At 34.8% G+C, this 60,948-nt stretch overlaps 5 protein-coding genes, 1 long non-coding RNA gene and 1 other non-coding gene across 16 annotated transcripts; 2 read left to right on the top strand and 5 right to left on the bottom strand.

Annotated features, from left to right (window-relative positions):
• Positions 1-2,293: 2,293 nt before the first annotated feature.
• On the top strand, positions 2,294-7,451 carry LOC121236153. Of its 2 annotated transcripts, XM_041132671.1 has the most exons (3): positions 2,294-2,721; positions 2,886-3,016; positions 3,959-7,451. In XM_041132671.1, the coding sequence occupies exon 3, from the start codon at positions 4,024-4,026 to the stop codon at positions 7,021-7,023; it is 3,000 nt and encodes a 999-aa protein (XP_040988605.1). In that variant the 5' UTR covers positions 2,294-2,721; positions 2,886-3,016; positions 3,959-4,023; the 3' UTR covers positions 7,024-7,451. The 2 variants fall into 2 exon arrangements, with proteins under 2 accessions (XP_040988605.1, XP_040988606.1); XM_041132672.1 differs by lacking the exon at positions 2,294-2,721 and having other exon boundaries at positions 2,744-3,016.
• Positions 7,452-11,475: 4,024 nt separating this feature from the next.
• TRNAT-UGU lies at positions 11,476-11,547 on the bottom strand. Its single transcript has one exon. It is a non-coding gene; the product is annotated as a tRNA-Thr (tRNA).
• Positions 11,548-12,704: 1,157 nt separating this feature from the next.
• LOC121235457 (ubiquitin-conjugating enzyme E2 4-like) lies at positions 12,705-16,133 on the bottom strand. The gene is made up of 6 exons (XM_041131804.1): positions 15,976-16,133; positions 15,772-15,851; positions 15,046-15,160; positions 14,901-14,953; positions 14,657-14,785; positions 12,705-13,048 (listed from the first exon to the last, which is right to left on the bottom strand). The coding sequence occupies exons 1-6, from the start codon at positions 16,017-16,019 to the stop codon at positions 12,918-12,920; spliced, it is 552 nt and encodes a 183-aa protein (XP_040987738.1). The 5' UTR covers positions 16,020-16,133; the 3' UTR covers positions 12,705-12,917.
• A 3,778-nt stretch (positions 16,134-19,911) lies between these two features.
• On the bottom strand, positions 19,912-25,546 carry LOC121234819 (AT-rich interactive domain-containing protein 2-like). 4 transcript variants are annotated; one of them, XM_041130930.1, is made up of 3 exons: positions 24,790-25,546; positions 23,705-24,751; positions 19,912-21,325 (listed from the first exon to the last, which is right to left on the bottom strand). In XM_041130930.1, exons 2-3 carry the CDS (start codon positions 24,710-24,712, stop codon positions 20,384-20,386), a joined length of 1,950 nt encoding a protein of 649 aa, XP_040986864.1. In that variant the 5' UTR covers positions 24,713-24,751; positions 24,790-25,546; the 3' UTR covers positions 19,912-20,383. The 4 variants fall into 4 exon arrangements, with proteins under 4 accessions (XP_040986864.1, XP_040986866.1, XP_040986865.1 ...); XM_041130932.1 differs by having other exon boundaries at positions 19,912-21,253; XM_041130931.1 differs by having other exon boundaries at positions 24,796-25,546.
• A 3,280-nt stretch (positions 25,547-28,826) lies between these two features.
• Positions 28,827-32,782, bottom strand: LOC121235952 (probable E3 ubiquitin-protein ligase RHB1A). 6 transcript variants are annotated; one of them, XM_041132404.1, is made up of 6 exons: positions 32,577-32,781; positions 32,150-32,312; positions 31,288-31,436; positions 29,685-30,114; positions 29,444-29,553; positions 28,827-29,352 (listed from the first exon to the last, which is right to left on the bottom strand). In XM_041132404.1, exons 2-6 carry the CDS (start codon positions 32,220-32,222, stop codon positions 29,323-29,325), a joined length of 792 nt encoding a protein of 263 aa, XP_040988338.1. In that variant the 5' UTR covers positions 32,223-32,312; positions 32,577-32,781; the 3' UTR covers positions 28,827-29,322. The 6 variants fall into 6 exon arrangements, with proteins under 6 accessions (XP_040988338.1, XP_040988340.1, XP_040988336.1 ...); XM_041132405.1 differs by having other exon boundaries at positions 29,277-29,352; positions 32,150-32,250; positions 32,577-32,782; XM_041132401.1 differs by lacking the exon at positions 32,577-32,781 and adding an exon at positions 32,358-32,570 and having other exon boundaries at positions 29,277-29,352; positions 32,150-32,250.
• An 11,903-nt stretch (positions 32,783-44,685) lies between these two features.
• LOC121235877 lies at positions 44,686-49,026 on the bottom strand. The gene is made up of 8 exons (XM_041132306.1): positions 48,532-49,026; positions 47,493-47,706; positions 46,943-47,414; positions 45,989-46,133; positions 45,706-45,836; positions 45,211-45,273; positions 45,050-45,115; positions 44,686-44,976 (listed from the first exon to the last, which is right to left on the bottom strand). Exons 3-8 carry the CDS (start codon positions 47,132-47,134, stop codon positions 44,896-44,898), a joined length of 678 nt encoding a protein of 225 aa, XP_040988240.1. The 5' UTR covers positions 47,135-47,414; positions 47,493-47,706; positions 48,532-49,026; the 3' UTR covers positions 44,686-44,895.
• Positions 49,027-51,508: 2,482 nt separating this feature from the next.
• On the top strand, positions 51,509-52,389 carry LOC121233999. The gene is made up of 2 exons (XR_005934280.1): positions 51,509-51,604; positions 51,690-52,389. It is a non-coding gene; the product is annotated as an uncharacterized LOC121233999 (long non-coding RNA).
• Positions 52,390-60,948: the final 8,559 nt, after the last annotated feature.

The raw sequence follows: 60,948 nt of genomic DNA, 5'->3' as shown, positions 1-60,948 counted from the left end.
TGAAATGAGGTGATTTTAAATAAATTGAATAAAATTTGAAATTTAAAAAATTTGAATTATTTATTATATTTTATATAAAAATTTAAGTTGTAATGATGAAATGAGATGAAATAAAGTGAAGTAAGATAATTTTTATATCCAAATGAGCCTTAAGTGATGATTGTATTTTTAGGCGGGTAAGTCTAGTGTATTTTTTTTAATAAATAAATTTAAAATTTATATAAAAAAATTAATTTTTTAATAATAAATCTCACATTTTTTTTAAAAAAAAAAAAATGTTAAACTTATATATTTTAAAATTATATTTAACATTATTCGTACAATAGATAAGCAAAAACATGATCACGAAGAGTATAAAAGGTTTTTTGTCCTCTGAGGTTTTGAGGAGCTAGAAAAAGCTTCCATATTTGTGGATGCTTTACATACCTTGTGGTGTCCACCAAACGTGGGGAATGCTGTACGTAGTGTAGTTGTGGTTTTGTAGTTTTGTATTCGATTCAATTTCAAGCACAAACACCTGTCTCTTTTTTCTTTTCTTTTTTTTTCTCTGTGAGTGAGGAGACAATCTCCAAACTGGACCATTGATATCATCCAGATTTGTAGATCAGTAGATGAAAATAGATCAGGACCAATGTTTTGTGCGTGGTCTCACATGGAAGCATGTGCTCACTAGTCTGTACCGAAAGAGTGTTTTGGACTGATGTTGAAAGAGCCAAATCCAATGCGGTTTGAAGTCAACTGACAGTCCTTTGGTAGATAGGGATGTTATCTTACTACGTCAATGATTTTATGGGTGGACAAAGCTATTGTGTGACATTCACACACAACATCTTGTGTCCTTGTTCATCTTCACCTAGAAGTTAGGACACCTACCACCCCAAAAGTTTTTCTATTGTTCACGTACTACAAGAAAAATATATATTTACGACAGATTATTTACGATAATAATGATTATTTGTGATAAAAATAGATTCATTTTAATAAAAAATAATAATTTTCACTAAAAATAACTAGTCGTAAATAAATAATTTAAATATATATATAAATATACACACACGTACGTACAGTACATATATGGTGTAATTGTGTAACATGCAATACAGATTTCCTGTGCAGCTATACTTTGATTATATTTTACCTCTATGCCAAGAATAAAATTCTAAACAAATATGTTTTCCCCCTCTGTTGGGAGGCCTTGATTGCATTGGATTTGTTGCATTTCCAGAACTTCTGTAATACATTTAGCAGATCATGAATCAGTAATGGGTAGTAAACTATCCATTGTTCATGATCTGTATGAACATCAAACTGAAGCTCTGAGATTCCATCATCGTTTCTTTGGTTTTCTCAACAAGGACGTGGGTGTTTATGCTCCACCAAAATTCAAACTAGGAAAAAGACTGGAAAATTTTCAACACAACCTTGACTGATCCATCAATAATTGCCATCAAGTGAAGAAGATTTTGAGTACACTCTTGAGGAGTCGGTCAAAAGTAAAGGGGTGCGTTGTGCTTAATCATGTGTGCCCAATTAAGCCAATCGTGTAGTGTTAAGCACCCGGCCACGTCGAAGGATCCTAGAAGTTGTGACCATAATGAAAGCATATGGTGATGGTGATTTTTGGTTCTATCCTCTAAATATACCTAAAACGGTCCTCATTGTAGCTCAAAATTACTCTTGCTATTAGGGGATTTTTTAATTAAAAAAAGAAGAAGAATAAGTTCTACCTTATCTCATTGAACACACTTTTTCATCGCTTGTATGTAATGACAGTTTTGAAAATTATCTCAATATATATTTTTTAAACTTTTTTTTGAAGGATGTTAGGTGCTCGCAGTTTAAATGGATAAAGGCAAAATACCTTAGAAAAACCTATTGAAATATTTTTTCAAAAAAAATTATGTATTAATTACTTTTTACTCTCGTAATATATATCTATAACTTTTTTATAATGTGGATATTTTTTATAATTATTCTTTAAAACAGCTCGTTGTTCATAAAAGTTTTTGGTAAAATTTAAAAGCAAATATATATATATATATATATATATATAAATGAGCTTTTGGTAAAGGGAAATATTCTAGTCACAAAGTGATTACACAAAAAAATCTTACAAACTGATATGATTTAATGTGATTTGTCAGATTATAAAATTATTTTTATTATTAAATAAATTTAATAAATCTGATGAAATTACATTAATTTATAAAATTTTTTTTATAAAATTTTTTTTATAAATGTAACAGTCCTCTTCAGTAAAACCTTAAAACACTCACAGATACGGAGACCAAAACCCCAAAAGGGTTCAAAAAATGTGAATCCAAGTTGCCGAAAGTTGAAACACAGTGGATTTTCTGCGCTCCACAGTGGTATAAATGGGTGTGGAGCCTACCGAGCCTAAGTGCCTAACCCACCATACACCTCGTCAGATCCGTTCTTTGGGTCCCATCTCCTTTCAGACCAAGTTCTCAGTCTAGCAGACAGACACAGAGAAAAATGGAGAAACTTTTTGGGGGGAGAGAGAGGAAAGAGAGAGACGAGTTTAGTTAGACATAGTTACACACAAAAGAGTTTGTTTTTCGAAGAACTGGTTTGATGGTTTCCTTTTCTTTTTCCTTCTCTTAAAAGGTAAAGCCAATTTTACTTTCATTTTCAACCGAATCTTTACTTTGTCGGCTTTTTTCTGAAAACGGGTCTCCCTCAAATCTATCTCTGCAAATGGTAAAACTTGACTTTTTTTTTTTTTTTTCTCCTGCACATTAAGAGCAATGGCTTTCTCATTGTCAAAAATGGATAAACTATTTTGGTTTAAAGCATTACTGTTATATACTGCTTTCTGTGTATTTTGGTGATTATTTGTTCTGATATATAGTCTCTCTATGCAGGTTGGTTAGTTCGTTCTACTGGCTGTAGAGAGCTCAGAGATTTGGTTTGCTTAAACAATGAAGTGTTTCGGGCTTCTCATTCATTTCAAGCAACTAGGTTGTACGAGACCATGCTTGTGATTTGAAGCCTAGTAAGTATTCAGATCTGAATTATCACGGAACTGCCATTATATCGTTCTCAATTGAGAAGTCGTTCTTCGTGTTAAGCCTCTCCGTACATCGGAGAGTTCCGTGAGATCTATAGTGCCCTAAAATTACGACTTCATGCTCTATGATGGGCTTATGGTTGTTTTGATCAAATTCAGGAAATGAGTTACTTTTTTTTCCCCCATGTATGGATATTTTCTTCAAATTAGATAATAGTAATCACTTTTTTTTTTTTTTTTTCTTTTTATAGGGATCACAGAAGCTCGAATCTGTCAACGTTATGGCTGTCATTTTTTCTTCATTTCTATCCATTTAAATTATTGAAGTTTTAATCCTCTGATTATTTGTCTAGGCACTTCTATTATATGTATTTTGCAACTGTATTGCTTAAAGAATATCTTTATTCTCTTTCCTCATAGAGAGTCTTTCCCCCTTGAGTACCCTTTTGCGTATTTTAATGAAATTCTTTTTTAGTTCCTAAAAAACAAAGAAAATTTCTTCTTTGAGTTTAAAATCCTATGTAGTAGAGTCTGAGCATAATAATGCATTTAGAGGCTGCCTACTTCCGCTCTTACTTGTTTGAATCATGAAGCGTTTAAATTTCCATTCTTTTCCAGGTTGAGTAATCTGCATTGTCTTTTCAGTGGTTATTATGCAATTTCTAGGATTAATGGAGTCACCACTTGTAGATATATAATTAAATTTTTTAGGATGCCAATTGTTGCTCATACTTGTTACATGTACTGTTTTATTACACATTTTGTACCGTTGTTTACCATTATTCCTACAATTGGACATGGTGTTTGTCAGTTTCTAAATTGTTTAAAACAACTATGGAAAGACTCCAATTTTATTGGCATTTGCGGTACTTTATACTGTTTTTGGAAGATATGTGACTGACTACTGCCATATTCTTTGTTTCATAGTGGCTGCTCATAAATAGAGCGCACAAAGGACTTGATACACTGGGATAGCAGGAAATTTTATAAATATGGAAAACGGGGAAGATAGCACCAGGTTTCGGTCCTTAACGGCCACAACTTTAAGGAATATGTCATCATCATCTTCTGCCTTCTTTTCAGCAAATCAGTCGCCCTTCTTCTCGCCAAGATCGCCAACGTGTCATTTATCAGAATCAACACGGTCTGACAATCCATGTGACAGCATTAATTTAAGTGTTGATCCTCCTAGCTGCAGCTCAGGATATCCAGAACCTGAGTCTCTAAAAAATGTCAGAATTACCTTTTCAAACATTTCGGCAACCCAAGCTGCCCGTACGCTGGTTGATTTCCAGAAGTTTGATGGCATATCTTCCTCAGCTGGCATTTCCAACAGCACCCCATCTAGTTACGGCCATGACCATGAAAATGGTTATTCTCGGCATAGAGAGAAGCAGAGAAAGCATGCAAGTAGCTACCCTAGCTCATTTACTCCCGGTTCAGTCTCCCTTTCCTCCAATAGAATGAGGAGCTGCGATGTATTCATTGGTTTGCATGGACGCAAACCTTATTTACTGAGGTTTGCTAATTGGCTCCGTGCAGAGCTGGAGGTTCAAGGGATGAGCTGCTTTGTATCTGATAGAGCTCGATGTAGGAACTCTCGCAAACATGGAATTGTTGAGAGGGCTATGGATGTCTCTTCTTTTGGGGTTATAATTCTGACAAGGAAGTCTTTCAGGAACCCATTTACTATTGAGGAACTGCGGTTTTTTTCAGGAAAGAAGAATTTGGTCCCAATATTCTTTGACTTGAGTCCTGGTGATTGCCTTGTCCGAGATATAATTGAGAAGAGGGGAGAGCTATGGGGAAAATATGGAGGAGAGCTATGGGTGTTGTATGGAGGGCTGGAGAAGGAGTGGAAAGAAGCTGTCTATGGCCTCTCTCGGGTTGATGAGTGGAAATTAGATGCTCAGGATGGCAACTGGAGAGAATGCATACTGAGGACAATCACACTACTGGCAACGAGGTTAGGAAGGAGAAGTGTTGTAGAGCGATTGAATAAGTGGAGAGAAAAGGTAGAAAAAGAGGAGTTCCCTTTCCCTCGAAATGAGAATTTCATTGGTCGGAAGAAAGAACTTTCTGAGCTAGAATTCATTCTTTTTGGTGATGTTACAGGAGATTCAGAAAGAGACTATTTTGAACTTAAAGCTAGACCCAGGCGAAAGAATTTGACAATTGGGTGGCCTAAGAGCAGTTTATTGGAGGAAAGGGGCAGGGAAAGGCAATTTGAGAGCGGCAGCAGAAAGGGAAAAGAACCAGTTGTGTGGAAGGAGTCAGAAAAAGAGATTGAGATGCAAGGTACTGGTCTTCCTCAAAGGCAACACCAACCGAGGTCAAAAGGTGGTGGAAGGTATGCAAGGAGAAAAAGATCAATGAGGATTTTGTATGGGAAAGGGATCGCTTGCGTGTCAGGTGAATCAGGAATTGGCAAGACAGACCTTCTTCTGGAATTTGCTTACAGATACCAACAAAGGTACAAGATGATTTTATGGGTAGGTGGGGAAAGCAGGTATATTAGACAGAATTATCTGAACCTCTGGTCATTTTTGGAAGTTGATGTGGGGGTTGAATATTGCTCAGAGAAAAGCAGGATAAAAGGCTTTGAAGAGCAGGAAGAGGCTGCCATTTTTAGAGTTCGCAAAGAGCTTATGAGAAACATACCCTTTTTAGTGGTGATTGATAACTTAGAGAGCGAAAAGGATTGGTGGGATCATAAACTGGTAATGGATCTTCTTCCTCGTTTTGGTGGAGAGACCCACATAATAATCTCCACACGCCTTCCCCGTGTGATGAACTTGGAACCTTTGAAACTCTCATACTTATCTGGCATCGAGGCAATGACTTTAATGCAAGGAAGTGGCAAAGACTACCCAATTGAGGAAATAGATGCACTTAGGGTTATTGAGGAGAAAGTTGGCAGGTTAACTTTGGGGCTTGCAATTACTGGTGCAATACTGTCTGAGATTCCTATAACTCCAAGTAGGCTATTGGATACCATTAAAAGAATGCCCTTGAAGGATTTCTCATGGAGCAGTAGGGAAGTACACTCATTGAGGCGAAACACCTTCCTTCTGCAACTCTTTGAGGTATGTTTCTCGATATTTGATCACGCTGATGGGCCAATGAGCTTGGCAACCAGAATGGTCCAGGCAAGTGGTTGGTTTGCTCCAGCTGCAATTCCAGTTTCCCTGTTAGCCCATGCTGCTCACAAGATACCCAAAAAGCATCAGGGGAACGGATTCTGGAGGAATTTGCTGCATTCCTTAACTTGTGGTTTGACTTCATCATACACCAAAAGATCAGAAGCAGAAGCTTCTTCCATGTTGTTGAGGTTCAATATTGCAAGAAGTAGTACCAAGCAAGATTATATCCATTTCAATGAGCTCATCAAGCTTTATGCTCACAAAAGAGGAATGAATGGAGCTGCGCAAGCCATGGTTCAAGCTGTAATCAGTCATGGGTCAATAGCTCAGCACTCTGAACATATGTGGGCGGCTTGTTTCTTGTTATTTGGATTTGGTCGCGATCCTGTAGTTGTTGAGCCCAAGGTGTCCGAGTTGCTACATCTTGTCAAAGAAGTGGTTTTGCCTCTCGCCATCCGGACATTCATCACATTCTCTCAATGCAGTGCTGCTCTTGAACTTCTGCGGCTATGTACTAATGCTTTGGAAGCTGCAGACCAAGAACTTGTCACCCCAGTTGAGAAATGGTTGGATAAATCACTTTGTTGGAGGTCCATCCAGACTAATGCTCAGTTGAATCCTTGCCTTTGGCAGGAACTGGCTCTATGCAGAGCCACTGTGCTAGAGACTAGGGCCAAGCTAATGCTAAGAGGGGGACAGTTCGATATAGGAGATGATCTAATTAGGAAGGCTGTTTTTATTAGAACTTCAATTTGTGGTGAAGATCATCCAGAGACAATATCTGCTCGTGAAACTCTGAGCAAACTGACCAGGCTTCTTGCAAATGTTCAAATTCATACTTCACCATAGATTCTATATTTCTTGTAAGCATAGTTTACTCTAGAATTATACAAAGGTTGCAAATAAAACTATTGTATACTTTTCGGAGGAATTTTTTATACCATTTAACTCTCAATTAGGTTCCCTTCCATTTCTCAAAATTTCCCCCTTTTTGTTAAGTTAATGCGAATCACATTACTGACCTTATCTTGACCTTGGTTTTTTCAGGCACTTAACATTCATTTATCCTATATTAACACTTTGGTTACAACTTCATTGGCAACTGTGGTTGAATGGGTTTTTAATTTTTTGACTCTGGCTTTAATGGTTGACAGATATTAATGTAGTAGTTTTGTGTTTGACGATATGAGGCCCTAAGACCAGATTATTTTGTTCCTTTTGGATACATTTTGTATATGTTCGGCATGGTGCATATCATATTGGGTAGAAACTTAACTAAGCTGGAATCTTTGCTGTTTCCTTGTTAGAATTGCTCAAATGAGAATGAATAATAAAATTTCGTGTCTTTCATGCAAGAACATCCTGGAAGTGTACTATATACCAATTTGATTTCCACACCCATTCCAGAAATTATTAATTTGCTGATGACAGGAGTGAAATTAGAAATATTGACAAGATTTACTAGTCAGGTTCAGTTCTTGAGACCTGTCTACTCAAGTTTTGATTTATTTTTCCATTATATTCCATTTTCTTAATTTGTCTTTCGGATATTTACTCTACATTGCGTTCATTGCAGAATGCTAGTAACTTATCTATGCATGCTGATCTTTGTTTGGAGACTGTTCTATGGTTGCAAAGCTGAGCTTACTTTTGAAACTTTCAGATCTACTTTTAGTAATATGAATCCATGAACAAATAAACTTAGGGTAGTCATTTACACTATTCGATTGTCTTATCAGAATAGGAAGTTAAACTTGAACGTAATCTAGCAAGGTACCAGTTTATTTGGTCAATAAGTAAAGATGGCTCTAGTTTGTTATAAGTTAGATGGTGTTCAAAATATGCCAGTTAATCCAACTACTTTTCCAGTTGCTGACACTACTTACCTGAGTTGGCAGTACTCTAACTTGAGAGGTATAAGTTTTTTACAGAGCTAGGAGCATGACTTTGCATCAAACATCACCTGGAAAAATTGGAAAGTATATTATTATGCTGTTGTAGTTACATTTAGTGACATTTTGTGGTAAGAGAGGGGGAAGCAACCTCTATTAGTAGTTTCTCTCACTTTGGGTTGCCCGTGTACGCATCGTCACTGCTATAATTACCCTGAAGTTCTGAACTCTTGCCAGGTATTCTTATATGGCTTCATCTATTTCTCTTTTTCAGATTGTTGACATCTTTTTTCATTAACTGGGACCTGATTCTGTTTTCTAGTTAAGTTGGGTATCCCTTCAAGTGACAAGAAATGAATCAGTGTTGAAATCAGTTTTCATAAACTTTGGTAGTTAAATTATTCTTTAACCCTTCGGGGCATTGTTAAAGAATCCGTGGGCTGTGGTTGTTGACACTTGGACTTGCCCAAAGTGGGGTTTACTTGAGTTGTCCATGTAATGGGATATTAGCTTACTCATTAAAAGAAGAAATGATAGTAATTGTAGGAGCCCTATGCAAAATTCAATATATCCATAGAAAACTTGTGTAACTGTTATGAATGTTCAATGCATCTCATGTGGATTTGATTGATGATAAATAATCTGAGAATTTATTACAGGAGTTGGTCTGAAGTTCGAAAAAAATGCCTCTGATCTAAATTCTGCCATTTAAAAATTTCAATGTTCCCTTTCAACTAAATGTCATGTCCTTTTGTTAGGCTACTGAAGAAGAGACTGGTGGATTTGCTTCTATACTCTTAGTTTAAAATGTCAAGTTAATGTCAGCTGCATTCCCTTATGCGGCCATTGATCGCATGCTGGAATCACTATTCATCTTATGAAATACAAGCATTGCCTGTGGCATAATTTCATAATGCCTTTATTCAATATGTGTAATATACTTGAGACATTTATAGGTACAATTTGTTTGCTTCACTGTAAAATAGGTATGTGAATATTGGTTTGCATTTTTTAAATTTCAAATATTTTTGACTGATGAATTATGCTAACTAAAAGCAGGACCGGTGTCTGTTTCATTTACGTTTCAAATATTTTTGAGCGATGATATATGATAAAAAGCAGGAAGGATTGGTGTCTGTTTCGTTTTGGGAACATCTATGAAATACTTTGGATGCTGGGAATCTTTGTCGGTAGGGGTCAAGCTATACCACTCCAGCAAGCAACATCAAGTGCAAGAAAGCTGATCTAAATATGACTCGAGGCTCTTCTTAGTTTGCAATTTTTGAAAAATCTGATGGGAGTTTTTCCATTTTTTGAGCTTCTCAGTTGGACTGCAGTATAACCACGCAATCTTGGTTACACAATGAGTGTCTGTATAATATTTTTTCCGGGTTTTCTTCCTCAGATATGCAAGTTTCATTTTTCTCACTGGTAGGGCTTGCTTTTGGCAAGCTCTGTGCATGGTAGGAATACGTTTCTGACTTCTTTTCCCCTTCAGCTGGGCAGTAGCATAATTCTTCTGAGGCTCATACACTTGAGCAGACACGTCTAGAGGCCATTTGGGTAAAGATTGGATCTGCTCTTCTCGTTCATTTCTCTACACAAGCTGGAAATGCACTGGAGTTAATGAGTACACTTAACACTTGTGGATTCATTCCGGTTATAAAAATCAATGTAGATTTCTACGTTAACAGTGTGTTTAATGTTTAATATATTAAAAAATAAGTCTGCAACATAGATTTTTTTTCGGCTTTTTATATACCTTGCAAACCATTTCATTTTTAACTAAATCATGGTTGCATGCATTTAGCCTACTTCTCTCATTTTCCTCATGAATGCAAAAGGTCAACAATAATTATTATCTTTGCAGCCCAAAAGCAAGGCACAGCTGTTGTCACTAATTAAGCACTCATGCAATATATACCTCTCAACGGAAGCCTTGCCATTATTGCAGGAGTAATGTCTTACCATTATCGCAGGAGTAATGTTGTCCATCAGTTATTATTCACTCTCACACCTTCACATCTATAATTTTTTCATAAGATGTAGAGGTATTTTTCATAGGATGTAGGGTGTGAGATAGTAAATAGCAGGAATCCCACAATTAGTGAAATTTTTTGATGAGTCATTCAAGCCTGACCGCATATATCTCTCATTAATTACACAGTAAAAAGATGAATAATATCATTGATGATAATAATGAGTGAAAAAGCATATATAATTGAGTAATTGTAACCTGGCAATACTGTATATGCTAGAGCTAGGTTTTAAATGAATTACTCAAATGAAAATACTGCCAAAAATGATATTAATAATTATATATGGTGAGGACCAGTACCATTAGTGGGATCTTTTGTGCATAGGGTGGTCCAATTCCAGGCCAGGGTTGTGTTTTCTCCTTTGATGGACCTAAAAGCAGTAAGTGCTTTGCAGGTAGGGTTTCTATTAACAACAGTGTACGAGGAGAGGCTTGAGATGAAGGGTTAAGATACCCTGCAATTCCCAGGAGTTGCAGAGTTATGAAATGATGGAAAACCTGACCCTTATGCTCAGATCGTTATAATTTGTATTTTTCTCACGTACGTGCATGGATTGCATGCATTTTACTTTTCGGAAATTATCACAAAATTTGGCAGCTTGTTTATTAGTTATTACGGTTTGCATATTGGAGTATTGCCGAAGGCCAGCTGAGCTAGCCGGCTACATGCATTGAAGTTTTATGATCTTTGCAAGTTTAGTAAAAACAATATTAATGTTTTTAATCCTTTTTAATTAGCTGTAATTAATAATTTTTTTGTGTGAAATGTTTTTGCCGCAAATGAATTTTATAAAAAAAAAAAACTCATATACTGACATATCTTGATGCAGTACATTAGATTATGGAATTATTTTTATTATAAAGTAAATCTAACAGGTCGCATGAAATCACGTCAGTTTGTGGATTTATTTTTGTGATAACACTTCTCATTATTAATAGGAAAAATCTAATTGTAAGCGATTCTGCGCACTAATACGCGTATCCATTCAATATGATTGGTTAGAAATTAGATTTTATTGAAAATAGTGCTAATTTGAATTTAGAATATGAAGATAACAATATTAGTATGCAGATTGGTACGCAAACTTGCTTGTACATAACAAAACTTTTATTAATATGTACATAACAAAACATAACAAAACTTGTACGTAACAATATACGCATGTATGCAAACAAGCGTATATGTGGTATGAATTAGATCCTTCATATCATCCCATACAAATTTTCCTACGTATGCATGGCATGGCTACAAAAAAAAAAAAAAAAAAAAAAAAAAGATGTGGAACAATTTTCTTTTCGCGTGTAAGAAAATGATTGGCCCAAAACGGTTTGAAGAATTCACAGGTGCAAAGAGACTGCATGACTGCCCAGTGCCCCCACGCAGGATCGAACTACGGACCTTCAGTTTACAAGACTGACGCTCTACCACTGAGCTATAGGGGCTTCTATTACTTCCTGGGATTTTTATTTTGAATTTCTTAACACTGCAGATTTGAAATCTAGTATCTGAAACCATAACTATTTTTTACGACTTGTGCCAATCATTCTAAAAGTCATGCAAATTGCTCTTTTGATTTTGGCAAATCGAGGGAGCGATGATGATTACTGAATTCCATGAACATTGGCCTGGAAGAGCCGGTATTGAAAATTTGAAATGGCTATTTTCTTTGTTAATTTTGAAAAACAAAGTAACTCAAACTAGGGGTGCTATCAAGCCCCTACGGCGTAGGGAACCCCTTCCCCACACCCCTCCCCACATCCCTCCCCCACCCCCGCCCCTCAGGATGGGGGGTGGGGTGCGGGGCAAATTCTCAATCCGCCCCGCCTCTTATTTAAAAAAAATATTATATTTTATTTGATTTAAAAATTATTTCTAAATGTAAAAATCATTAAAAATACATTATTAGACCCAAACTATAAATTTAAATTTTGTAAATATGACTATAATTTAAAAACTGTCATTTTTAAATTTACTAATATATATTTTGTGTAAATTGTAGTGTATTAGTTTTTAAATTTATCAATGCATATTTTGTGAACAAATCTAATAAATTGTAATATATATTTATATATACACAATTTGTAAAATATAAATATATTTTATGTTTATATATATGTATATAATATATATATATAAACATAAGCGGGGGCGGGGCAGGGTTGGGCCCTCCCCGCCACCCTCCCCAGCTAGGGTCCCTAGATGCGGAGCCGGAGCGGAAGTGGGGCGCCTTCCCCCGCTGCCCACCCATACCTCAAGCTCTGTTTTAATTAAAGATTGCATGATTTTAGCAAATCCCCTCGACTCTTTGAACCCACCATAAATGTTTTTTTTTTTCCAAAAAAAAAAAAAAAGAAGGCTTGTAATGTGATGCCCTTGCTGCACTTTTGATGCATGTAAATTGGAAATATATGGTCACTGGCAACCTTACATTATCTGGGAAGCAAAAAGAAAAAAGAAAAACCATGCTTACAAGTTCATGAACTCTTCTATGAGCTAGGCATATGTGAAACCTTATGTTCCGATAAGCTTTATCAGGTATTCATGCAACTATTTTGGACCAGATAAGTCACATGTATTATGATATGCATGAACATGGAAAGAAGAAAACTGCCTATTTTAGTCCCAGCAATTGATGAATTTTGAAACATTGAATCACAGTTGAATAATTTACACAAGTACAATGGAAAATGGAGATTATATACAGAGGGGCCGGGATTTTTCCACAGGCCTTCAGTTTTTTGTTGGTTTCATTTGCCATGAGTTGAATATTGTGTACGGACAGAAGATTACAGGGGCAAGCATTCATGCCCCCCTAAAGATCGGCTTCGCCAGCGATTGCCTCATCACTGGAGGCATAATCATCTTCGCTCAGCTCCTCATCGCTAGATGTATCCTCCTGGGCGGCTCCTACATCTTCCGGCTTGGCATACTTTTCACAGTACTCTGTAAACAAAGGAATTATTAGCAAAAGTTCTGCATCTTTAGCAAATAATAACCATTATCAATTGCCAAAAACATATAACTAAAACATTCTTAGACCAATAATTATAAAGTTTGTTGTCATATGTAACCACGGCTTCACATTTTTCAACCAGAATACATAAAGATATTCTTACTCTTAGACCAATACATACAGAATTTTAAACTTTAATCTACCATCAAAGCCCAACACCGAATATTTTAGCCAATTGCCAAATACAAATTGTACTGCAATAGCAACAGCCAATGGCTAGTTTTACCAGCATTCCTGCATCCATGCAATTCCTCTGGGGCTCATATCCTCTTCCAATTGATTGGATAGTATAGTTCCATCAAGTGGCAAAAGTGTTACCCTCACCTCAGTCAAAATCATTCGATGTCTAGAGAGATTAAAGTGGACATTGGATAGTCATCTTCCCACAGGCTAACAATCATAAACCTGCATCTCCTCTCATGCAACATGAAGGAATAGCATCCATTTATTTGGATTTATCATACTTAGGACTAAAACGTTTCATTGCAAACATCATATTGAAAGCTTGCAGGATATAAGTCTTTGATACTTTAGACATTCAACACTCACAACAGTTAGTAAAGATTGGGAGACTTGGCCATAGGTTTGGTTTGAGACGGGCCAGCCCGAGCAGGCCCATGGGCTCTACATTTCCGGGAACTGTCCCAATTCAAGTCTAGCCACTAGTGTCTACACTTAACAAAACATAACTAGTCTTGAAACAAGAATAATAGCTCTCCTCCAAAGAAAGATCTTTTGCTTTACTCAGAATTCATTGAATTTTTGAAAAGTTTCTGAATAGGTATCATTCCACTAATGTCTACCCCCATTTGCAAATGATGAAAGATGGTCAAGAATTGAAAGAAACAGTCTTGGTCAAGAAACAAAAGCTATAAAGACTGTTTCATTTAACATCCGGAAGCTTTAAAAGTTGGATTTGAAAAATGCTCCACTTGAAATGTGCCCACCCAAAGCAAAGCCAATCCCCATGGGAGGAAGAGAAGGTCTTGAAGTCAGTATGTTGATTCCAAATGTGCATAAATAACTGTTCTTGAGTGAATTATTATAGTATCTATAATCCAAAGCAGATCATATTGGCTACCATAACATATATCGTCAAAAATTATGGAAGAGAAAATAAAACTAAAGAAGCCAGCTTTTATGGTTAAATAGTTCGTGGTGAAGTTCATATACCAAATTAGAGTCGCAGATGACACTAATAACCGTATATGCAGAATCAATGGATGTTGCCGGGGGAAGTTAATGGCAATTGAGCCTGCTTTCACCAGCTGGACTACTAATGAAGTGCAAGATTTTTGAAATTACAAAGCTTCTAACACAGAGTAGCTAACACCAATGTCCTCAAATGGATATATAAGCATGAAAAAAGTAGGGGAAGTTGTTGTTTTTATTGGCATACAATCACATGTCCTAATCCCCCAGGTTCATGACCTTCAAATAACTTCTTATACACGATTATGAAGCGAGGAAATGCAAAATATTATGACCAACTGCAACTGTATGCATTCAGGTTACCAAAGCTTAAGAAGGATTACTACCTTTCACTCTTTGTTCATAAGCAGTGCGATCGCGCATCATTAGAGCAGCAGCTTCTCCATTCAATGGATCTGATGGATTGGGATACAAAAGAAGTTGTGGAATAAACACTTCAAAGATATTAACCAGATCTGGAAACATATTTAAAAAGGAAAAGACAACTGTCAGCTGCTGAAGGTAGAATATATGGTTGAAAAGAATATAATACAAGGTCTGCACAGAAAGGCAGACAATGCAATTGCTTACCAAACATGGGGCTCCAGGTCTGGTTTATAACATCTAAACAAACTGAGCCAGACCTGAAAGTCAGAAGTACAATGGATATATATGAGTTCGCATAATTCGCCAAAAGTGCATAATATTAAGTTGTCTTTCATGTCCGTTAACTTACATCTCATCAACATTTGGGTGGTACATTTTGTTAACAAAGCCAACCGATGGAGACTTATAAGGATATGCATCCGGCAGATCCACCCTTATCCTCCACACACCACCCTGATAAGCACCTGTCATATTCCATAAAAAAGAAAATAATGGAAAACTCTCCTTCGTTCAAATGTCATTCTCAAACGCAAAAATGCCAATAAACTCTATCTTCCTTGAGGAAAATCATTGTACAACGAACTTTTAGCTCATTTAATAAACATTGGAGAGAAATGAAGCTAGCTCAGGCGAATCTCATCCGAGTCTAAATTATGATGAAAGTATTTTTATTTAAAAATACATCAAGGTCAAAATGACTGAATCAAAAGTTAAATTTAGTACCCAGAACCAGACAATATATAATATTTTAAAAAAAAAAAAATTAAAAAGATAAAAGGGCTCAATCCAAAACAATGATGAAGTTCAGCAGTTCAGAAACAACCTTAATATGTGGTCAGCAACTGTTGTATGTCTAATCCAAATCAAGGGTAAATTAAAAAAAAAATCCCGGCAGTATTTTTCGTATGGTCAAGACGGTTAAAATACATAATCAACCATTTGAATAGAAAAAAATAAAAAATAAAACATATAAAAACTAAGGAAAATTAAAAAGTTAAAACTATATGCAAAGACCCATATCGATCACTTGGAAAATTAAGAAGAAGAAAAATAAATATGGATATGAAATATTTACTGTCTTTAGGTCCATGGAAATCCACATAGAACTCTTGCATGCTATCATTGATCATCTCCACCTTGTAATCACTCATCATCCTGGTTCACCCCAAAAAGCCAATTTTTTCACCAAAAATAATAATAAAAAAAAAAAACAGAGAGAGAAACAAAACAAATAAATTAAACTTGAAGATAAATCATGAATATAAGTTGGAAAACTCACAGTTTCATCAAATCCATCTCTCGACGCTTGCTTGGGGAAGACATTTTTTGTTTTGGTTGTGGGGTTAGTTGAGAGGCTGAGAAAGTTGTATAGGTTGAAAGAGATATCGAGTGCTTTCCACAAACAAAGAGGTTCAGACATCAATGAGAGAAAGGAGCACTTAAATAGGAGTACGCAACTTGTTGTCTGACTCTTTTCCAAGTTGCTGTTGCACGCTCTTGTCAAATTTTCTTTTTCTTTTTCTTTTTAATAATTATTTATATAAATTATTATTTACTATTTCACACCTCACATCTTATAAAAAAAATACTTAACATTTCATGAAAATATATATATATATGTATATATTGTTATATATAAAGTGTGGAATGAACTGTAACTGATATATAATAAAACATTTTTCTTTTTCAAATGGGTCGTTTTAAGATTTTGGAAAATATATTTTAAGTTTGGAAAATCTACCTTTTTATGCGCTTCAGACGACAGACGAGTTATTGATCAGTTCAAAAAAAAAATGTATATATTAGTTAAAAAAAAAAGTAATGAAAAATAATATAAATGTAAGAAATAACTAATTTGGGAATCAAAACTTTCCTTTTGAAAAAAAATAATAATAAATAGTATAATATATCTTATATGTACTTACAATTTTATGTAGAAGACTCATTTTATTAGTTTTTCTTTTTAAATTAAGATTTAAAATTTTGTAATTTTTAGCATATCAATAACAAATATGTCTACAAATATTATTATATAAATAAAATTTACAAATACAAATATCATTTTTTTTTAAATGATTAGAGAAGTAGAACATGAATTATGAATTACTTATAAAGAAAATGAGGTGTTGGAATTTAATGGTAGATTTTTGGAATTTAATTCGGGTTTCATATTTATGGTCACAACCACAAGTATAATCTTTCCAAGACAGGTGAGTGGGCAGTGTTGACGTTGTGTTTTGCTGGCCTGGGCAAATCCACATCCCCAGTGCCGTGATGTTAATTATTTGGAGCTCCCGGCAGTGTTCTGGTGTGTCTGTACGATAACGTTTCGTATGTCGATGGCAGTGAATGGAAAATAAATGCTGTGAAAGTAAAAAGAGATGACACAAGATTTACGTGGTTCGGCAATATGCCTACGTTCACGGGGGTTTGGGGAGGAAAGTCTCCAATATAATATATATCTGTTTACAATCACTCATGGATCCTCATATCTCACTGTATAGAGAATGTTGGAGCTATTCCTATCTGTATATTTCCATCGAATCATTCGTCCAGATGGTCTCTTTTTCATCAGTTCAGAAGTCCCCCTTAATGTAGTCTGGGCATCCCTTTTATAGGCTTACCTGCCCCCTACTTTACATGACAGCCTGATTTGAGTCGACAAATCTCCTTTGCATGAACCATTTGCCTTCTCCCTCTGAGCTTTTGACACTTTATAGCCTCTCACATCCCTCTTGTCCCATTTTACCTCCTTCTGACATTTGCAGCTCTCATATCTCACTCGTATCCCTTCTTATATCTTCCTGATTCCCCTGATATGTGCAACCCTTACGTCTTACTCATAACCCTTCTTATCTCTTCATGGTTCCCCTTTTGTCCTTAGTAAAGGCTTGGTGGGCTGGGCCCTAGTTTTATGGGTTATGGGTATTTTTCCCCTCCACAGGTAAAAATCTTTTGAAAGTTTCGTGTTAGAATATTTTTATAGATTTCTATGCTGTTGAATTTATTTATATTGTAAATCTTTTTTTAAAATCTAAAAAGATCTCTTTAAAGTTTCGCTTCTAAATTTAAAATTTTCAAATATAAAATAAACCCTACAACAGTTATTATATATTTAATATTATCTTAAAATTAATCTACAAAAAGTTCTGATTATCATCATTTACTTCATTATTAAATTTCTTTTGAGTAAAATATTTTCATTCAATTAAATTTATAAAATCATTTATTTTTGCACTGCGTATGTATTGTTGAGATTGTTGAAGTATCTTCACTCGTTTAGAACATTATCCACCAAAACATTATCCATATGGAAACACATGGAAGACGAATGAGGAAAATGTTTGGATGCCAAATTCATTTCTACTTGTCTCAAACTAATTATTTATGAGATATGTTATTTTTTTAACTTTTCATAAGAAGTTAAAGAGTAATACTACATATAACCATGGAGTGTGCAAGTGACGTACAGTCACTTTGAAAAAGAACGGGGTCTACTATTAAAAAAATATTATTATTTTTTTCATATAGATCCTATATTTATTCACTTTTTTAAAGTGATTACACGGTACTTATACATTCAAAACTGCAACTATCATTTCTCGAAGTTAAATATATCTCAACATAGTTGATATATTCAAGCACATCTCAACAAAGGAAAATTAAATCATGTGAAGATTCCACAAAGGCCTTACGTCTAGTAATTGTATTCATCCCACATTATTTTATCTCTTATTTCTTGTAGCCTCCGTGTAATAACTTCATCGCTGGAGTTGTGAGCCCTACCTTTTGACTTGTATGCTTAACTTAGAAAGTATTTTGGGATTTTTTTTTTCGAATTTTAGAATTTAAAGTGAGAAATAGATATATATTGAGGTGAATTTAATAATTTTAATGTTGTTCGAGAAGTTCATGTGTCGTTTCATGTATTTTTTTTCATTTTAAATTATCATTTTCGACAAGTACCAAGAGTAAAAAAGAAGATTTAGGAAAATGCAAAAATAAAAGAGGCTACATAAAATATATATATATATGTATATATATAAGCAAATATGGTAACATTAGCCATCGCCATTCGACTAATTAATTGACTAATAATTTAAAGAAAGGTCTACATTACTTGTACCATCAAGATTCAACATTGGCTTTACGTCTATTCTTCATCTCACGTTCTCCAAGACACCCCTATAAATTATAATATGATTCCCATTTGGGTCAACATGTTTCTCAAGCTTTGTTGAAGACATACAAGTTAGGAATCAAGCTATAGGTTTTTGGGAGCACTTTGTTTTATAGCAAAGATTAATCCTGTGTTTAGATGATGATCTGAGTTGATACGTGAATAATAATATTTTATAAATTTCATTCAGATGTATTTGAATATAAATAGATTGATATATATATATATATATTTAAATGTATAAAGTAGGTTGAGATGAGTTTTAACTTTTTATAGAAAGTTGAAAAAATAGTAAATCCCAAACATCTCTAAAATACAAGTAAATGTAAAAGTTGGCTACATTGACTAGTATACAAAATATTTATATTTTATATATATTCTTTTATAATTATAACGATTTAATTAGTAAAAAAAAAAAGCTCTTGCTTCACATGCAACCAGTCAATACACAAAAGTCGAAATGAATAAATAAGGGGCAGACCATTTCTTTCTTAGAATATAAGCATAATCTTATCCTTTTTGGAGACCAATGGCGAACAGTTAAAAAAATAAATAATACAATTACTTGTAATAAATACATGATCCTTGATTAAGTGACAAGCATGAAGCATGTGAATTTTAAAAACTAAGTATAATGATTTTTTTTTAAAAAAAAAAAAGAAAAAGAAAAAACGTCAACGATACAAGACATTACAAATACAGCTCAACAGTATAGTTTTTTTTCTTTTCTTTTGAGTAACCCACTGAATGGGAATTTGATAGGTCAAATTAAGAGTTTAGAGGAACATTTAACAAGTTTTTGAATGGAGAAATGCAATTTAAAACCTCACAAAATGATTTTCAGAATAATGCGAAAGTGGAAATTTACTAGGAATCCTCGGAACTCCCTTCCTATCATAACATGTCATGTAATTAAAATTGTTCGTGTAAGCTTAGGAATTAATTGGCATAGTATGATAAGATGTGAATATCATGTGTTTGTACCCTTGGAATACCTAATGATTCCTCTGCAAGAGTAGGGTGGAAACAAGAACAAACACAAACTAACATGATGCAAATAATTCAAAAGATCGAGCACCACATGCACATCTTAGTTAAAACCTAAAAAATCAAACTACAACTTGAATTCGAGCCACTATCTCTCTCCCTGTCTAATGAGATAGTTATGCCCTAAAGGTATGGTAGTACGAAGTATTGGTTTTACAGTATTTACAAAGCAGCATCCAGCTCAACAATACAACCTTGTGAAGTGATACTTCAGTAATCAAAGCTACTTAATTCAGAAACTCAGCATTTGGCATCCACGACCATGGTCATAACTTTCTCATCAAAATTGCATCTTCACATTTGAATGTGATAATCTCATCCCACCAAAATTTCAAGGAGAGAGAAGCTGCATCTGTGAAAACGAGGGAGAGAAAATTATTTTACAAAATCTGAACAAGGGCAAAGTCATATTGTTCAACCTCTCTGATCTGAGTGATGGAATCCAGCTCCACATTTTTCCCTATTCGAAATCAGTGCATTGCTTATTGTCAGAACACGCTGGAAACTTGGAGCCTGGAACCTTCAGTGCTTCATGCCCAAAACCATCACTTAATGATCCAAACTCTGTTTCATCATCATCACTGTCAACATTCTTTGGAGTCACATGATTCTGATATCTTCTACGCTGGACAAGAAATACATTGAAGTAATAGCTCACCAGGTTCTCCCTTGTCTTCCCTGGAAAGTACTTGAATGCATTATCAGAAAGATTTGACCTTACCATATTCTTAAATCTCTGTTCTTCGGCATTCGTCCACTGAAGTGAAACTTCCTCACCCATACGATCAAATCGCCAACAATAAAACATCGGGCCCAGCTCAAGCTTCAATTTCATCCTCTTCTCAACTATATGAAATCTAACACATTCAACAGAACCTGGGAGTCGACAGCCACATAAGTATGGTCTTCCTCTCCCAATGGGATCTGTTTCAACTGAGCCATTATGCTTTTCATGTTTCAAAGGCCATACACATGTCCCTAGCCACTTCGAGTCACTCTCTGAAACCACACCAGTCCATTCAGGGACCTCAGCTTGGAGGTGAGAATCCACACAAACTTGTCTTTGGGGGGGATCATCCCCAGGTGGGTTGACTATGGTATTTGTGGCCGATATATTGTCAGTAACAGGTTCTTGCTCCTTGGGGCCATTATCCAACTCTATCTTGTGAGGGCTTAATTTACTTTGGATGGGCGAACATGAATTGCAACAAGAACATGCACGGCATTTTACCGAAGTAGGAAGCCTTTCACTGCATCTTAACCTCTCTGTAGACTGATGACTAGGAGAATTACCATCCTCGTACATAGAGGGGTGCATCTTCAGCTTCTTCTGCAGTTCCAGACCATTATCATTGTAGAAGTTGGCGAAGCAATATAATTTTGTACCAAACAAGTAGAGTTCCTATTTAAAAAGTCTTCATCATGAACCCTTTTCGTGATGGCTAAAAGTTGCGTTGAGATTCCATTTAATTCAACTTTCAGTCTTTATATATCATATTACTGGTATTAAAGTTGAACTAATTGTGAAAATTGTTCTTGTGGTTAAGCATGCTAAAGTTGTAACAATGGTTGATTGGCAAGGCGGCTCCACCAGCAAATGCAAGGGCGCTGCACCAGTTTCCTCTGTGTCTCTTATTTCTATTAGAAGATGGAGAAAATGATTTATACGCAATACTTACCGGTGAGGTTGCATTATAAGATTGATTAAATAATTCACACAATCACTTTTGCAATTTTTATCCTCACCACAAGATGGAGAAAATGATTGAACGACTCAGAGATTTATGAGCTGATCTCAAATAACAACATAAAACTCCATGACTAGAAATGAATATCCTATAGGTCAATAAAAAATAGGCCTCTAATCCAATTAAACCTTGCTGAGAAATGTTTCTCAACAATAGGTAAAGTATTGAGAAAATGATACGTTATTCAAGGAAAGTACATGGAACCAAAAAACTCCCTGGAGAAATAGCACCCCTAAAACAGTCCAGATAAACTAATTTAGATATTGATAAAAAAGACCTTTACAAAGTGATTATAAAAACACCCATTTTGAAATAAGAGTGAAATAGAAAAGTTATTGAGTTTCTGAAGTATCGAGTGATTCTCATCATGGATATCTTATCACCAAACTTTTACACCATATAAAATCGAATGCCATGCAATCAATAATAAATGAAGAAGAGGTCAAATTCAAAAGAGGTGTATGAAATCAAGGCAATTAAAGCATTTATGGACATATTTATGGACATTCCAAAAGCAATCTAAAACATGCATGCAAAAAATCAAAAGATGCGGCTACATTGTACAATTTGGGAAAAGGAACTAGGAAAGCACCCCCAAATATGAGTTGAGTCTTAGCATTCCAAAAATTTTATTGATTTCTAATAGCATTTAAAATGTGTCTATTTGAATAGAACGTAGAGGATTAATGTACAGAAAGAGATCTGAGAAATTATAAAGGAGCCACATCATTTTCTCCATCACTCTCTCGAATGAATATGCTGCTTCCCTCACTCTCTTCTTAATTTATCTAATCAATGGAGGGGAATGATACTAGCTGGGCTTGACAAGGTGGTTTGTCCTACCCGTTCCCGACTTTAGGTGGGTGTTCTAGCAGGGAAGAACTGTAATGGGAGGAGTCTTAGTTGGCATTTGGTAGTTGTGTGTGATGATTTCTTCTAAACATATACTATCACTCCATCATGGGTTCATTGTGGAATTCATAATTATGAGGATATAAAAATGGCATTCGGTGGTTGTACTGTTTTGGAGATCAAGAGATGAACAAAAAGGCTTTTTTTTGGTAGGGTTTGATCTTTGCAGGCATCGAGTTAGTTATTTCTTTGACTTTGATCTCTGTGTTTGCTGGTTTCTTGTTCAATTGCGTAGTCGCATTTTGGTGGAATGGGAATCTGGATGTTTGACTGTTCCTGAGTTTCACCAAATTGGAAGCCAAATTTAGAGGCAATTTTCAACCAATAATATGATACGGGTGTCAGACTTGAATGCTGAACTTCCTGGAAATACTATAGTTCATCTTCTTGTTCAGATGATTTATCCTAAGACTGTTGGGGGCAAGAAGGAATTCAAGAAACAGAGGAGGGCGTGGCTGTTGAGGATGAAGAGTCAAATAATGAAGCTGGGTTACTTCATTACCCTATCATAGAAGGGTTTTCAAATCTTGATGTGGCTCCCTTTTGGCTATTTTGGTTCCCTTTTTGCATACATGGCATCTTCCAAATCAAAACAGGAGGATAACTGGAGGCCCCCAAACAAGAAGGTACCTTCTGCTAATTAATGCAAATCACAATGTTTACCATCATTTGTTGCCAAGGTTAATAATACTTCATAATGACTTGATTCTAGGGATTTTCTTTTAGACAAACATCTTGTATTATTATCCTCATAAATTTACTTTTCAAAAAAGATGTTATTCTTCTACTGAATAGAGATTTTTGTCTTGCAAATATATATTGGCTAGTGCATAATGAGGATAATATATATATATATATATATATTTTTTTATAAGTAATCGAAGTATATTAATAAAAGAATAGGCAAAGCCATGTGTAGTACAAAAGAAAGCCCTAACTATGTAGGGACATTAGAAACGAGGAAATCATGAAATTACATTAAGTGTTGGGATTTAACGTCATTATCAGGTCTCAGCAAGAAATTAAGGCATCATATCATAAACATTGATTCTACTCGAGGCATTAATTATGTGAGACAAAAGCAAAACTTAAGAAGAATCGCCAGAGATACGTGAACTTACCTCCACAAGAGATCCTTCAGTTTTTGGATTGGGATGCCTTCTTAGAAACAGTGCTTCCCTTGCCCTCATTGCCTGGACCAATAACTCCTTGCTTTCATGTTCTTTCCACTTTGATGGCTCTGGCATTACTCCAACTGAAGGATCCTCAGGATGCTTTGCAATCTGGATCACCCAATTCAGCATTCCTGCCAAAGATTCTCGCTTTCTCTTATGAAAATTAAGTTCTCTCCTAGCAATACTAGAACTGATGATCACACGATCAGTGGCCTCATCATTAAAAATGCTTTTGCTATCATGGTGAACGTTTTCGCCATCATCACTATGCCATTTACTAACATCTTCCCACATCGTACAAGCGATGTTGGTGTCTGAGATGTCAAATCCACTCCTCTCAATATCCATATCCATGTACTTCCCACTTTTGCAAGATTCCAGTCGAACAAGCTCAACATCTCTGTTCTTGTTTCTCCCCGGACCATCCGATAATAAACCTCTAAACTCTTTCTCTAGCTCCAAAGATAACGAACTAAAATCCTCATCGCATCCACACTGTCCATTCCCCAACTTCCTATCTCTACACCTCTTCTCGAACCATTTCTCCAGCTCGTTCAAGTACTTGCAATATATCAATTTCACCGAAGATGTCACACTAAGATCCAAACCTGATTCCTCCGCAACGAAAGCCCACATCCCTTTCTTCGACACCATGTCAAACCCTCCTCTCTCCCTCACCACCCAGAACAGCTTAAACAAATCCGGGGACCGCCCATCACCGAGCATTGCCGGAACAGGCCTAATAACACCATTACTATTAATCTCTTTAAGAAAAACTGAAAGAACCTGGTCGAACAGGCACCGTAGTTTAACCATATAATCAGCACGACGATCATCGACGCCATCTCTTTCGGAATTATCAGTAGCAAGGCAACGGCCATTATTTTGGAAATCACTAACTACCTCAACACAATCTAAGACAGACCCATTTGTTATAATTGAGCATCCCGCCATGAACTTGGACTTATTTCTTACTAATATTTCTTTCTTCTTTACTTATAAAAAAAAAAAAAAAAAAATTCTTTCTTCTTCTTCTTCTGTTTTTTTTTTTTTTTTTGATATGTCAAACACAACCAAACAACAACGAGGTTCTTATCTTAGCTTTTTACAGAAACCGATTATACAAGACGAAATTTACAACAAAAAAAAAAAAAAAGGGTGAATTATGTTTGGGCTTGGGAGGGTGGGAGACCCTTTGCCCTGGTTTCTCAGAAGATTTACCTCATTTCTGCGTCGTGAACTGTCTTGCCTCTAATGCTTCACAAAAGCAGCAAAATGGGATACACAGGGGATAGGAGGCGACAAGGAACAAAAGGGTGGGTTAGGACAAGCTAAAGCAATCTAGGAAATGATTAGTGGGTGCCAGACAAGGGGAATTAAGATGTCAGACGGGGAGAGAGAGAGAGAGAGAGAGAGAGAGAGCAGAAAAAATAGCCTCTTGAAATCAATATAAGAAGATGGAAATATTATCTACTTAACAAATACAAAAAATGATGCAATTTTCCACCCCCTTGGGTATGAAAAGTCGAGATTGAAACAAGCGTGACATAAAAAAACAGTCGAGAAGAATTAAGAGCAAGTATGGAGATCTAAATAGACATGGGCGGTCGTGTACCTGCCCTGCTTCCCAGTGGGGTCGGGAGAGGCAAATTCCTTTTCTTGGGGCAAGTTCAAGTTGTTGCAGAATTCTTACACCTTCAAAACCCCATGTTTTCATATCGATCCCATCACAACATGTTTGAAAAGAATACATTGTGTGGTTTTCGAGAGGAAGAGAATATACGTGGGTTCAACTTTAACCCTAATAACTAAAGAAGGATCTAGTTTAGATTTTATAAAAATAAATTAGTATTAAATTTATTTTATAATAAAAATAATTTTATAATTTAACCTAACCTATCAAATTACATTAATTTATAAATTTATTTTTATAAATTTTTTTGTCTCCAAATCATTTCTTTATAAATTTTATTTGAAAGTTCATATTTAACACATAACCAGCAATGCTTAGTATATAGAAAATGCCCCATCATCTAATAAATAGAATTTTAACTTCTTCATAATTAAAAAGAAAAAAGCTATAACAAGTGGTGTATTGAGGTGCTAAACTTGGACGTAACATAACTCGTATAAAAATTAAAAATAAAGATACTACCATAATTGGATGAATTTCCAAGAAAAAAGTAAGATTAAAAGAGAACTTTGGCGAAAATGCCTCCCCATGAAAGGTAAATAGTTATATATAATAGAATATGAAAGGTAAGTAGTCCAAACAAATAATCATTTTTGACAAAATTGTTATTTTATGATCGTTAATAGCTTTGAAAGTTTTTTAATAAAAAAATTAGATTGTTTGTGTTATATATTAAATTACATTTTAGTTTCAAATATACTAAAATGTATGTTTGGTATTTTTCGTCAAACGTACTTTTTATGCAGAACGTAATTCAAATGTTAAAAGATTGTCAATGGATAAAAATATCTATACAACTTTAAAATAATTACAACTTTTAAACTTTAAAAAATATAGTCATAATATTTAAAAAACCAAATGATTGTCTTTTCTACATCAAAAATATTTTTTAATTTAATAAATGTAATATGTTTGAAAGTACTTTAAACACATGATTATCAAACAATAAATACTTTTTAATAGTATAATTTATTAGTTAAGCTATAAACTATAAGTTCTAAAACTATAAATTATATTTTTCACCACAATACCAGGCATATACTAAACGCTTTCCCTTCACAAAAATTCAAAAATTTTACATTCTAATAACTTGCAAAACACGTTAAGAAATTAAAGAAAAGACTGATCGGGTTGACCCTGAAATAATAAAAGTTTTATTTTTATTTTATGAATACTAAAATAACTAAAAGTTGGTTTATCTCGTCCTAATTTTTTTTTTTTTTTTTTTTAGGTTGTTCACAAATATATAAGTGGTCACCTTTTTAAGTGGAGTTTCTTGCATAATTTCCTGTTTTTCACATTTATTTTCTTCGAAAGTAACCCAAATTCATATTATAATCGTGTCAACAATCACCATATCCTTAATCTTTTAATAAAGGACATTTAATTATAAAAAAATAATGTTCTATAATAAATATTTATTTTTAATAGACAAGAAATAATATTTACAATCCTACCGACTACTGTTACCTTACTTGCTAATTGGCTCATTTTTCATAGGCTAAGGTTAATTGTATGCATTGACGTGGAGGAAAAAAATCTATAGCTTTTATTTCTTCATTTGTTTTTCCTCACAAACATGCAATCTATCTCGCTTCCACTCAAACATGCAAACTCATTAACTCCTGCTTCGAATAATGCGTTTAGAACTTGATATGAGATTTTAATTAAGATAGTTTATAAATAGTAGTAAAATTATTTGTAAATAATAGTAAAATGATTTGAATTATTTTATGGCATTTTAGAAAAGAACAAAGAAAAAGTTGAATAAAAATATTATAAAGTTAAAATATTATTAGAATATAATTTTTTAATATAATTTTTGTTTTGAAATTTAAGAAAGTTGAATTATTTTTTGTGTTTTGTTTGTAAGTTTGGAAAATTATAATAATTAGGTAAAGATTAATGAAAAAGTTAAAAATTTAAAATTGAAAAAGTATTTATGTTTGTGATATTTGAATATTGAGATGAAATGAAAACATCTCTCTATCTAAATCAAGATTCGTTAAACAACCCAATTGAACATTAGCATTGGCTTAGCCAAATGCCAATTCATTTTCAAAATTTGAAGAAATAGAGATGAAATCATTTGCATTGGAGTAGTCAAATACTAGTGGCTTCAAATATGAGCTACAATATTTTTAAGTGTTTCTTCATATTTGAATATGTATTGTTCATATTCAAAAATGATATTTTATATTAAAATATCAGATCCAATTACTCATAACTGCTTCGATATATTAAGATTTGCTTCTATATTATACTTGGTCAGGTATATTATACTTGGTCTTGTCTAATAGGTTTACATATCAGTCTTTAAGAATAAGTTAGTTTTGTAAATTAGGTCGAGGAAAAAAAATAGTTGAAAAATAATAATTTAAGTAAAAATTAAATTATTAATTAAAATATGATTAGTGTAATTGTAAAATATGAAAAAATAAATAAATATTATTATTAAAAAATAATTTTATATTATTATTTTGATTAATCCAATGTGAGGTTATGACTTGAATGGTTTTAAATTTATGAAAAATATGTACTTTTAGCTAAATTTTGAAGATGATTTTGATAAAGCTAATGCTGACGCTAATCTCTCAACCCCATAATTATTTGCTCCTTCCACCTAGTGTGAGAAAGAAAAAAAAAATTATTTGCAAGTTTATATTTTGACACATCAAGAGTCAAGACACACCAATGATGTGGAGAATGGAGAAAGATGCCACATCAACTATGACTATTTAATAACTAAAAGGGGCCCCATATTAAATGGTATGTTGCCACACCAAGTTTGTAAGACAAAGTATTGAAAGAAAGAAAATAAAGAAGGCCATTACCCAAACAAATGCGTTACGAAACTTTACATATGTAGAACGTCACCCAAGAAAGTCAGAGAAGAGCAGGAGATCTAATGCTGTGGACAAGACAATATTAACACTCATTCAAAACCAACTTGAGCATAGTCTGATCCCAATTCTAAAAGAAGGCCAAAATAGCACCACGAAGGTGGGCAGGAATAATTGATTCCTTCTAAAACCGTAGTAAAGACATATTTAGCTTCTAGCAGTAGATAAGATGTATATACTTACAAAAGCCAGGATTCTTCGATCAAACTTTAATGTCAAATTAGAGTTTTATATACATGAAACAAAGCATGTCTTTTCGTATTATATTTCCCTACTTCCATTAGGCTGATTAAGCCTCGTTTGTTTTCACAACTCCTCTCAACTTATCTAATTTAATCATTATAACTTTATCAAATTTTCACATAAAATAAAATAAACAATTCAACTTTTTCAAATCCCAAAACAAAAATAATATTAAAAAAATATATTCTAATAATATTTTATTTAACTTTTAACTTTAATTTCAACTCAACTCATCTCATCTACGAAAACAAACGGAGAGGCTACAATCACCAAGAGACGATCAACGTGACAACATGGCAACCCCTTCAACTACAATCCGACTCGAGCAAATATATTGCTTATAACATACTGGCTGGCCAAAAACTAAGGACGAATCCATTGCAAATGTATAATGGACCTCCGGGATTGAATCGTACAAATTCTATATCTACTTTCTGTTTTTCTTTCCATTTCTTCCTAAGTTTAAAAGTAAATGTATATGCACAAAGACGCTATCCTTTTGAAATGGGCATGACTCCTCAATACCAAATTAACCAAACCACAGCTAAATCTGCAGCTGCCACTTAAAAGGAGAGAGAGAGAGAGAGAGAGAGAGAGAGAGAGAGAGAGAGAGAGAGAGAGAGAGAGAGAGAGCTGAAAACTCTAGCAGATTTGTAACCTCCTCTTAGAACATGTTTTGAACAGCAAAGAAGTTGGAACTTGACTTCTCGATTGCCTGATTGCTGCTAAACTATAGGAGGATTGAAAATCATCTCCTGCATGGTAAGAAAAACAGATCCCACTGAGTCGAATATAACAATAAATATATCTTTCACCCAATCATAAAACTTCATCATTGAGGCAGACCTTATCACACACAGGACATGCATCACTTCTTTCCATCCACTCAAGAATGCATGCAAGGTGAAAATGATGCTCACACTTTGTGCTAATTTTTGGATTCTCAGCATCATACTCTGCAGGGAAGAAGACAAGAATATATGTACATAAATTTTCTTCTCCAAACACAATGGAATCAACTTCACATCGTCAACAGCAAAAACAAACATTAAAAAAATGTTGAAGGAAGTCTCAGGGAGGAAATCACCTTCTAAGCAAATGGCACAATCCTCTTCCTCTGAAGCAAAAATAACAGGTTCCACTGGCTTTGAAAGTTCAACTTCTGACCCTTTTGCCGAATCAAGTTCAAAATCGATTTGCACTTTGCATTCTGATTCTTTTGGATCTTCCGACTTTGCTGAATTTTCTAGAGTGTTACCATCAACTGTTTGTTGAAAAGATTCAGAATTTGTTGTTTGCACTGCTGCATCCATCTTGCAGTTGCAAATTTCTTCAGCCATAGGTGGAGTTTGAGGACGCCCTAAAATTACATCATATGGCATAGGTGCCGGAGGTGGTCTATAAGTGTCAGGGATCGATGTATCCAAATTTGTATCAACCAGGAGCCCTGTAGAGAGTGCAGAAGCACCTCCATGACCAGATGATAGAGGCACATGCTCTTCTGATGCTCTTGGGTACTGCAGAGAAAGATAAGTTAGCAAAACCAAAAATATAGACAATGAGGGTCATGATGCAGCAACAGCAGCAATTGATGATTACACAAACATTTCTGAACAATCACAGCCATGTTGAATAGAAGAGCTAATTCTCCCATGACAAACTATCTGTTCTCAGCGACCAGCGATAAAGTTTGATGTAGACTGTAGGCATTACATTACGGTGTTAAGTTAGAAGACCTTATCACCAGTACCAAGACTAGCTCTTAAAAAATCAACTTTGCATTGTCATACACGGATTCAAGGTTGAGCTTTTATCCATGATAATTTCGTAATCTTCCACTGGGACCACCGAGTGAATTATCTTGCAACTAAGAATTTAAGGGGTTTTCAATCTTTAACTGGTAGTTTGAGGGAACTTTGTGCATTTTCGCTTTTAATTAGTTATGTAAATTTAGTTCTAGCAGTGGATTTATTTTTCCTGAGATATATGGATAACTGAAATAAAAAGAAAAGAATAGAAGGAAAAACATAAAACCAAATTTAAAAGACAACATAATTAAAAAATGCTCTTGATAAGAAATATTTAAAAATTTCAATTTTAATTCTTTAAAAAACATCCCTACTAAATTAAAAAAAAGTTAATTTCAAAGATATAAAATTAAAAAAGAAAAATAAAATATGAAAAATATACTTTTTAAAAAATTAATTTAAAAGTTGGCACATTAAAAAAATATGCTTGATAAAAAGTTCAAAAATTGAAAAAAAAAGTAAACAAAAAATGGTTTTTCAACTTGTTGTGTTTTTAAATATATTTTTTCTATTTTTTTGTTTTTTAAGTTTTCATTTTAATGTTTTTTGAAGTTTTACTCTTTTTCTCGATTGTTTTAAGCTTTTTATCAAGGGTATTTGCGTGAAAAAGTTTTAACAGGGGGTATATTTCAATTTTCGGTATGTTTGGGGGGCATTGCCAAAATTCTGAGCTGGGTTAAGCATTGCATATTGCATGGTAGTTTGAGGTGAGTTTTTGTATTTTCTGCTTATTAAAAATACCAGGCAGGAGAAAAAAAGGCAGATATTCTCATACAGCAGAGTCACAATAAACAATTGCAAAGAATTACGTATGTGATACAAAGATAACATTTTGATCTAGACTTGAAGACAGGAAAAATGCCAAGAAAAAATTATACTGACATAATAATATGCTGATGCAGTGTTCAAGTCAGTTCCTTTGGAGGAACAACAGCAACAACCTCCCATTTCCTTTAATTTATCTTGAAACCCTCCTAAAACATTCAGTAGTCGCCATTTGCTGCAGCATATCCCCTTCTTTAGTACCAAATCTATTACACAAGAGATAAGCAATTATAAATGTTAGATTTATACACGAAATTACCAATTTAATTATTATTGAAGACTAAGTAAACACTAAAAGACCAAAAAATTAACCAGCTTCTTGGTATCTCCTACTCAATGATTATCACAATCTAAGCTAGCCATTCAAAACATACAGGGTTACCCAATCGATCAAGGCAATTCATGGGTCCAAGACTACATCAACAGGCGTAGCATATGGCATAAGAATCAGAAACAGACATGAGGAACAATTAGGCTCGTAATTTTGAAAAGCAAAAACCGACAATGCCATAATTGCCATAATTGATAAACTACCATCCTTAATGGACTTCATCCACTCCTCACCTACTTCAATTTTCTTAGAAAACTACAAAGAGAGAAGGAAAAAAAAAAGACACTGCATAATTTATATTATTAAGTACATAATGATCCAGTAATTGCCAAACCTATCTATTTTTTTATGTTACCACCACTCATTCAGTCCAACCGCTAGAACACAATATCGCTTCCTCTCCAATAACATCAACAACGTTTGTTGCAACAGAATTATGGCTTTCTCAGGCTTCACAATCATACAAGTTTAAGAATAAGAATCCGAAAATTAGATGATCCAATCTTCAACAACTCCGAAACCATCAGTAACGCTGAAAAGAAATCTTAATTACTATTTGATCACCAGCATATCTCAAATTACATTCACCTATATATGAACCATTGCGTAGTAACGGAACACCGGAGTAATATATTTGTGTGTCGTGTAAAAGCAGAAACATGGAACGCGTAGTGAAACCAGTAAAGGAGCTGACGGTGCCGAGAATACAGATGTCAGAAATATGATGGATGCAAGAACAAACTGAGAAAACCTAAGAAAATAATTTAAAAACATAAATCCAAAGGTCGATACGAACAAACAGCACCGAAACCGATTAGGAAAAAAAGCAGGTAAACCAAAAACCAAACGCATTAGAATCCAGAGCTCCGACTACGATTTTAACAAACGCGTCACAGATTGTAACAAAAGTAGATTGAATACGGTGGAAAGCGAGAGAGAGAGAGAGAGTGATCAACTCGGTTTCGGCAAGTCTGCTCGAAACGCGTTGGTGGAATCGTGGGAGTGGGATTCTTACCTTTGCGATTGGGAAATGCAATCGGAATTGGAAGAGTAGATAGAGACAGTGAGAAAGAGAGGGGGGGCGAGGGAGAGTTTGGTGAACTGAGGTTCTTGTGTGCTTGTTGGCAAACCGTGACGAGAGAGCCTGAAGAGCCTTTAGCGCAGAGAGAGAGAGAGAGAGAGAGAGAGACTTTCGTTTGCGAGTACGACTCTCGGAAAAAGGAAGTCGGATAAATATTAAATAATTATAATAATAATAATAATATTAATAAGAAGTTGAGCCTTAACTTATCGTTAACTTATATTTTTTATTTTATAACAATTTTATTTTTTTAATTTAGATCGTATGTATAAAAAGTAGCCCTACTCTTCATCTATTTCACCACAATATCGATAAATAATTTATATAAATTTAAAATAAGACTTGATAAAAATTTATAAAAAAGTAAACTTCATCTTAAAAAAATGTAAAAAAAAATTATTTTTTATTAATGAAACTCACTTTTTTTACAAAAAGATTATTCAGAACTTATATATTAGAGATTTGTACATAATATTAATTTAATATTAAATTATTAAAAATGATTTATTATATCTAATTTGTGAATCAATCATTTCATATCACTTTATAGAATAAAAAGATGATTGTAAAATAAATTTGTGTACATAGATGGTATGTTTTTAACATTTTCGTATGCAAATTGAATTGAGTTTTAGGCTAATTATATCGTTCAACATCTGATTATAATTTTTTATTTAGTCAACAAGCAAGCCGAACTGGAGTTTGCCCTATTGATATTGAGTGACTTTGTGACCAGTCTTATTGACGTGGTGACAATTATTTATAGATCGATCACATGAATCATAAGAAAAAAAAAACTATTAATTTGACTGTTTATCATCGACAATGTTACTACTAGACTTCTTTTTTAAAATAAAAATAGAGAAATATTATAGATACAGACAAATTGTATAAAAATAAATCGGTAAATTGATATAACTTAATATAATATATTAGATTGTAAAATTATTTTTATTATAAAGTAAATCTAATATACTATAAACACATATCAATTAATAAATTTATTTTTACAAAATCATTTTATGAATAAAAAATTTCTCATAAAAATAATTTAATGAATTTACGAGGAGGGAATTACGTGCGTAATTTTGCACGCGCTGGCTCTATAACCGCGTGGAAGTGTTCATTATTCAGAGATGTTGAAGTTTATTTCTTTTTGTTTTGAAAAAACCTACTTTGCCTCTTAAAGTGTACCATTCTACTTGACCATTCTAAAAAAAAATTATTATTTTTTATTTAACAATTAAAAAAGTAATTTTAAGTATATTAATGTATTTTTTTTATTTTTTAAATATATTTAAATATATTAAAAAATATGAATAAAAAATAAAAAAAATTCAAAAGTAACGTGCGATCAAATAAAATGGACTACTCTGAGCGACAGAGCTGCCCAACTCTTTTATTTTTTCCATTCCTTTTATTGTAGGTAGGAAAGTACATATAGCTCAGCAACCCCCCAAAAAATAACCAACTTTAAACGTCGAAATCAATGCTACACATGGCACAGTAGTCTCTCCTCCTTTTATTCTTTGTTTTTTTTTTTGGAAGTATAAGTGGTATCTTTTATTTACTATCAAACAGTGCTAGTCATTACAGTATTTCTCTCTCAACACAGAATTCATAATATGTAAGGACCATCTTCTATCTACACGTATTCTTCATTACAATTGAGTGCCAATTTAGCAAGTAAATAAGTTGTATTATTAGCTTGTCTATAAGTAAAAATAACCAACCAATTCGAGTTGTCAGCAAGTAATCTTCTAGTATCTTCAATCAAGATTCGATAGTCTGCACATATCTTCTCCTTACTATTAGTGTCATTGACTATCAATTGTGAATCCCCCTTCAGAACAACACTAGAAAGACCCAGCTCCAGGCATAAGACCATGACTCTTCTCAACTTTAGCTATTACAGGCTTCGTGACAACATCTATATTTGAACAGACACAGGCCAAAATGTCTTCTTCTGAATTTTTTATGATGATTCCAATTCCCACGTTCTTGTTCTTCACATCAAGGGATGCATCCCAGTTTACTTTACTAACCATAGCAGTAGGTCTTTGCCACTTAACCACATTCCTATCAACATGACTAGGCTGTAGTTGAACTTTTGCTGCTATAAACTCATCCATGCTCTACTTGGCAGCACTTAACACTTTCCTCGGATTCTCAAATTTATTATAAAAAAATCAGTAAGTTCTTTTCAACCAAATTCGTCTCATGGTACAAGCCACCAGACCTACCTTCTCTTCTTCCAAGCACAAATTCAGCTTTTGCCATAACTCCATAAAATCCACTTCTGTATTAGCCCATTTATGGATTGGGCTGTCATGTTCTGCCCATACATCCAAGGCTGCTGAATAACACCACAAGGTATGAATAGTGGTCTCCACTTCTCTCCCACAAAATGGACATAGGTTGGTTTCAATGATGTGCTTCTTGAATAGATTCAATCTTGCATGGATTAAATCATGGCAAGCCTTCCAAATGAATTGTTTCACCAACCCTTGTACATTTAACTTCCATATTGAGTTCTAGCCAACTTCAACAGCAGCCACAGTCGAAGTTTCACATTTCTCAATCATTAACCTTGAGTGCTCCAAGTGATAAGCACTCTTGACAGAAAAGACACATTTATTAGAATAATCCCACATCACTTTGTCTTCTGCCCCCAACTTACTGAGAGGTATGCTGTAAATAGCATCAACTTCATCCTTATGAAAGAAATCTTCAATTAGCTTTGTCTTCCAAGTATCGGTACTTACATCAATAAGCTGTTGAACACATGAATCTTCAGGCAGAATCTTTGCAGGAGATTGCACCATATGAGATGAGGAAGATGGCAGCCATCTATCCTTTCATATTTTAATTTTACTCAAATTCCCCACCCTCCATAGAAGTCCTTCCTTGATCAAGCCAACAAGGTACCACAGACTCCTCCATGTCAGAGATGATTCATATCCCAGCTTAGCTTCCAACAATCTTCCCTCTTTAAAATACTTTTCTTTCATTACCCTTGCAACGAGAGAGGAAGGGTTATTGAAAATTCTTCAACATTGCTTGGCCAGCATAGCTTTGTTAAGCTCTCAAGATCCCTGAAGCCCAACCCTCCTCTCATATTTGAATCTCTCATCTTAAACCAACTTCTCCATTATATCCTTCTGTCATTATGCTATGCCGCCACCAAAATCTTGCCATAATAGTTGATTTTTCTTTGCATAACACTCCCAATAGCCTGAAGACACTCATTGAGTATATAGGTATCGCCTGTATGACTGCCTTTAGTAGAATTTTCTTCCCAGCTTGTGAAAGGAAATTATTCTCCCAACTGTTAACTTTGAGCCATAATCTCTCATTCAAGTTTTTGAAAGTGTTATACCTCGAGCTCCCAACTATAGATGACAGACCAAGATACTTTTCATAGCTGCAACAAATAGCCACTCTTGCTTCTTACTGAATCTGCAATCTCACTGACATGGGTGTATTGGAGCTAAAAAAGATGGTAGTCTTCTGTTGTCCCGAGGCTTTTTCATAAATACTTAAGAACCCTTGAATCTTTACCCATTCAGAGATTTTGCCCTTCCAAAGATGACAAAATCATCGGCAAAGAGTAAATGACTCACCCTTGTGCCTCCTCTTGTAACAGTTACCCCCTTATTTCACCTCTTCTTTCAATTGATTCAAGTAGGGAACTAAGTCCCTCAGCACACAACATAAACATGTATGGAGAAATAAGGTCTCCTTATTGTATTCCGCTTGAAGGATTTATAACTTTTCCAGGTTGACCATTCACAAGGACATAGTATGTTACTAAAGTAACACACTATATAACCAAGAAGATCCACTGCTCCCCAAAGCCAAGCTTTCTCATCACAATCTCCAAAATCCTCCACTCAATTCTATCATAGGCTTTTGAGATGTCCAACTTTAGTGATATGCTTCCAATCTTCCATTTTTATTTTGTTTTCATGGTGTGCAAAGTTTTATATGCAACCATGACATTGTATGTGATCAGTCTGCATGGGATAAAAGTACTTTGGCTTTTTGAAATGATGGTTGTAAGGAATTTCTTCAACTTGTTAGCTAACACTTTTGAAACAAGTTTATACAAGACATTATAAAGGCTTATAGGTCGAAATTCACTAGCTACTGTAGGGTTTTTCAACTTTTGAAATTAAAGCAATATGAGTAATATTAAGACAACGATCCAACCCTCCCCTCCCATTCAAGAAAGAAAGAATACATTTACCTACCTCCTCCCCTACTACACTCCAGTAGGTTCGGTAAAAGCAGGCCCTATAGCCATCAGGCCATGGAGACTTTAAGGGATCCATTTGTCTTAAGGTAGCCTCTACCTCAGTCATAACAAGCTCCTTTTGCAGATTAGCATTCATGGCACTGGTGACTTTTAGTTCAACACCTCTTAAGCATTCTTTTATAGCTTCTCTTGAAGGGTTTGAAGATCTGAAAATGCTTTGAAAGTACTGAAAGAAAACCTCATCAATACCTTATTGTTCTGTCAGACATCTTCCTTGGGAGTCTTTACTTTCCCTGATCCAGTTCTTCCTTCTTCTTTAGTTGGCACACGCATGAAAGTACTTAGTATTCTTGTCCCCAAGCTGATACCAAGTTCTTTTTGCCTTGTGCTTCCACTTTAAATTTTCCTTCTTGAGAAGCAATCCCAATTTATTCTGCAATGTTCTAATGGCAGCAGCATTATGTGGACCCTCAACCTCCTGTTCTTGCTTTAGCCTCGGTCATAAGCAAAATTTCTCTCTCCCAATCCCTATCTTTCTGACAGCTCCACCTAGTGAGATCTCCACTATACTTCTTTAGATTTCCCTGAACTTCTTTTAGGGGTTTAGTGTTGCACTGCTTCTCTCACAAGCTGCTTCTATAATCCTGCCCCTTTCATCCTCCAATACCCATTTTGCCTCAAATCTGAAGTGCCTCTTTCTAAATCTTGCAGTAAAGTTTTCCTCTAGCATCACCAATAACAAAGGCTTATGATCAGATTATCTAGCTGTCAAAGTCTCCACCACTCTTTCTTTGAAAATGTCAGTTCACTGGGGATGGTAGTAGCTTTATCGAGTCTTTCTTTAGTGAAGGTATCATCTGAGTGCTTATTACTCCAAGTATATTTCATTCTTTTCCACCCCAGATCATATAACTCATAGCTCTCTAAACATTGTTTAAAATCTTCCATTAACCCCTCTGGTCTTGGTTTACCCCTCACCTTCTTAGATTGAGATATGACCTCATTAAAGTTTCCAATTACACACCAGGCTTGCTCTTTGGATGGTTTTAGAGACGATAGTAAGTTCCATGTGTGTCTCTTTCTACTGGCCTCAGGGTGACCATAAAAGCCAGTTAGCACCCATTGAGTCATCCTCTCTTCCTGCAAGATACTAGCACTAATATAGTGCTGAGAGAAATTAACAACTTCTAACTTCACCTCTTGTCTCCATAGTAGAGCCAGACCCCCACTTCTACCTCTTGAATCCAAAACAAAACAACCTACACAATTTAATTTCTTCTTAATAGCTTCAAACTTACATGCTAATAGTTTTGTCTCCATGAGAAAAACTATATTGGGTTTGTTATCCTTCACCAACAGGTAAAGGTCTTGAACTGTTCAAGGGTTTTCCAAGCCCCAGCAGTTCCAACTCAAGATTCTCATAATGCTTGGCGGGGCTAACTGCAGCCACTGCCACTGACTGAGAAGGCATAATATCATCAATTACTACATTTTGCCTTCCTTTTTTTAGAGGACATTCTTCATTACTACACACCTCTACATTAGATAAGTTACATTTGCAACTATCAGTCAATAAGCTCACTACAAAATTACCTGCAATTCTAGCTCTTCTCTTCCTCCTTCCTCTGCTCACCACACCACATCCCTCTTCAAGCATAAAAACTTGCTCCTCCATTCCAGTCAGTTTACTTTAGGCCTTGGGACTTTCTTTTTGCTGCTTGGTGGACCTTTGAGTTTTTTGCCTTTTGCTCTGGCTTATAGGCTTAATGCCAAACTGATCCAATATACCCGTCCCTCTTGTCTCTCCACCCTTTTCTCAAACTAATTTGTTCCCCCTCCCTATCCCACCTCTTCTCTCTCCTGTTAGATACTTGTTGGATTTGGTTATTGACATCACCCATTTTCTCCACAAGTGTCTCATTCGTGCCCGCAGATTTTACCAACATCTGAGGTACACAGTTAGTCTCCTTTTTGTTGTGGGACCCCTCATATCTTGAGACATCAATGTGTACTGGACCAGATTTGGAATTAGATTCCCTTTCCCTTTCTACATTTTTCCCATGAGATTTCCACTCACTAGTCCCATATTTTCCTCTATCACCAAGCGATTTTTTCATTTTTTCTTGCAGTCATGCTAACTGCACGAAGCCAAACCCCATACTGGAGTTTCCCCCCTTATTCACAATTGTGTTAGCTCCCAAATTATTACATCATTTTCCACCATAAACTATCATCCCACACTTAAAGCACATCCTAAGCAGTTTCTCATACCGCGTGGGAACTCAAAGCTTTTCTCCCAACAAATTAACAGTTCTTTCCCTTACTATTGCTTTTTTTTTTTTTTTTTCCAGATTCATTTCAATTCTCTCTCTTAGATAGCTCCCCCAACCAGTTCCATCCTCCCTTACGTCTACACCCTTCACATCGTCGATCGATTCTCCAATTTGTTGTCCAATTTCCCGATTTATACATGCTAATGGAAGATTGTTCAGCTGAACCTAGAATTCCTCACTGTCGAAATTCATCTTCTGAGGGGATAAACCTGGTTTTAGTACCAACAACCAGCTATCAAACAACCAAGGCCTCCCTTCTATCACTCTCCATTTATCCTCATGGCTTTCAAAAATTATAACAAACATGTGATCTCCTAAAAGTGGAATGAGCTTCCCACCTTCCAGATCTTAGCTATAGTTGATTTGATAACATCCTTACCCATTCTACGATCAGACCACAGTCTACCTGCAACACCCGGACCCAACCAAGCTCTTTTTTTATCTATTTATTTATTTTTAGTTCATTTATTTTATTATATTTTCTTCACATGTTTATTTTTGTTTTTAAACACCAGATTTAATTTTTGTTTTCCTTTCTTTTTGTTTTTTTTTTTTTTTATTTTTTCCCCCTAGGTCTGCCTCTCATCCACGTCATGCATATACACGCATTCGTTCACTGCATGCATGCACACACACGTCTCTCTTGTCTCTCTAGGGTTTCACCTCACTTATATATAGATGCATATGTTTTTCCCATGCAATGAGAAACTACCTAAACACTGCCGCCGCTTGAAACTCCTCCCCACGCAAACAACAACCGCAGCGTTGCATGCTTCCCACCGTCCAACTTTAGTTCGTCCTCTCACCCGCTTGAAGACCAGCCGCAGCGCAACATCCCACCCACTGCCTCGATCATACCCAGCCCGAAATACACGAACCATCGTGCCCACTGCCCAGACCACGCGAACGTAAGCCTCAACCACCGCACTGTCTTAGCCTGCATCCTTGAACGTTTGCAGCAAACTCCTCCGCACCACCACCTTCATCTCCACGTAAAACCGAAGTAACCCGTGCACACTGCGTCTCCACGGATCGTAGCTCCACCTCGCCGTGCATCACCTCCAGTTGACAATCACTGGAAGTCCAGCTCCTCCGTCGTACACCGTTGCACCACCACCAAAATACCAAGAACAACCATCTGAGGAGTGATCCGAAATTCTCCTGTTTTAGCCACCGATAACAGAGCATCACAGGCCAATGCCCTTGTCGTTCATCGCCACCACACACGGTGCCAGCGCCTCCACGTCGTTACCACCAGCACAAAGAACTCCGACGGTCACTCCACGCCACTCCTTTTCTGCCGCATCCCTTTCGGTAAGCCACCGACAGCGCCTCCGTGTCACTCTCTCGGCTTACTCTTGTCGTTCATTGTTTTTCCTCATTCGTTTGTCTCTCTCTCTCTCTCTCTCTCTCGTCCAGTGCTCCGCCGTGATCACCGCCGTCTGCTTGGCCCTCACTACGTCGCACGCTGCCACGTGATTTTCCTCCGTGAGTAAGCCCTGCCGTGCATGTTCTGTAGATTTACATAGGTTTGGTTTAGTTTTCAAAGAATTACTTGAAATTACCTTATTACCCTCTAATACAGGATATATTAATTTGCTTTTAATTTATATTATGTAATAGTACACTCTTATATTTAGGATTTCATAAAATCACTTAAGTATTTTTCAACATGTTATTAAGTAAAGATTTATTTTAAGAGTAAATAATATTTGAGTAATGTAGTTTTTACACTTTAGATATGATTTAGTCTATTTAAAAATAGTTATGTTTATTTTAAAATATTTTAGGATAATTATATTATCTAGTATTAAACTTTATAGTTTGTTTTCAATAATAAATAGATAAAACTTTTAAATGTGTTAATCATAGTTATTAAAGCAACAGTGACGATTTTAGAAAGTGATTATTTGAATTTTAGGTTTTGAGGATTTTAATAGGCTATTTTAGAAGTTTAGGATTAAATATCGAAATGTGTGATTAATTGGAAATTTACGAGAATTATATGATTATTTTATAGGTGACGATTAATTATTGTTCGACATTTTGAGGAAAATATCAAAAAAGCTAAAAAGTCCAGGTAAGCAGGGTTCCTATGCTAGACTTTGCATAAAATAAAATGAGTTGAGGTCCTTTTTGAAAAATGTGCATGTTTTGTTATGAAAAGAAATCTGAAAATAACCTCGGATATTTGTTCTGCATTACTCATGAGATTCTGTTTAAGAAGAAATTATTTTCTGTCATGACTGGTGTAGACATGAGCTTATTTTTGACTTTCTGTTTCTGAACTTTGAAAAGAGAGCGAATATGAAATTTGTGCATAAATATTGTAAATATGGTTTGGATCTGTTTTGATTACGAAGATAATATGATTTTTTTCAATACTCTGTTTAGATAAGATGTGATCTCTGAAAACATTTGACATGACTCTTTGATTCTGAATTTGATTCTGTTTCCGTTCTGTTCACTACGGCCCTGCCATGGGTTATAATGGTGGATACGGCCCAACCACGGGTAATAATAGTGGATACGGACCAACCACGGGTTATAATAGTGGATACAGCTGCCACGGGTTATAGTAGTGGTCTCTGTTTTGAGTGCACACCTTGGTAACAGAGTGATTTATGTTCTACTTAGTTATCCGCAGATTGCACAACCCTACCACGGGGGTTATACATGACTTCTGTTCTGATATGATTTTCTGATGATGATGAAGATCATTTATGCTATGCCAAAAGGATATTTTTGAATGAAATTATTTCTAAAACTTCGCTCTAATATTTTGATAATATGTTTTGTTTCCGCACTCTGAGAATAAAAATGTTTTGTTATGCATTCTGATTTCTGTAAATGCTCATGTTTACACACTAGTATATATCCTCTGCTTACTGATTTGTTGATAACTCACCCCTTATCTCCATATTTTTTTCAGATAATTTTGATGGTTCAGCTGGAGAACAAGAGTAGGAAGTTTTAGCAAGTTGTGATGATCGAAGTGGAATAAGTGCCTGAGGGTACAAGTGCTTATTTGAGAGTCGTAGTTAGTAAACTGATTTTATTTTTCAGGTATTTTGATTTGATGAGTTAAGGATAATTTCGAGTTTTGGGGAATTTTTAAGTTATGTTATTGAGATTCTCTTTATTATCCCCATGGAGGAACTTAGATATTTGGATTGATTAAATGAATTAGCATTGTTTCGGATTTTCTGGATTTGTAGTTGTGTTATTTAAGTTGATTTTAGATATTAAGAGTTAATTCTCCGGACCTCCGGGATTGGGGCGTTACACTACCCACCAGACTCCTCTCCCCTTTTTTTGTAACTTTCTCTAAGTTTACTGATCCGATTTCAATAACAAAATTCACGTCCTCAGTGAGACTGAATTGATCCCACTTCTTCTCCAAATCCTCCATCCCTTCCAACCTTAGTCTCACAAGCAGACTAAGGGAAGCTCTTCCTCAATTGTTCCAAGAGCAACGAGACTACCACTCCACCCATTCTCTCTCTCAGAGAAAGCTTAGAGGAGACTCTTAAACTTGTCAACTTAATTATGGACCACCTCACTTTTACTCTTTGTTGGTTGCATGTGTTGTGGACAATATTTTATTATTTGGGGCATAGTAACTTACATGTTTTATTTTCATGTTACCATTAATTTAGGAATGTTTTGGCACCGTTTGCAAGTTCGGCACGAAATTAAAGGGATAGGATGTAGAAGTCTTATTGGTTTGATTAAATAGGTAAGAATCTAAGATTGTGGTTGACTTATATTTGACTCTAATTTGACTTGGTATAATATAAATCTGAAAATCACATTTAGATTGTGTTTGGAGCGTGCTAAGTGCTGCAAAACAGAGCGTGGATGAGTACATAGCAGCAAAAACCCGGAAACAAGCTAGCAATATTGAGCGGAATGTGGTCAAGTGGCAAAGACCTTCTAATATGCCTAGTAAAGTTAATTGTGATGCAACACTAAATGTGAAGAACAAGAATGTGGGGATTGAAGTTATTATTAGAAACTCATGAGGGGACATCTTAGCTTGTCTGTGCTCAAACATAGATGTTGCTATGAAGCCTGTCTTGGCTGAGGCGCTTGCTTTGAGAAGAGCAATGGTTCTCTGCCTTGATCTGGGACTATCCAGTGTTATCCTGGAGGGTGATTTACAGACGATAGTCAAGGACACTAATAGTAAGGAGGAGATTTGGGCAGACTATGGGATCTTGATTGAGGATATTAGAAGATTATTATCTGACAACTTAAATTGGTCTGTAAATTTTACTTATAGGGAGGCAAACAATACCAGCTCATTTACTTGCTAAATTAGCGCTTATCTGTAATGATGAAAAGGTGTGGAAAGAGAAAGTACCCTTACAGATAATGAGTTCTCTTTTGAGAGAAAAATACTGTAATGACTAGTTCTATTGAAAGTCAATGAAAGATACCATTTATATTTCAAAAAAGAGAGAGCTCGAGGATGCCATGCCATAGGCATAGGTCCAATAATGCAATAGGCCAATCTGCACAAAATCTTTGCCGTGGACAACAATGGCTATGTAACGTGATAGTGTACATACACCAACCAATAATGTCAGCAAAGAAAACGGGGGCAGTTAGGCATCTGTGGACTTTAGTGAACCGATTATTTCCTTGATTTTATGTCCGGTAGTGATAGTATTACTATCTTATTATCATTTATCTACTATTTAAGTACATTTCAAATTTTTTAATCTTTTTTTAAATATTTTTTTAACATCTTTAATCACTAAGAAAAAATTAAAACAACATATAATTTTACTAATACTCACTTTTTTAATCATTAAGTAAAATAAAAAATTAAAAAAATCAAATATAAAAATAATAATAGATAGATAATAGTAAGATAGTAACCCTACCATTATTATACACACTCTTTTTCAAAAAAAGAATGCAGTTGAAAAATTAATTTATTTATATAAAATATTTATTTATTCACTTTATTCAAAAAGAGTGAATAATATTTACATACTTTATAAATATGAAATTGCATAGACACGTCAGGTCAATTAGGATGAAATCCACGTGTCAGCATTGCACGCCATTGGTTTCACAGATCTCCGTGTCACCGAATAACAGCCTGGCCCAACCACCCCCACAACACCTACATTATCGTATTTTATAATTGAGTTGGTGGTCATTTCCATTGTGCATTGAAGTGTCGTTTTACGTCTAGTCCTCCCAAGCCGGCACCCCCACCATTGAAAATTTGGTCATCCTAGTCAATTTTCAGACCCATAAAATCTGTCTTTAGATATTGTACGTAGATATGAGGGAACTCAACGTTTTAGCACAAAACATTAGTTGCAAACAGGCATAATGTTAGCTAAAACTTCACTTGGGTCATTGTCAGGATGGTTTTAGTCCACCTTTGTCCAAATCCTCCTAGACAGAATGTTTAATCAGTCACTCAAAATGGATGAGAATGTTAGACATATCTGTCTACTGATATAATAATAGAGAGGCATCGGCCAAATATTACAGGGTTAGAATCCAGGAAAGAGATTACATATGGTTGGCTAACTACCCTCTCATATCAGTCTACTAATTGGATCACATCTAAAGGTTAGGGGTCAACAAACTAATATGTATATTATCATACAAGCACTCAACATTCACAATTCCCCTTTTATCTCAGTTTGCCAGTTGACTTGTGTCTCTTGGCAGCATGAACAAATTCAGGGATCACTTGTGCCTCGTCCACTTCTAGCTGCATCAGAAAAAGATATCAGATTTATGAGCGTGCATATTTGAGAGAGAGAGAGAGAGAGAGAGAGAGAGACCTGAGTGACATGCCGCACAGCGGCATTAAGCAATCGGTCCCTTGATGGATTAAAATTGCTGCTCACCTACAGTTAAATTTTAAAATTAAGTAAAAGCAATACAAATGTGTAACAAATCTGCAGAAAAATACATTCAAGTCCAGAAGGAAGCAGAAACTCACAAGGCTGAAGTGTCTGCAATATCTCCACAATGAGTCCGTGCCCAATTTGGCCAAGTTTACCCTCTGATAATCCACGCCAAAGATTGCATAATACTTTATTTTAGCAAATACATAAATTACTATCTGCTAACTGAAGAATCGTTGTGTGTGAAGTTTTGCACGTGAATTGCACATCTAGAAGATACTCCTAATGCACAGAAACAGATGCCAAGTGCCACAACAAATTGCCACATCAAACCATATACCTGTTTTGATGCCTGAGGGCACAAAAAAGAACTAATCCAACATCTAAGATCTCTAAGGATGAATTCGAGCGAGGTATAAAAAAAAAGGGGTTAATATGGTTTTTCTTCTCTGTAAAAAACTTGACTACTTTTAGTAACTATCATGGAACATTCTTTAGCCATTCATCAGCACAAAGATTTGAGTCCTAGATGCTAGCTGCACAAAAACATCCTCGAGCTTCATAAATGTCTTAAGTTTCCAAATTCTTACTCTTTGAGGTGCGTGGATGGATTGAAGTTCTCTGTAACAGCCACGATTTGTTGACTTTGCTGATGCAGATGTTACCCAAGGCTTTGTCCGTATTCTTGGCTTACTAAGTCTGTGGAACTCAATACTAGTAGCTGCTCAAGCAAACAAAACCGACCTTAAAGGCAGTATTTCAAACAAAAAAAAGGTAGAATGTGATATGCCGAAACATATTTTTTTTCCTTTTGGAATAAGAATGGCATGCAGAGACTACGCAACCAAGCATCATCATTTAAGACTAACTTACAGAAATCATTATCCTTTTCACCAATGTCAGAACTACTGCTAGAGATATCATAATCATGATCGTCATCTTCTTCATGCCCAGTAGGATGTTCCAGCACACTCAACGCGTTTCTTTGCAGCTTTACTTCAACCCCGTTTTTCAGAACCTGCCATGTCAAAGTATTGCCGGTAAACATATGCAACCTGAAGATGGATTACATTGGTGACAGTACAAAAGAGGACAAAATCCAAATCTGTTGACAAGACTATAAATTTATCGTGATAACTAACACGAACAAACCATAAATCACTTCCAGACTAAAAAGGTATATTGTTAGAAGTAAAAAGCTTCAAGTAACAATCTATTAGGTTTATGCATGTCTGAATATATTTCCTAAGTTGAAAAAAAAAATCCACACCAAACAATAGTTAAAATATTTCTTTCCATTTGAACTAGGGAAAATAGAATGTTAAATGTTTGCAAGCTTAGCCATCCACGGTTGACACAAATTCTGTACAAAAAAAAGAAGAATTCAATTAAATGATAATTTACAGCAGTTGCATGCAGCATCACTCTTTGCTACAAATTTCCAATTGCCAAATTTAATCATTTGTAACTCTACATTTATAAAAATCCATGGTAACTTACTTGGTCAGACATGATGGCCTAATCCAGAATATTTCTCAGGCTTTGCGGCCAAATAAAAGCAACTTTTTTCAAAGATTTGTTCTTTTCACATAGATTCGAAACCTTCAAACCCTTTACACACGTTAACCATGTGAAGCTTTATTCAATTAAGGAAGTAGAGAGAACCCAATCTAGTTTCCACATCAAAACGATTAAACGCAACATTAGAAGAGAGAGCCAAAAAATAACAATCTAAGTAACCAGACATTAATACGAATAAGATAAGAAGATTCCTCTTGCAAGTAATTAAACAAGGAATTCATTAAAGTGAAAGGAATAAAGCAATACCAGCCAATGCCAACCTCCAAGACCAACAGCCTTCTTGACGACGCCTTGCAAGCCCACCAACACAGACTTTGTTCTGTTGTTTCCAGTAACAATAACTTTGGTATGCCTGGGAAGCACGGAAAGTTCCTCATCCCCACTTTCCTCGCGGAAAGGCGAAAGAATCCGAGGAGTACAAAGCTCAGGCTCCAGCATTCTGACCCACCTTCCCAAATTTTCTTCTTGCTTTCTTTTGTAAGGCTAAAAGTTGAATTTACAGGAACCCAATTAACAGGTAAAAAAAAGCTACTTAAAAACTCCACTATCCAATACCCAAAATCTGTAAATTTTGCAAGTTCCCGAAATCTTCATTTATCACTTCTAAGTGGGTTTTGCTTGTAGTACTAAAATCCAACTTCTCGAATTAATCTGCATAATGAAAACAAGCTTCCCAAGGCCATCAAACTCATTAATTTTCCAGCTCCAATTGCGATTCCTGAAGCAGAAACAAAATAATGGATTCATAAGATTTCAATAGACATTGACTTAACGAATAAGAGAGAGAGAGAGAGACCTTTGTGCTTGAAGTCTGACACGTATTTTTCAAGGACGTGTTAAATCATAAATGCGGATGAGCCACGGAGAGAGTATCCTATTCCATCCAAGATATCTTTTCACGGACTCGGATTGATCACAATGAATGAATGAATGAATGAATCCACTGTTCATTCAGTTCACTGTTTTCTTATGCCTTTTTATAATTTAGAGTGACATCACCACTACCGCACCTGAAAAAAGATTATCAAATTAAATAGAATAATGATAGGTTACTGCCCATCAACTATTATTTTTGTATTTTTTTTTATCTGAGTAATTAATGATGATAAAAAAATATTTCAAAAAAATGATAAAAAAAAAATATTTAAAATAGTTGGATAGTACAGTAGATAGTAACCTATCACTACCCAATTAAATATCAAGCTAATTATTAACTGCTACTTTAGATGACAGTTTACTAGTTCACTAAGAATTTTTTTTGTCCGCTACCAAACAAAAAACTGGCAACCTTGGACATCGTTTGGTTCCCGAGAAAGGGAAGGAAAAGAAGTTAAAGAAATCAAAGATACTGTTTTTTCTTGAGTTACGAAATTGTTAATTGCGCTTGGAAACGTGTGAAAGTTATCTGACGTAAAAATAAGATTAATAAATTGCCGTACTTTATTTTCGTAACCAAAAAAAGAAATTTGAAGGCATGGAAATACTACTTTTCCTCCGCTTTCTAGGAAACCGAAAAGATAAGAAGGGCAAGAAAACTACACCCTTTCACAAACAGCACTGTCTATTATGCCTAAAGCTGTTCAAAGCCACTGGACTACTCACATAAATAGTAAACAAAAATCAAAATTCAATGGAATAAGGATTCAAGATTATAAGAAGAACCGCTAATCGGTCTAAATGCGAAAGAAAGTCAGGAGTCGGAATTCCCTGCCAGTAAAAACGAACGAGCATTCGATATTTATGTGATTGGAAAATCCGAAATAATAAAAAAGAAAACCGTGAATCAATAACTCTGAAAGCAGAGCAGCACCGGGAGCTTTAAAAAGCTGAAGTACCTGTTTGGGTAGGAAGAGGAGCCAAAATGCAAACCGATTTGAGCGGCCGAAACCACGAAACTAGTGGGGGAGAAGAATCGACTTTCGGTGCGTAAATTCTCGGAGGAGTGACCGAGTGAGGGATGTGGAAGATATCGGATTGGATTTGTTGTTTTGAACGTGGGTAGTGAAAAATGCAGAGCTTTTTAGAGAGAGAGAGAAAGAAGAGAGAAGTTTGGGATAGAGGGAGGGAGGGAGGCAATCAGTAGAAGCAGCACATTAAATGCGTACCAACTGCCATTGGAGGGGGGAAACAACCTGCCATGTGCCGTACGGTCACCCACTTAATAACCGGTTTCGCCGGTTAGCCGCACTGCCAGCTCTGTACAGTCGCTTCGCGCTCGCTCTCTGGTTAGTGTTATCGGCTTTCTGGCTCCGTTGGCTCGGCTGGGTATGGGCAGCTTTAACTGTTTTCGGCTTTTTGTCCTTTTTGGTGTGGAGCGGCCGCTGGGGGTACAGATATTGTGGGCCCCGGTTCACACTGCTAAAGTAAGATTTCTTGCACGATAATGTTGGGATATTTTTTTTATTTAATAATAATAAATATATCACATCTTACATAATAAAATAAGAATAAGATAATATTATGATGTATAAAAGTATTAATATTAAATTAGTAAAATACATTTTAATTTTTAAAATTAATAAATATCATTCATATTTACTCTACATTGAATTAGTTAAATTATTTTCATCTAAACTATAAGTTACAATAAATCTATTTTACTTTTTAAATATGAAAAGAATTATAGCAAATTTAAAAGTATTTTTTGAAATTATTATATTATATATATGAAATTTTTATTCATATGAGATTTTACCATCTATATACATATGAGATTATTATATTATAGATTGTTAGATTGTGAAAATAAAAATGAATATGATTTGTTAAAAGTTATTGAAGATTATGAAAATAAAATAAAAAAATATAAATAATAAAAAATAATAATATTTTATTATTATATAGAATGTGATGACTAATCCAATATAAACTTCAAATTTTAAATGATTAGTCAAAATTTAAAGAATAAGATGGTTAATTCAATGCTAATGCTAACATTCCTCTTTTAGCATGGAAAATCTCTCTCCAATCTCCTCTATATGAATTTTGATTTGCGGGTACTCGCACTTCGGATTTAATTATATATATAATAAGTACTTACATTTTAAATAATGAGTTGAGATATAAGTTAGAAATTAAATTAAATATTAAAAATTATTATTTTTAAAAAATTTAAAAAAATTAAATTATTTATTATATTTTATATGAAAATTTGATAAAATTATAATGATGAGATAAAACAATTATTGTATACAAATGAGGCCTTAGAGCATTGACAATAGCCTAGCCAAATGCCAATGCAAGTTCATAATTTGACTATATTTGTCAAAAAGCTTTCACATTGGACTAGCCAATGGTCTAAAGCTCAACATATGAGTTACAGTAATTCTTAGAAGCTCTCCATTGTTGGCGAGTCATTGTTCACCCTCCGTCATATTATTTTATTATTTTCATCAACCTCTCATATATATTTCCCTCATTATTTTCTCTCTCTTCATCCCGAAAGCTACACAGCGTTCTGTTGCCTCGCCCTTCTTCACCCGCAAGCTTCCTCCTTCGTCCCCTTATCTCCATCAGTCGTCTTCTTTGCCGACGTCTTCCAAGCCTGTGTTGATAAGTCTCTCTTCCTTTAAAGTAAAACACACGCCCTAGCCATTCAAACCATCTTTCGTTGCCTATTTTCCTTTTACAATCCAAGGAATGCGAACTGATACTCTCTCTCTCTCTCTCTCTCTCTGATTTTAGCTTTTTTGGCACAGACCGGATATCTCTATTTTTTCTACTGAGTTTTCTCGTATCTGTTTCTTCCTTTTTCTTCCAATTTTTTTAAGGTTTCACAAGTCTTCGAATATCTTTTTCCCAGGTTAGTTTTATTAGATCTACGTATGATCTTTGCTTTTGTTATTGTGGATCTGAGGCTCATTTATTTGGTTTTAGACTTTGGACTGGTTTATTGACATCGCATTGCTGTGGCTTTCTGATAAATGTTTGGTTGGAGATTTTCTTTTGTTTCTTGGAATTTAATGGCTTCCATGACTTCTTATTTCGAAAGTAAGTTTAGTTTGTGTAACATCGATATGGTGTTATGGGTAATGCATTTTAGCTTTGTGGATGGTCTGAATGAACTTTTTTTAAAAATATAGATATAAGAGATTTACTGGGATTGTAAACTGGCTTTTCTGAGATTTCTGTGATGTTTAGGCTCAATGTTTCTATCAGTGGCTGAATACGAACGAATAAGTTATTTTCATATACAAAGTTGATTTATAGGCATTATGTGGCCCATCACTTTGACTTATCAAGTGGTGTTTCTTTCCTTCAAGGTGAAGGTATAAGGTTTGATCCGTTATGGGTGTTAGGCTATTGCGCTTTCTGTCTCAATGCCATTGTTATCTTGTTGTTTCCTTAGTAGCTTAATACAGAAGTACCCTATTTTATAACCACCAAATAGTAGGAAAGATTTTTAATATTTGAAACCTAATAACGGCCTTTTCACACTTGCAGGCATTGATTAAGAGTTTTGGACTCTTTCCCTCTTTAGATTTGAAAGATTATTTATTCTTAGTTAATGGTGTTCAATAGTTCTAGGTAATGGTTCGTTGTAATTTATCTGGTTTTTTACAAAGAAATCCTAATTGCTCTTGTTTTGGGTTGAGCTTGGAAAATCAATCTGGTTTTTTACAAAGAAATCCTATTCCACATGTCTTCAAACAGGATACATTACTTTTAATTTTGAGAAGTTGCTACTATGATTCTCAGTGTGCATCAAACCTCAATTGAACATGATGTACTCTGTGACTCTTAAAGAAAAACTTGATTCCTTTATCAAAATTCAATCTAGGTCAATAATGAAGTCGTGAAGTAGAACTACACAAATGCCTGTTCTACTAATTTACAGTGTAACTAGGTTACACCCATTAGGCGGGTGATCTATGGTAGAAGGGAATGAGCATGATAAAGGTGTACTAAGTGCCAAAGCCCACCATTGTTTCTTACTAGATGGAACCGGACTTCACAAGATTCCTAAGAGCTCTAACTAAATGTATAATTATAGATATAACTTGAACTTTCTTTTGGTTGTTACACACGATGTGTATATGAGATGAGATAACTTTCATACTTACATTTGAAGTTACCTTACTAAGAACTAGTATGTCAAAGACATGGTTATATTAAATAATTTGCTCTAAATGTATGAAAAAGTGAGTTGAACGTGGATATTAACTTTGTATGATTCTCGTATTGACGTTATTGCAATCTCACATATAATGGTCGTAATTCCTGAAGTTGTTCTTTGCTAGCTTTGCTCTTGGTTGGGTAATCACGAATTGTGCTAGCCTTGCATCCTATCCAATTGACACTGTCCATAGAAGAATGATGATGACATCTGGTGAAGCAGACTTGAGTTCCTTTGATGCATTCTCTCAAATCCTCAAGAATGAGGGTCCCAAATCTCTCTTTAAGCAAATATACTTCATCCTAGTCCCATTGTCCTTCGTTGTCAAAGTGGTCTCAATTTCACTTTGTTGGTTTTTTATTCATATGCAATTATAATTTGCTCATTTTCAAACTATTACCAATTTCAAGTTTGGGAGAAGCTTTTACTGAACATTGATGATCATTGTCTCCATATCATTTGTCTCCCAAGGTTTTGTTTGACCCTAGATGTTATTTGGTTTGGAATTATATGTATGCTTATGTCAAACGTTAGGACACAAGGGTTGATTTTAAGTAGAGGGACAAATTATGGCTCAGGTAGTTGGAAAACAATAATTTTAAGTAAAAATTAAATTATTAATTAATATATGAAGTATATTTGTAAAATATTATAAAATATTTTTTTTTTGTAAAATATTATTAAAATATATAATATTATAGTATTATTTTGATTTTAAAATGACTAATACAATGTGGTTTCACTTAGCCAAAAGTTAAAGCTATAGTCAAAACTTGAACTTTGGCTAAAATTTGGACTTAGGTAATTGCCAATGCTCTTAATTTAATTGATGCAAATCTTGTTCTCTTTCTAAAAAAAGTTCTTTATTACAAAATAAATTATTTTACATAAGTTATAAACTAAAATGAATAGAAGAGACTTAAGGGATGCTTGAGAATGAGATTAAATGAGAAATATGTAAATTGGAGTAAAATTGTTTGAGACTTTGAGTTATAATGTTTTATGGAGTTTTGAAAAATGAGAGAGATGAAGTTGAATAAAAATATTATAAAATTAAAATATTGTTAAAATATAATTTTTTTAATATTATATTTGTTTTGAGATTTGAAAAAGTTGAATTATTTTTTATATTTTATTTGAAAGTTTGGAAAAGTTGTAATAATTAATTTGAAAATGTTTATTTTTAGTGATATTTAGAAAGGAAATTAAATTGAACGAGATAAGATCAGATAAAAGGAGATAAGACGAAAAACATTACCAAGCATACTAGGAGGTTTGAAAAGTGAGTTGAGATGAGATGAGATGAAAGTTGAAAATTGAATAAAATATTATTAGAAATTTGTTTTTTAATATTATTTTTGTCTTGTAATTTGAAAAAGTTGAATTGTTTATTGTATTTTATGTAGAAATTTGAAAAAATTGTAATGACGATATGAGATGAGTTGAGAGCCTCTCACAATCCAAATAATTCCTAAATTTATTTAGATTAATTGTAAAATAAATCTATGTATTTTTACCTTTTTATACTTTGTTTTGGGTTTTCAACTTTTGTAAAGTTGAGAGCACCTCCGACATGCACCTACACCACCCGTGAGCAACTGCCAAGCTACAATGCTATGCATTAATCTGTAAGAGAGTAAGCTTTACATGTCAAGTATGCCATGCATTAATCTCGCGTGTCACTATGTATTTGCTTCTCCAAGGGCGCTAATACACCATTTTGATTTCCTAACACAATCTCTTCTAAATCTAGCTACATCTATGCCTTCCTAATTGATGTGTCTTGCTTGTACTAGAGATCATACCAACTAATGAGAAACGATGAGTTATAATGGCAGAACATTATACTTAAATCCTGTCACCTAAGCAAAACATTATACTAGTTATTATCGCCTACTTCACTAAAACAATGTGTTGGTGTATTTTTCGATCTCAGGTATCCAATAGTATAGTCGGATGATCTCATAGATTAAAGATGACCTCCCTTTTGCTCCTCCTCTCTTCCCCCAATTAGAAGCCTCATTGGTTCTCTCCTAAAAATCCTCCAATTCTCTTTGGTTGTAGTTTCTCTTTAAAACCTAATTTGGATAGTCAATTAAGTTACGATAATTTGTGAATAGTAATGAGATATTTGAATTGAGATGAGACGAGTTGAAAATTGTTTGAATTAAAATGTTTTATGAAATTTTGAAAAATGAGAAAAAAAATTTAATAAAAATATTATAAAGTTAAAATATTATCAAAATATTATTTTTATTTTGAAATTTAAAAAAGTTGAATTGTTTTTTTTTTTACTTTAAAAAATTTGTAATAATTAGGTAATGTTTATATGAAAAAGTTAAAAATTAAAAATTAAAAAATGTTTTATTTGTGATTTTGGATATTGAGATGAGATAGAAGTATCTATTTATCCAAATAAGGACTAAGTCTCTTATTTTTTATTAATTTAAATTTCATTTCTTAGGTTTCAAGTAGGGGTGCTTCCCCGCACCCAGCCCAACATGGGGTGGGGGGTGGGGTTTTCACCCTCGCCCCGGGGATGAGGGGGCGGGGTGCTGGGCGGATTCTCAATATGTCTCGTCTCATTCTACTTAAAAAAAAATACTGCATTTTATTTGATTTAAAAATTATTTCTACGTGTAAAAGTAATTAAAAATACATTTTTAGATCCAAATTATAAATTTAAATTTTGTAAATATGACTATAATTTAAAAACTATGTAATTTTTAAATTTGTTAATGCATATTTTGTGTAAATTGTAGTGCATTAATTTTTAAACTATATAGTATTTAGACTTGCAAATGCATATTTTATGAACAAATCTAACAAATTGTAATATATATTTATATATACACAATTTGTAAAATATAAATACATATTTATGTTTATATATATGTATATAATATATATATATAAATGTAAGCGGGGGCAGGGCGGGGCGGGGGAAATGCGGGGCAGGGTTGGGCCCTAGATGCATGGCTGGGAGTCCCACCTCTGCATGGGCAAAGCGGGGTTGCCCGCCCCGCCATGCTTGGGAGGGGCCTCGCTGCCCACCCCTAGTTTCAAGACTACTTTTAAATGTTGAGATGAGTTGTGAATAGTGATATTTTATAAATCTCATTGAGATGAATTTAACTTTTTTATGAAAAATTAAAAAAATAATAGATTCTATTAATAATTGATTTGAAATGAGTTGGGTTTAATTCTACGATCAAACACAACTTAAGTCGCGTTACTTGTAACACCCCGTATTTTAGTGTATTTTTACTGAAGGAATTATTTTTATGTAATTAAAATAATTTCTCTTATTTTAAATTGGTTGGATTTTTAGTGAGTTTATTTCTATGATTTTAATTGGTGGAAATCAATTTTTAGGTGCTTTCTTAATATTTATTTATTGTTGTGCATTTAAATTGTTTTTCATATTTAATTAATTACCGTGGGATTTAATTATTTCAATTTGACTTTACCATTACGTTTAAATTATTTCATTTAACTTGTGGTTTTAAAATCGTTTCCGTTGGATCATTTTCGTCACCCAAGTTATGAGGATTGGACCTCATTTCTTTTTCCCTCTTTTTTCTTTCCTCTCCTTTTCTTTTCCTCTTTTTTTTCTTTTTCCTTTTCTCCTTATTCCTTCCTCTCCCGCGCGATTCCTCTCTCTCCTCCCCTCTCCTCCGCCCGTTTCCCTTATCCACTCCCAGCGCCGCCGTCCGCCGGCGGTGGTCGTCACCGCCCAGCCCATTAGACTCCCCAGCCGCCGGCCGTCCTACCCCACCAGTATCACCGCCGTTCGTGCCGCCGTTAGCCTCCACGAAGCCCACGAAACCCACGACGCCGCGGCACGTTTTCCTCCATTGCGCCGCCGTCGCGCCACCTCCGGCCACCATCTTCCTACCACTTCATCCCCGGCCTCTTGGCAACCCATTGGACCCAACCCCAGCTCCGATCCGTCACCGGTGAAGCCCCACCAAGTCCATCTCCGATTTACACTTTTCGGGCCTAAAACCGCCCTTGCGCCGCCACCCACGGCAAACCACCACCACCACTAGCTTCACCGACCTCCCTAGGCCCTACCCTATCAATCTTGGGTCTTCGTTTGTCCTCGTTGAAAAGTTGGTATTTGTGACCCACGGCCACAGTGTATTTTACACTGTGGTGTTGCTCAAACGTCGCCTTTTTCAACTTCGCGATCCTCGGAAAATTATTATATTGCACTGTAAGTATTTCTCCAAAGAACTTTCGTAATTTAAATGTATTTTTTGCACTAACCCATTTCACTGTGTTTTTGACATGCCGGACTGAGTCCGAGGAGTTCGGGGGTCGGATGGATTTGTGATTGGAGTTGTTTGGTTGGATTTGATTGGATTGGTATTTGTTGGTTTGGATGTTGTGTTGGTACATGTGCATTTCATCATTTCATGCATGATCATGTTTGTAAAAGAAAACTGGGTTTTCGTGTATTGCATTCATGTTCATGTACTTTGAAAAGCTATGATTTTATGTGTTAATATTTTTGGTGCGTGTGTATCACGACCCCAAGCCGAGATGGGGCATTAACTCGGTGGAGCTCCTCTGGTTACTCGGGAGCGGAATATACTGAGTAACGTCCCCTGGGTTGTCGCCGGGCGACAATGGGATCGGACGAGATGGTCTCGTGCCGACTCCGTGGTCCTTCTGCTGGCGGGGACTAGAGGATGTCTGGCCACGTACGCGCTGGGCGCGGAACTGGGCATCGCTCGTTGCGTAGTGTGAGTGCTTGGCCACGTACGCGCTGGGCGCGGAACTGAGCACTGCTGCGAAGCCAGGACGTGCGGATGGTCCATAGGGGAGACCATGGTGCATATGGAAATAATGCATGGTGCATTTGGGATTAATGCACTATTTTCTGGGAAAATAGTGCGAGTTGATTTTTTGGGTAAATCATTTTCTGGGAAAATGTTTTACGAATAATTTGGACCAAATGGGATTTTGGTGTGTGTTGGAAATTTATCATTTTCGGGGAAAATGATGTTTTGTGGAAAAATGCATGTTTTCATGTGCATGCATGTTAGTTGCATTTAATGCATTTTGTATTACATTGTTGTTTGGGTTATACTTACCTGCGAGACTATTTTGTGGTGTCGCAGATTTTGATGCTGATGAGGAGGAGGAGGGCGAGCCTGAGGAGACGGCTCCGCCTGAGGAGTGATCTGGGATCACTCGTTTGTAGCTTTTAAACTATTGTAAAATATTTCTATGGATGACTGTATAACTGCTATTTAAATCTTTACTGATGTTTGATTGTAATTAAATTCTGGTACTTAGTTGACTATCCGCTGCGTTATTTTATTTGAACACTGTTGCATGTACACACACTGGCACTTCGTTGGGATGTGTGACCGTGTTGTCACCATCCTGGCGTCTCGATCCCTGTGTATATATATAAGGGGGATTGGGGGCGCCACATTACTACTTTATGTTCATTCTTTATTCTTTATGATTAGAAGAAAAATAATCTCTCTCTTTATTCCTTTTGGTCTCTTTGTACTTGCATGTATACTTGACTCCCCAACGACGTTACCATTTAACTCATTTTATCTTAACCTGAGACAATGTAATACTGCATTGTCCATTAAATTTCTGAAATTGCTACAACAATCACTATTTAAATTAAAAAAAATATATATAGAATGTAGAGTATAAAGAAGTTGTAAAGGTTTATTCTTTGAGAATTATTAGGCCAGATTCCCCGCCCGGGGGGGCTCCGACAACGGTCTATGACGTCTCACGAGTCACGAGTCTTATCTATCTGACACAGGAGGGCATGGTTGGCATTAGAAAAGTTTGAGCTCTGAGACAGATAGCTGCTAATATAGCCTGGCCAAGCCAAGCCAATGACCGGTTACTTGAAAGAAAGGTGAGGAGAGACGGAATGACGTACACGTGTCAGGGACACAGCTGTCGGATCTTATCCCAGCAGCGAATGTATGGTATTGTACAATCATTTGTACCGTAAGATCAAATAAAAATAGTACCAAATCAGAGCGACTGTTCCCCAGCTTTTTAGAACTGTGGAGGAGGACAAAAATAAATAAAGTAATGAATTTAAATATATATTTTTTTAATTTTTATAATTTAAACAAATTTTTTTTAAGAAAACCATGATTAAAAGTATCACACTCTTATCAATAATATTGATAGAGAAATTTTATAAGTCAGTTACTGTTCATTTTCAACTCCACATATATAATTTTATTTTCATTAAGTGTGGTGGATTTTTTAGAAAATATAGAGACATTTTTTTATAAAATGTGAAGTATGAGATAGTAAATAATAAGTTAGTGACTGATGAAAATAATTTTTTAAATTTATATATCACAAGATTTGGCTAGGTTTGAATACAAAAAAACTTTTAACTAGTCTCATTTTATCTAATCATTACAATATTTTTAAATTTTTACACAAAATATAATAAATAATTCAATTTTTTCAAATATTAAAACAATAATAATATTAAAAAATAATATTTTATTTTAACTTATAATTTTTATCTCATCTCAACTTAATATTCAAACTACACCTAATTTTTATTTTTTAAAAATAATATTATATATTATATGGTATAATAAAAATTAAAAAAAATAATAAAAAAGTGGTAAAAATATCATTATTCTTTTTTATTTTCTTTTAAGCCATGCTATTCTTCTGATTGAATAGCACCGTTTCAAGTAATTGATAGGTTAAATTGAACTTTTTTTTTTAATTTTTTAATTTATATTTTTTTATCATTTTAAAATATTTTTAAAAAATATAAAAAAATTATTAATGTCATTTTCTTAATTATTAAATAAAGAAAAAAATTAAAAAAATAAAATATTTGAGATATAATAGGTAAAAAAAAAAATTTCTTTTCTTTTTGGGATTTTGAAGTCGGACCTCCGCGCAATGCCAGGGAGCTTAGCTGGAACGCATTTTGAAAAGCCCGCTTTAGATTTTTAGAAATTTAAAGAGGTAAACCCCACTCCCCCCACCCTTTGTTCTCTCTCCCTCCCGCCCTTTGTACTCTCTCTCTCACTCCATCCCTTCTATTTTTTTTTTTTGGTATTTCGTGCTTTAAAAAAAAAAATACTGCCTACGTAATAAAAAAAAAAAAAACATAAAACTAGACCATAGTGACTTAAATGATTTTATAATTTAACGAATTATATCAAATCACATTAATTTATAAATTTATTTTTATAAAATTTTTTTAACTATTTTTTTTTTTGTATGATCTGTTGGCATGATATGAGAATTCATGTTGGATTTAAGTTATTCGGGCTCTTATTGAACTTCTCTGATATTTGAGCTCTCAAGATGAGTTTTGTAGGAGCATTTTCATCCGGTGTTTTAAACCATTGTTATCGGAGGAAAATTTAGGAAGAAGATAAAAAAATATCTTCTCATCTCATTCTCGATTTGATTTTAGGAGAGTTTGTTTGATTTTATGGGAAACCATTGTATATCCCAATCTCTTTCTCTCATCCTTTTCAGGTTGTTGATCCCGCGTGTTTCTCTCTCTCCACTCTCGGTTGCCTTCTTCAACGTTGCCCTCCGTCGCACTTGTTGTCATCATTGATGGTGGTTTCTCTTTATCGGCTCAAGTATATGTAATTGTACTCATATCTTGTACGATTTTACTCATTGAAGCCCCCCACCCATGGCTGGACTCTGTCCTCTCTGGCGCACGATTTTACACATAATCCCTCTTCCATGGTTGAATTTGGTGCATATTGTTCTGTATAATTTTTCATTACCTTTGGATCTAACTTTGGCCACAAAAATATGTTTGTGATCTCGTGTCCTTACGATAGTGATTTTCTGGATTTGGCATTTCGATTGAATATGTCCTCAAAATCGGCCATGGCTTGTGCTGTGTGTTACATTTTCGACTTCTTGGAGCAATTCATCTCGATCTGCTTTTCTTTTTCATCAATGTGGTTGGTATTAATTTAATTGTTTGTTGTTGCTCTAGGGTTTCTATGTTGGCTTGAGGAATTCCATATTTGATTTGGTGGTCTGAGACAATTTTCTTCTAGGTGATGTTTGAGGAAATTGTTTATGCTTGAGCTGCTATGAGCAATTTCGAAAACCAATTCTTAGTTGTTTATCTTTGGACCTGTGCTGAGTTTGGACTTCTTGTTTGTTCTCAAACTGTTGTGAGCAATTTCAATAAATTAATGGATTTTTGGCCATTTTATTATTCATTGCATTGTTGTTTCTATGTTGGCTTAAGGAATCTCATTTTTTACGGTGGTTGGAGACATTTTTTTGAAAGGTGATGTTTGAGGAAATTGTTTGTTCTTAAGCTACTGTGATCAATTTCGAAAACCAACTCTTAGTTGCTAGTCTTTGGACCCTATGCTGAGTTTGGACTTCATGTTTGTTCTTGAACTATTGTGAGTAATTTCAATAAATTAATGGATTTTTGGGCATTTTATTATTCATTGTTTTGTTGTTTTTATGTTGACTTAAGGAATCCCATATTTGATTTGGTTGGGCATGACATGGACCTGTGCTAATATGTAGAGCTTTCCATGTTGTTGCAAGTTGTGCTTCCAGCATTTTATAGTATCATTACGCATATTTTTCTTATCTCCATAAGATCTATTCTTTTTCAACCCATGTTAACCTATACATAACATTCCTACTAAATTGATTGAATGATTCTAATTCTACTAATTTAAATTTTCGGAGTGAAATTAGAAAGATGTCTTCTTCTTTTTTTGGCTTAGTATTGGAAATGGTTCAAATAAATTATAATGTGTTTGAGTTGATATTTATGGTTCATTTTGTAACTATTCAGTTGGGCCGTCTTCTTTTCTTACTACTTGTGATTAGTTTGTGCATGGACTTGTGCTTCGTTGTGCATCATTATTAATTAGAAAATTTTGAACAATCTCAGGTAGTTTGTTGCTTTCAAGACATGGACCTTCTTGCAGAATGTTGGTATCATTGGTCTGTTTAGAGCTGTTTGGCCATGAACTTGTGATCAGTTTGTGCATCAGTTTGTTTGTGGTATCATTAATTATCATTAGTAATTATTAATTATCATTATTATTTGTAGTCGTGGTATCTCTTGTCTTGTTACCATAGACAGACTTGTTGTTGGTTT

Source organism: Juglans microcarpa x Juglans regia, chromosome 6D (genome assembly GCF_004785595.1).
Source record: "Juglans microcarpa x Juglans regia isolate MS1-56 chromosome 6D, Jm3101_v1.0, whole genome shotgun sequence".
In the NCBI taxonomy this organism is placed as follows: Eukaryota; Viridiplantae; Streptophyta; class Magnoliopsida; order Fagales; family Juglandaceae; genus Juglans; species Juglans microcarpa x Juglans regia.
The sequence above is the reverse complement of the archived record's forward strand: the minus strand, read 5'-3'. Positions and strand labels throughout refer to the sequence as shown.

Excerpts from the sequence above, each read along its gene's own strand:
- LOC121235457 (XM_041131804.1), bottom strand. The coding sequence starts at position 16,019 with ATGTCTTCCCCAAGCAAGCGTCGAGAGATGGATTTGATGAAACT. Across the intron at positions 14,786-14,900 it reads GACCTGGAGCCCCATGTTTG|ATCTGGTTAATATCTTTGAA; the intron begins GTAAGCAATTGC and ends ATATGTTTCCAG. Across the intron at positions 13,049-14,656 it reads TTATGAACAAAGAGTGAAAG|AGTACTGTGAAAAGTATGCC; the intron begins GTAGTAATCCTT and ends CTTTGTTTACAG.
- LOC121235877 (XM_041132306.1), bottom strand. The coding sequence starts at position 47,134 with ATGCTGGAGCCTGAGCTTTGTACTCCTCGGATTCTTTCGCCTTTCCGC. Across the intron at positions 45,116-45,210 it reads ATTGCAGACACTTCAGCCTT|GTGAGCAGCAATTTTAATCC; the intron begins GTGAGTTTCTGC and ends ATTTAACTGTAG. Across the intron at positions 44,977-45,049 it reads CTGTGCGGCATGTCACTCAG|CTAGAAGTGGACGAGGCACA; the intron begins GTCTCTCTCTCT and ends TTTCTGATGCAG.
- LOC121234819 (XM_041130930.1), bottom strand. The coding sequence starts at position 24,712 with ATGGCGGGATGCTCAATTATAACAAATGGGTCTGTCTTAGATTGTGTT. Across the intron at positions 21,326-23,704 it reads CTGAAGGATCTCTTGTGGAG|GAACTCTACTTGTTTGGTAC; the intron begins GTAAGTTCACGT and ends CTTTTTAAATAG.
- LOC121236153 (XM_041132671.1), top strand. The coding sequence starts at position 4,024 with ATGGAAAACGGGGAAGATAGCACCAGGTTTCGGTCCTTAACGGCCACA.
- LOC121235952 (XM_041132401.1), bottom strand. The coding sequence starts at position 32,413 with ATGCGTTTGGTTTTTGGTTTACCTGCTTTTTTTCCTAATCGGTTTCGG. Across the intron at positions 31,437-32,149 it reads ACGCAATGGTTCATATATAG|ATTTGGTACTAAAGAAGGGG; the intron begins GTGAATGTAATT and ends CTTGTGTAATAG. Across the intron at positions 30,115-31,287 it reads CTGCATCAGCATATTATTAT|TACCCAAGAGCATCAGAAGA; the intron begins GTCAGTATAATT and ends CTTTCTCTGCAG.